Raw genomic sequence first — 72089 nt, forward strand, 5'->3', positions numbered from 1 at the left:
GATACAACATATTATAAGGTTGTTTATAATTTATTATGCATTGATTATAATGCCTTAAGAATACCCTTATAATGTATTATTAATACATGAACCCACAAATATTTTTAACAAATGTAAATAAATGTACTAATGTACCTTTTAATAATATATGAATACTTTTTTTAGCTTAATATTAATTAATATTAATAAATGCTATTTAATTATTGTTCATGTTAACTAATATAGTTAATGTTAACAAATTAAACTGGATGGCAAAATTTTAAATATTGTGTGTATGTGTCTGTGTGTTGATTTTAATTAACCCTTTCAATTCTGTAAACTTTAAATCCAAACTGGCAGAGGGTTACTGTGAATGCATGTGCCAACTGGGCACCGTTTTCCTGATGCTATCGGGATGGTGACTGCGCATATGGCGAGGGCCCGGTCATCGCTGCTTGCAGCTTTAATTATTATTATTATTTCATCAATGTTTTGGGTCATTTCGGGGCCCTTAACATACACAAAAACTCTTGAAACTTTGCACACACATTGGAACCTGCGGCCATCAGGGCCGGACAAACTTTGACATGGGGGGGTCACCTGGGGGGGGGGGGGGGGCGTGGCACAGCGTTAAAATTTTTTTACTTTTGAGGGACTCTGGAGCACACACCGGTTGACCTACATTTATCAAAATTCATACACATAGACCTCATCGGGCCGAACAAATTTCATGCTCAAAGTCAGTGCTTCGCCCAACAGGAAGTCAGCTATTCAGGGATGTCTAAAAAGCGCATGCAATGGAATTTGATATACTCCTCCTAGGTGTATCCACCGATGGCCGCCAAACTCGGTCAGCATGATCTCAAGACATTGGGGACGCAAAATTGCCAGGGGAATTTTGATATTTCGAACGGTTTGGCCGTGGCGGGGCGACAAAGTTATGGCGAGAAATGAGAAACAGGAAGTGTCTAATAACTTTAACACACTTTGTCTGATTTTGACCAACCTTCAGTAGTTTGTTCATCGTCTGATGCCAATCACAGAGATGTGACTATTATGAGTTAAAGTTATAGCGCCACCAACTGGCAGCAGAAAGTGCAACGTTTTCTAAATGCTTTTAAATCAGCCTCTTAATTTTACTCAATTTGCTTGAAACTTCATCCCAATAATGTCGAAACACGGCCGATGAGAATCTGTGAAGGGCATTATCGATAACTTTTATCATGTTGCCATGGCAACGTGTCAAACTTTAACTTTAGTTTTTTGTGTTTTCGAGCCACTCAAAATACTTGGAATTTCATGAAACTCAACACACACATCTGTATTAATGATATTTAGACACTGATAAAAGCCCATAAATGGGCGTGGAGGATGCACTCTATAGCGCCACCTTTTGACAAAAGTTGGGGGTTTAGTTTTGCCTACAGTCACCAAACTCGGTACATATATTGGTCTCATCAAGCCGGACAACTTTCTAATTAACACTCATTAGCTATAATAAACAGGAAGTTGGCTATTTTTATTTGAATGTGGATTTTTGGAAAAATCAGGCTGTAAATAAAATCATACTAAACAAAGCAGAAACAAGAAGTTCACACCAAACTTTGTCAACATGATAAGAATATACTCAAAATGCTAAATTGTGAGTGGATTTGGTATATCTTGAACGGTGTTGATGTGGTGATTTTTTAAAGTCACAGTAAAAAAAGTAGCATTCATTTTCATATATCTTTAAAGTGCCTAATACCAACTCTTCAAAACTTTGTATATATGAAGAACAAATCATTCTTAGAAAATACGCTTGGTATCAAAATTTTATCATGCTCAGAGGCCCCAAAAACATTAAAAGTATCCAGATGTGAGAGAGAAACGAAGACTGTAATACGAGGGATGAACACCAGAGGTCCTCGTATGATAAGGAATATTTTTTCCTCTAATCCTATTCTTCTCATTCTCAATGTAAAACAAATAAACGAATGCATAGATTCATTTGCAGTTGTTATGTACTGTACTGTCAGAATACTTTTGCCTAATTTTAAAATAAACACTAAAAAGCATTAAAAATCTTTTTTTTTTTTATGAAAAATTATGAAATGTTTTGTTTGTCTCTCACTGATTTGGTAACACTTTCTATGAAGCCCCTATTATAAGGGTATTTCTAAGGCATTATAATGAACGCATAATGCATTATATAAAAAAAACGTATATTATATATTATATCATCCAATGAATATTCATAACAACAAATATCATACATTATAATACTTAAATATTAGAGGTTATAGCTTTTAAGATTATGATTATTTATAACACACAATAGAAACCATATTAAATCTACTTCATTTGTAATGGACTATATCATATTAGATTTATTTTTTACATTATATTCTATTCTATTGACTATAAGCAACTAACTCTCACCAACTAACACTCCTTACAGTGTAGACTTAGGTTAATGTTAGGCTAAGTAGACGGTTCGTGTTCTTGCAAAGTTACTTATAATCAGTTTGTCTTTTGGGGAACTGACAAAATACAGTGTTAGCATATATTTAGCACACTACTAATAATAATTACTGCTAGTTGACATGCAGTTGCAGAGTTACTTATAAAAAGCTGTCTAATGGGTACCATCAAAATAATTAAACTGATCATATTATACATTCATCTGATCTGATACCTGATCTTATGGCTATTTGAGAAATATTATTATTATTACTTATAAGTGGTCTTTGTATGCTTCAAGTAAAGTGACATCAGTAAGATGGCAAAATATGAGACTTATACATTACAACTATGAGGAGGTAATCATACTCATAAAAGCTATAATAAAAAAAGTAAAAATTCTAATAAATTAAAACTGTTCTTATGAATGCTCATGAGATGATACAACATATTATAAGGTTTTTATAATGTATTATGCATTCATTTAAATGCCTTAAGAATACCCTTATAATGTGTTATAAATACATGAACCCACAAATATTTTAAATATATATTACAAATATAAATAAATGTACTAATGTACCTTTTAATAATATATGAATACTTTTTTTAGTTTAATATTAATTAACATTAATAAATGCCATTTAATTATTGTTCATGTTAAGTAATATAGTTAATGTTAACAAATTAAACTGGATGGCAAAATTTTAAATATTGTGTGTATGTGTCTGTGTGTTGATTTTAATTAACCCTTTAAATTCTGTAAACTTTAAATCGACCCTGGCAGAAGGGTTACTGTGAATGCATTTGCCAACTGGGCACCGTTTTCCTGATGCTATCGGGATGGCGACTGCACAGACGGCGAGGGCCCGGTCATCGCTGCTTGCAGCTTTAATTTTTTTTTTTTTATTTTATTTTTTTCAACCTTCCGGGCTATTATGGGGGCCTTAACATACTCAAAAACTCTTGAAAATTTGCACACATGTCGGAATCTGACGTCGTCCGGACGCCATAGAGGCTGGGACCCGGGCGTGGTTCAGGGCCTCTACAGCGCCCCCTGGAACACAGTTTGAAAACTTGATGTACTGCGCACACATACTTGCACGTATTGATATGAAACTCGGTACACATATAGATCTCACTGAGCCAAACAACTTTTGTACTCTATGTCATAGGCTCCACCCAACAGGAAGTGAGATATTCAGGGCTGTTTAAAAAGTGCATGCTCTGGAATTTAATGTACTCCTCCCAGGATTTCCATAGGATTGTCACCAAACTTGGTCAGCATGATCTCAAGATATTGGGGATGCTAAATTGCGAGGGGATTTTTGATATCTCGAACGGTTTGGCCGTGGCAAGGCGACAAAGTTATGGCGAGAAATGAGAAACAGGAAGTGTCTAATAACTGTTGCACACATTGCCTGATTCTGATGAAACTTCACCAGTTTGTTCGTTGTATGATGCCGATTACATAAACGTGACTATTATGAGTCAAAGTTATAGTGCCACCAACTGGCAGCAGGAAGCGTGTCATTTTCAAAATGTTTTGAAATCAGCCTAAATGGGTGTGGAGCAGGCACTCTATAGCGCCATCTTTTGAAAAAAAGTTGGGGGGTTAGTTTTTCCTACAGTCACCAAACTCTGCACATATATTGTTCTCATCAATCTGGACAACTTTCTAAATTAAACTCATTAGCTAAAACCAACAGGAAGCCGGCTATTTTGATTTGAATGTGGATTTTTGGAAAAAATCAGGCTGTAAACAAGTTTATACTCCTACTAAGAACAACAAGCTGTTCACATGTTCACACCAAACTTTTTTAACATAAAGAGAAGATTCTGAAGATGCTAAATTGCGAATGGAGTTGGGATATCTTGAATGGTGTTGACGTGGTGATTTTTTAAAGATATAGTAAAAAAGATAACCGTAATTTTTTTATATCTTTAAAGTGCAGCATCTAAACTCTTTAAAACTTTTTTCACACAGAGATCTTATCATTCTGAGCAAGTGCTGTAAATATCAATTTTATACAAGCTTCTATGAATTAAAGAAAATTTAAAAAAGAAATCAGAAACCTGCTGTCACTCTGCCTGAGTGTCTGTGTTCAGTCACCACAGAGTGACTGAAGAGAGACTGAAGGGGGGAGGGGTGAAAGGGAAGGAGGGAGAGAGAGTGAAACATGCTGTTTTGCTTAAGACCATCTTTGAGGAAAAAATGCACATTGATGTAGTGTAATCGACATAAATATGTCTGATCTTTGAGAGTCTGATATTTTGAGAAAATATAAAGGGTCACTAAGTCTTTCATTGTTTGTATTTTGCAGTTGTTGTTTTTTTATTTATTTTTTACTGAACTGTACCATGAACTTGTCCTATTCAGTCACATAGCAAAAGATTAAGAAAAATACAACTTTTTAGCATGAGCGGTTTATCTTCATTGATATACATTTATTTTCATAGTGTTATTTATTGAATATAAAATTTTAATTAACAGTTTCAAGACAAACTTTGTCAACAAAACAAACTTTGCTGTTATCTGTAAAAAACATCTGAAATTTTACCATTTTAAGATGAGTTATATATATATCGCCCCATTACAATACTCAACTTGATTTTTAAAGATATTTTCAAAGAATGAAGCATTTATAGAGCACTTTATTGTGTATTGCTGTACACCCACATGAACTGTGTTCATGTTCATATTAATTCACAGTACATAAACTAATGTTAAAAGATACTAATTTACCTTTAAACAATATATGAATACTTTTTTTAGCTTAACATTAATTAACATTAATAAATGCTATTTAATTATTGTTCATGTTAACTAATATAGTTAATGTTAACAAATGAAACTGGATGGTAAAATTTTATATTTTGTGTGTATGTGTCTGTGTGTTGATTTTAAAGTTTAACCCTTTCAATTCTGTAAACTTAAAATCCAAACTAGCAGAGGGTTACTGTGAATGCATGTGCCAACTGGGCACTGTTTTCCTTATTGATTCTTAGTTATGTAGCGCTTAAGAGTGATGTCTTATAACAGGAGTCACCAGCAAAGCAATATCCACACACAAATTGTACAGATAGGTAACGATGGCATTTAAGCAGAATTGGTGGATGTAATGCAAGCAATAATAACATTTTGTTATCATCATGAATTACATGTTCTTATCATCATCATCAGAATATAGGGAAAATGTAGCATATTGGTTCACAGTTGGCATTATCTGAAGTCCTTGCAGGGGGTTAGGTTTATAGCAAACTCCTTCTAGATATTTAATGAAATCAACATTATATTTGGTCAGTCTGATCTAGAGGCCTTAGAGATGTTAAATTGCGAAGATCTTGAGTTTTCATTAAAGGGCGTGTCCGTGGCGGCCTGACAAAATTTGTTGTTTCGCCACGGACATAGAAGTTGTTATAACTTAGCCATAAAATGTCCGATCTGCCACAAAATTCCCAGGTTTGGTAAGAGTCCTGGCCTGAAGACACCTAAAGGCCAATATTCAGATATTATCATAGTGCCACCTGTTGGCAGCAGGATATATCATATCTTTCACTAACTCAAACATACCAAGGTCAATCTGCACCAAACTTCGTTTGATAATAGTGCTGGCCTGAACACATCTACATGCCAATAATCAGTTATAGGTATAGCGCCACCAGCTGGCAGCAGGAAGTTTGGCACATTTAAATGACTTATGACATATTTCTCCTATATTTACTGCATTAAAAGCATAATGCCCACCGTTTGGTGTTTTCCTAAAGCCACCGGTTGGTGGTGAGCCAGGGTGCGAGGGCCCGTTCATCGCTGCTTGCAGCTTTAATTTTGTTTTATTATTTTTAATAAGAAATATAATTTAAATTTAAAGAGGTGGTGTATTAAGCCAGTCTTCTACCAAAAAAAAAAAAAGATAAAAATAATAAATAATAAATTAATAATAAAAATATTACATAAAAAAATAAACTATTAAATAAAACTATTAAACCTATAAGACTTCTTAAACGATAAAAGTGCTTATCTGACTATCAGGTGCAGGGCATTTTGCACCTGTAAATGGGTCACAGACCTGCAAAATAAAAACTTAAATGTATGATTTAATAACAGTTTAATTAAAATTTAAATTGTTTATTTATGTAAATTTTGCGTGACTTTTCGCGTAGCTTTCAAACACTGGAGCGAGGGAGTTGTCATGGAAACGGGCTGCAACACAACGGCTGACAAGCTGGAAACTGCGTTTCTCCCTGTTGTTTGTATTGCTTTCGGTAAGTTAAGTACCTAAAATCACACAAATATTACATATAGCTCTTCCTGACACTAATTTTATGTGTTTATTTTTTGTAACTTCTGCTGACGTGTTTTAATGAGTGTGCAAAAGATCGAGTCCCATTCAAACACTACATCGGAGGGAGTTGTCATGGAAACGGGGCTACAACACGGCAACTGACAAGCACGAAACTCGGTCTCTCGCTGTTGTTTTCTCTGTTTTCGGTAAGTTCAGTTCCTAAAATCATACAAATATAACATATAGCTGTCCTGACACTTCTCTTGCTTGTATTTGACTCGCTTCTGTTGACTTTAGTTCATAGAGATGGTTTAGTGTCTTCGAAAAAGTCGGTTAGCATCTTAACTGGTGTCAGAGGAGGTAACTTAACGTTATGTTGACTCTATAAACTGAGCAGTTTATGAAAGTTTCTGATTTTAATCACATCTTTATGTGTAGACAAGAAGTTTTGACAGGTCTGTAGTAGTTTTACTGGTATTTTATCAATGGGTGATTGGAAATAGGCTCAGATAACCTAAACATATACATGGTACTGTTACTCAGTGACGTCATTGACGTACCGTAACAGAATCTAGTTCAAAAGCATTTTGATCTCTCATGGTAAACAAATATTGATATTGGAAGTAAGAATTATAAACAATATCAAAAAAGTAAACTTAGAAGCTAATTATTGTATGTTAAGAATTTATGTTCAGTATATTCTTTATGTTTTCTACATATCACATGTGCTCTGGTTTGGTTCCTTGTAATACACCTGGCATTGTATACTAAATATTGCTGGCTCTGTGACAAATTGCTTCTTATGTTTTTATATTTTTCCATGATGATGGCCTGCACCCCATAGTTGGAGCGAACCTCCTGTTGGACAACAACTCTAAGGCACAGTAAACCATATGGCTAGTAAGTTAACCTCAAACAAACACTAATGTTCAAATTTCAGTAAGATATAGTAAGTTTCTTTTGCGTGCCAAGACTGGATTTATTTAAAAATTCAAGATTAAAAAACAGTAAAAACGGTGATATTGTAAAGTATTATTACCATTTTAAAGTTGTTTACTTTGTGAATATATTGTAAAATGTAATTTATTTCTGCGAACAAAGCTGATTTTTCAGCATTATTACTCCAGTCTTCAGTGTCATATGATCCTTCAGTAATTATGCTGATTTGATGCTTAACATACATTTTTGATTATTATCAATGTTGAATACTCTTGTGCTGCTATTTTTTTCTTTCAGGATTCTTTGATGAACAGAAAATTCAAAAGAACAGCATTTATTTGAAACAAATCTTTACACTCACTTTTGATCAATTTAATACATCTTTGCTGAATAACAAAATTAATTTCTTTAAAAGAATCATGATAAAAATAAATAAACTTCACAACATTAAGAAGGTTCACACAAAAAAAATATAAATCAGCACAGCTGTTTTTTTTTGTGCAAAATCAGCATATTAAAATGATTTCTGAATGATCATGTGACACTGAAGACCGTAATGATGCTAAAAATTACAGCTTTGATCACAGCAATCAATTACATTTTTACATATATTAACACAAAAAAACATCTTGTGACCTTGCACTTTAGTCGAATGTTATGAAATGAATAATCGTTTGTCTGAAATAATATGAACAGCAGTTATGCTAATCTTTCTCTTTTTGCTTTCCTGTTTCAATCTCGGGATGCCCATCCCAAGGTTGCTAGAGATTACACCAGTTCCAGTTTGGATCCAGCCTCACTTGTGAAGACTTCAGAAGATGCCAGCAGGCCCAGCACTTACAAAGACTTGATATGATGGCAACTATACAAACCTGACAAATATTATCCTTATATTGTAATCATTGCCCAAAAAGGTAAATTTGCAGATTTTCAACTTTGTATTGTTACAGTGTGGGTAATATATGTAAATGAACAATGTTTTGCATATTTGTAATTTTTTATATACTACTACTATTAAATTATTTAGCAGTTTGGACATCTTTTACCACATTTACTAAACAGCAGTTTGGGACCAAGTATGTATTTTTGATGCAGATGTAAATGACTGTAAATGAACCTAAAAAGGTGTTATATGCCTTTGTCATAAGCTCTAATAATATTGTTAAGCAAAGGAATTAATGAGATCTTTTTAAAAGTAATAAAGTGACTTTATTAAGTTACCCACTATGACAATAAAGTTACTGTGTTGTTGATCTACTTTTAGGGAGGAACTTGTCAAGAAATCTACTTCACAGCACATCAGTGGAAGGCTTTCCTATGCAACAAACATGGACTCAAGTTTTCCACCATTGTATTTATCCATATCAGGTTTGTAAATGCATGGGGGTTTTATATTTTGCATCATTTGTCTTTTATGAAAAACATCAGTATTTTGCCACAAATATTTTCTAATTAGTTAAACTAAAATTAAACTTACATTGATAATTTGTAATACCAGATACAAGATGTGATACTTTATAATGCAGGGTACCCAGTCCAGTTCCTGGAAATCTACCTTCCTGCAAAGTTCAGCTCTTCAGGAGCAGTTGAGAATTACAGACGGTTGTTTTGGATCAGGGTTAGATCAGAATTCAGCAAGTAGGTGGATCTCCAGGAATGGGCAGTCCTGTTATATTGGTCATGTATGATGGATTTTGAACTGTAATATTTTTATTGCAGATTTTCTGGGATTCCAGTTGAATACATCAGTACACCAGATGTTGGCCTGGACAGATGTACCTACAGTACACCACACTGACCTCTCTGCTTTTGCATAGATGCTGACTACTAACATGTTCTATGAAGGTATTATTATAGCAAAACTGAACACCTGTGACAGTGGAATTTGTAGTTGTAAGGAATAGTCACACATGCGTATCTGTAAATTTAAAGCCACAGAGAATACGTTTTATAGGAGTTTAATTTTTTTTTTGTACTTTTTCTCACAAACATAACACAACAGTTATACCATTTCAAATTCTCAGGTGCACAGATCCTATTCTACAATTCACAAATTAAGTAACTTATATGCTCACAGATAAAAATCTCAAGTCATGAACAAAATTTGCACATTTGCATATACAGTTGTAGTCAGAATTATTGGCACCCTAGGTAAATATGAAGCCTGTGAAAATAAAACTGCATTGTTAAAGGGTTACTTCACCCCAAAATGAACTTTTTTAAAACATTTTTACTTTTTACCTTTCCCCATGTCATTTCAAACCCATAAAAGCTTTGTTTGTCTTCCGATCACAATTTAAGATAGTTAATTTGCCGTTTTACAAAGCTACAAGCATACTTTTTGCACGCAAAAAAATAAAATAAAATAACGACTTTATTCAACAATTTGTCTCCTCTGCATCACCATAGCGCCATTTTGCCATACGCTGTTCTCTGTCAGCTGCATCACATGGAAATGTTGTTTTTGTTCTAATCCAATAAATGTAGAAAACAGCTTACGCTGTTTGCGCCCAGTGGATACTCTCCAAAATGCCGCTACGGTGGCACGAAGGAGACAAATAAAGTCACTATTTTTGTTTTCTTTGTGTACAAAAAATTTTCTCGTAGCTTTGTAAAATTATGGTTGAACCTCTGATGGCAGATTGACTATTTTGACGACATCTTTCATACTTTTCTGGGCCTTGATAGTGTTATCTACTTGGCAGTCAATGGGACAGCCACAAAGCCCCTGGTCTTCATCCAAAATGGGGGTAATGACAAAATTTTCATTTTAGGGTGGAGTAAGCCTTTAATCCTTTTTGATTAAAGTACTTTATTACAGGTTTCTTTGATCATATTTACTGAGGGTGCTAAAAATTGTGACCACAACAGTAAATCAGAACTGGTATCTCACATGACGAATCAGTATGTGACATCCCACTCACACACTCGCGCTCTCTCCATTGATAAATACAACTTGTGGCTTTTGACCGCTTCTACTAGCACAGTACACTTAGCAAGTTTTTATTTATTTATTTTTTTAATAAATTGGAGCGAATAGAATAGAATACAATAGGTAAGTGCTAGATTCTATGCTAAATTCTAATAAAGTCTGTAAATATGTGAAGTTCTAATAAATACACATTTCAGAAAAAATTAAATATAGTCCTGCATAAATCTGGTATAACAGGGTGTGTGAATTTTTTCATTTGTGGAACACGATTTTTGCTCCTACAAAAAATATATATATAGAAAGAAACAAAATACACATTTGCAACTCCTAAAACATACTTATATATTCTCTACAAATACAAATTCCACTGTCACAGGTGCTCAGTTTTGCTAATAATAATACCACATACAATAGATGTATGGTAGCTCATGAGTGCTCCACTGCTGCCATTGAAAGTGGTAATTTCAGGTAATTTTCATTCATTTCATTTACTCAAGTATTTGTTTTCCACCAAGTGACAGAAACACATAGCATATTTTACATATTATTTCTATTAATAATGATTAGAAATGTACATTTTAACCCTCTGGTGCTCTTCGGTCACTTTTGACCAAAAAATTTTCTGTTTTGAATTTTTAAAAATCACAGCTTAATCGGAATGATATGAAACTCTGTGACTTTTATGCCATTTGGAATGTCAACACAAAAAAAATTGAGGGCATGATTCAAGCAGGCTAAGAGGTCGTAAAAAAATAGTCACACTTGTGCTCTTCGGTCTAAAATGACCGTCCATAGGAAATGAATGGGAAATCGACAAAAATACAAATATTCAGAGAATTTTTGTGTATACAATCTACAAATCCTCCACAATGCTGAAAAAAAGGGGTGACACTCTAAAACACACCCATTCATAAACACACCCATTCACACACACACACACACACACACACACACACACACACACACACATTAATATACACACCTCTATTCGGTCACTTTTGACCAAAACATTTTCGGTTTAGAATTTTTCAAAAAATCACAGCTTCATCAGAACAGTACCAAACTCATTGACTTTTATGGCATTTGGAATGTGAACACGCATAAAAAATGAGGGCACGATTCAAAAAAAAAAACAAAAAACAACTTGTGCTCTTCGGTCTAAAATGACCGACCATAGGAAATGAATGGGACATCGACAAAAATACAAATATTCAGAGAATTTTTGTGTGTACAATCTACAAATCCTCCACAATGCTGAAAAAAAGTACACAGCAGTGAAGGGGTGACACTCTAAAGCACACCCATTCATAAACACACCCATTCACACACACACGCAGACACACACACCTCTATTCGGTCACTTTTGACCAAAACATTTTCGGTTTTGAATTTTTCCAAAAATCACAGCTTCATCAGAACGCTACCAAATTCAGTGACTTTTATGGCATTTGAAATGTGAACACACATAAAAAATTAGGGCACGATTAAAAAAATAAAATAAAATAAAAACTTGTGCTCTTCGGTCTAAAATGACCGACCATTGGAAATGAATGGGAAATTGACAAAACTACAAATATTCAGAGAATTTTTGTGTGTACAATCTTCAAATCCTCCACAATGCTGAAAAAGTACACAGCAGTGAAGGGGTGACACTCTAAAACACACCCATTCACACACAGACACAGACACACACACACACACACACACACACACACACACACACACACACACACACACTAATATACTCACCTCTATTCGGTCATTTTTGACCAAAACATTTTCGGTTTTGAATTTTAAAAAAAAAATCACAGCTTCATCAGAACGGTACTAAATTCAGTGACTTTTATGGACACACATAAAAAATGAGGGCACGATTCCAAAAAAACAAAACAAAAAAAAACTTGTGCTCTTTGGTCAAAAATGACCGACCGCAGGAAATGAATGGGAAATCGACAAAAATACAAAAATGTACAGAATTTTTCTGTCTCTTTCTCACACATCCACACACACGCACAAATGAACTGAAACACAGCAAATTGAGAATATGTAAAATAAAAAAAATATATGTATAAAAAAATTACATATCCAGAGTGCAAAAGACACACACTCTCTTGCATATACAAAAAATTAACACTTCAAATCATATTTATAACAAAAAACTATCCCAAACCGGAAAAGAAATAGTCTTTGAGATTGTTTAAATGTATGTTCAACTATTCCACCTAATAAAAATGCTGAATCAATTGTCTAAAAACAACTAGGCAATTCACAAGCTGCTTTGTAGAGAACTATACAGGCATCAAGTTACACCTGACATTACAGATGTTTTTCTCGTTTTTTACCAACAGATGGCGCTAATCTGCCTTCAAAAATTAGTGTTGAATGGCTGAGTCTCTATTTCAACCTGAAATACTGGATTCATTAAAAAATAATAAAAATAAAAATATTTTTTTTTACTATTCTCAAAGGCAAAAAAAATGGATATTAATTACAGCATAAATATTCATTATTACCACAAAACCCTCTCAAAATGCAAAAGAAAAAAGAAAAAATATTATTAAACAAAAATGAATTCGAATGGTTTTACTGAAAAAATTACAGGATGCGTTACAGGTGTCCGGTCACTTCTGACCGCGAAGAGCACACGTGTGACTGCAAAACGAAGAGCACCAGAGGGTTAAATAAAATGCTGCCGTTTTATATGAATATATACACAAAATAATATTTTTAGGCAAATGCTAAAAAATCCTCTAAAAATGTGTATATGGAGTGATATATTGCATAAAACAGCAATTTGAAATTAACTTTGTCTATGCCTGATATTGTGGGTTATGTCTGGATCACCCTTTTCAAACCTGACCTGATTAGTTCACACCCCTGATATCACAAGGAACCTAAATTTTAATTGCAAAAGAAAATCGATTAATCTGCTATGTACCTCTGTCTTCTGTTTTCAAGGGTAGGAATTCTTTATAAATCATCTTTTCACCAATATGTCTTTATTTTGTGGAACACAAAAGGAGATAGTGGCATAGTTTCAGTAATTATATGGAATGATAGCAATGATAGTGAATGGTGACTGAGGCTGTCTGCCTTACATCTCCTTTTGTGCCCCACTAAACAAAATTCAAACACATTTGACATTTTTTTATTCTGAAGTGAATATAGCTTTTAATTTGTAACTTCTTTATTAGCCTATAAATTACTTTCTTTGTGTTTACTTCCTATAATTTGATTTCTTTGTATGTATTTGAGTGTCAAAGCATTTTCTATGTTAGTCTTATAGACAGATTGTGCTCTAAACATGTATTTGTGAATTTTGTGTAAATAATAAATAAATAATGACTGAATTTGATGTGTGTTCCATAAATTATTGCATATACAGGCTAATTTGTCTATTAAAAAGTATGTAAGAAACAAGCAGACAATATTTATTGTGTAGCATCGTTTTACCCCCCTGAAATCAACATCGTTTCAAAGTTAGGTAAGCCAACCAATTAGATCGATTTTATGTGGAATATGTGTTGATTCTATAACGTCGTTTCAACCAACTGAAAATCAACGTCGATTCAACGTTGGGTAAGTGAACCAATTGCGTCGATTTTACGTTAGTTTTGAATGACGTGCCTGACGTCGATTCAACATTACCCCGATGAGCAAAACTGATGTTGGATCGACGTCGGAGATCAACGTCGTTTCGATGTCACGGGAGACGTCGATTCTACGTTGATTCTATGTCAGTTTGCTATCTGGGAACGTACCTGTGGGAACTTTTTTCTAGACGCGAAATACATATCAATAAGTATAACTGCATTTTTCAACAGATATGTCCACTGAGTGGCGCTAAAAGAGTGTTTTTCACCTGGAACAGATGAATGTACATATGTTACGTTTTATGTTTGGTTTTGTATGTGTCACCACAGTTCTTACTTGAAATGTCCGTTGTAAATCTAATGCTCCGTGATGTTTTAAAATAACGTACCACCTGTACTACACCTAAATAGTACAAAATAGTATGAACTAAAGTGAATGTGATGTAAAAACGCAATTGCAAGAATGTAGTTTTAGCCTGTTTTTTGAACTCTCATCTTTCAGGTCTTTCATCGTGAGTTGTTTTTCACAGGATTCATACGCACCGCTACGAGCTACCGAGCATATTTTTTACTTCCAGAAAGTGAAACATATGGAGCTGTAATCATACATGTGTATGAAAACGATTACAAGTGCTGTTTTACTGCCTCTAGTGTTCATTTCTGTTGGAAACTGCAGTGGTATGTAGGCTACATCTGCACCACCCCCCATGAGATGGCTATCTTTTAAAAAAGAAAAAAAAGGCGATTAAGGCGAGACACTGCCAGTGAATAGGGTAAAAAAGACAACTAATAGTTATCGCCTTACTGACCCAGTTGATCGATTACATTGACAATATGAAATATGTGTTTATTTGCATACATTTCTAGTCCAGAAATCTAAACACTGGATGAAGTCAGTTTCAAAATTCTTGTTTAATTTTTTGACAGTGTCAAATGCTTTTACAGAGGGAATTTGGGGTATATCATTTCATCACTCCATAATTCAGGAAAAAACTTTGAACAGACAAAAAACATGTATTTCTTACCATTTTGGGGAGAAAATGTTGTATAAAATCAAGCTAATATGAACAAATCCCTCTGTAAAAACCTTCAGGATATAGACAGAATATAAATGTAAAGTGTGGTGTGTGTAAGTGCTGCTGAAGTGGAGATTTATGGCTCAGTGTAGGAGAAAAAAACTCTTGGCCTTAAAAATATGTATTGTAATTGAAATCTATTGATACAAATAGATAAAGTGCTATAAAAGAAACACTTATCAGTGATGTTTGGCTGTTTTCTGAAAAAACACAAAGGCCTAAATCTCAAACTTCACAGCTGCATGAAAAAACGTTTGCGTTTTTGCCCGTAAGATGTATTTAAGATATTTAATCTTGTTTTTTGCAAAATGCACTTAATTTAGTTTTTTCTCCCTGGAAACAGTTAAAATTATCTGGCAATGGGGTAAGTAAAATATTTTTAAATCAAGATGCATTTTAAATGCATCTTAACTTAACACTAGAATCAAGACAAAAATACTAAGTAAGATGTAGCCACTGTTGTTCAAGAACATCCAATCAAATGTGAAGTTAAAGTTAATTAGTCAGAGCAGCTGTAATGGTTCTTGATTAAAGGGGGTGTGGTTGATAACGACTATTCATTTGCAGAGTATAAATAGCAGTCCAAGGCCTCCTGAAACTATGCTCAGTTGTTTAGTAATGGCAGGAAAGTGGCATTTATGTTATTTCCAAACACTGTGTGTTTTGGCTTGTTCTTTTTGCAGTGCTCTTCCTCAAATGGGTTTTTCAGCTCAGAATCCTCAAGCTCTGATGTTCCAGCAGTCTGACCATCGGTTTAAACAGTCAGCTCAACAACAATCTGCTCAGCAGGTTCCTCAGAAGTTTCAGCTTCAGCAGCCAGTGAAGGCCGAGCCTGTTGACAAATGTGCTGTAGCTGATTATGAGCAGATCCAATGTGGACAACCTGGTATCAGTGGTGCTGAGTGTGAGGCTATCAACTGCTGCTTTAACGGACAACAGTGTTACTATGGGAAAGCAGGTGAGAGTTTGGAATCTGATGAAATTTGGTTAATGTTTGTTACCCACATTAATCTACTCTTGTATGTCATTCCAGTGACTGTCCAGTGTATTAGAGATGGTCAGTTTGTGGTAGTGGTGGCTAGAGATGTTACGCTGCCTCGACTGAGTCTGGATTCGGTCCGTCTAGTGGGTGGAAGTGAACCACCTTGCGCTCCTGTGGACTCTACACCTTTCTTTGCTATATACCAGTTCCCTGTCACCGCATGTGGCACGAGCATGATGGTGAGGAGATGCTTCTGGCTTTATTCTGCATGGCTTATGATGGGCTGGATGCCAACAGTGTTCATATTTGCAGGAGGACAGTGGGTATGTGGTGTATGAAAACAGAATGACCTCCTCGTATGAAGTAGGCGTTGGTCCGTTTGGTTCCATCACAAGAGACAGCCATTTTGAGTAGGTGACTCATACCCTTTATCTTAAGTACCATCTCTGACAAACTCTACAAGTTGACCGTTTGTTGTCCAGGCTTCTCTTCCAGTGTAGGTACTCTGGTACTGCTGTGGAAGCTCTGGTTGTGGAGGTCAACAGTGTTCCTGCACCTCCACCAGTAGCTGCTCCTGGACCTCTCAGAGTGGAGCTTAGACTGGCGAATGGCCAATGTGTCACCAAAGGTTGCGCAGAAGGTAAGACTTGTCTTCAGTCTTAAAGTCCAGGTTGCAGTGGACTGTGGTTAAACCCCAGTGTTCCTCAGGGGATGAGGCCTACACGTCCTACTACGGTGCTGCTGATTATCCCGTCACGAAAGTCCTGCGAGAGCCTGTGTATGTTGAGGTGCGCATTCTGGAGAGGACTGACCCCAACCTTGTCCTGATGCTGGGACGTTGTTGGGCGACATCAACCCCCAGTCCACTCAGTCTACCCCAGTGGGATCTTCTGATTGATGGGTGAGTCTACCGACAGTCTTTATCCAGCTTGTCTGCTGTGAGGAACTCTCTAACTGCCTCTTTCCTCTTCAGATGCCCTTACTATGATGACCGTTACCTGACCGCACTGGTTCCAGTGACTAGAGCGTCTGGTCTTCAGTTCCCAACCCACTACAAGCGCTTCGTTGTCAAGATGTTCACGTTTGTTGATCCAGCATCACTGGCTCCTCTGCAGGAAACCGTACGCTCTCAGCTCTTCCTGAACCCCTAATATTACTCTTTAATGGATTCTATGGCTTAACCCTTTTCTCTTTCAGATCTTCATCCATTGCAGTACAGCGGTGTGTCATCCCTCTTCTGGCTCCTGTGAGCAAAGCTGTGGCAGGAAGAGTAAGTGCACGCAGTAACTATTTCCACTTGATTTGTGACTTCGTGGCCTTTCTCACTACTTTTTCTCCTTTTTAGGAAGAGATGTTGCTGTGAGGACCTCCACTATTGGACAAACTGTTTCCAGTGGAGAAGTGAGATTGGTTGTATGATTGAGTTGTCTTTTAATAAACCATGTAGAACCTTACACTGTCTCAGAGTTTCATGCCAAGCTACCTAAAGTTGCTCGTTTATTTGCCATGTTAAGATCAATTGTGACTCCAAATCTACCTTCAGTCATTTGGTGCATCAACCATTGGGCCTGTTTTGGTTCACAAAATTTGGTCTCAAAAGGTCTTCTAGACACCCTTCCCTTAAGATCTGGTTCAGTTAGGGTGACCAGATGAGATTGGTTGAAATTTGGGACGGGGGGGGTGTCATGGATAATAAAGACAATGACTTTCATGTTTTTATTAATATAAGTAGCCTACATACAATATAGAAGTAACGTTAGGCATGTTTATACTTCAAACTGAAGTTAATGAACCAATCATATTTTTATTAACATTTACATATGCATATAAATTGATATAGCCTAATACATAGGCTATAGAAGTATTATTTTGAACACGGTGCCTCGCCCTCAACCGGTCTGACTTCTTCACGCGACTTCTGCCTGCACTTTCAACTGTCCTAACGGCTGCTGCAACTTGCTCTCTCTTCATCTACTCTATAAAGCAAAAAGGTCGTATTGTCTTTGTGCATATAGCCTAGATGAATTAGATAAATTAATAGAAACAATATAACTTTAAATTCACACTTGAGCTATATAGCCTACCGAGGTTGTGGAGGCTCGACATCAGCATATTTTGCAGAGCTTTTCACTGCTGCCAGCACTCCCGTCTTTCCCAGGATGTATTTATGGAACTCTGCACAAGTCATTAAATTCATTTTTACCTTGATTTCGCTGCGGACCAGTTTAATTTTCGGGACAATTAGAGCGGGATTCGGGACAGCAGCTTAGATTTCGGGACTGTCCCGAATTTTTCGGGACGTCTGGTCACCCTATTTATATCCTTTATCCAATTTGTTCCTCTTTGTGATGGAGTTTTCCTCCACGACTCTTATCAGGTCGGCAAAAGTTATCTTTGGCAAACCAGTGAGGGAAGTTGTGTAGACTCTATACATTTTAATTTTAAATTACCCGGCTTTCTGCTGTGTTGACATTACACAGGAAGTCTGCATACCCTGCGATTGCGTATTTCCGGTTTCTGTGAAAAAGGTCTATTGCGTGTTGGTCTCATTTGTAGTTTAAATACAGCAAATTATATTTGGAATAGTGAAATAAAGAACTACAACACCACGGAAACAACAAAAAGAGAATTTAAATGAGCTTTAGAGGTAGCGTTACATGGACATCAGAAAAATAAGACCTGTGTGAAATTATTTAAGACCTAGAACAGCGAATTTAAGACTTTTTAAGGCCTAAAATTTTGATTTTTAAATTTTAGACTTTTTAAGACCCCGCGGAAACCCTGCTGTTGTATACCAATTTCAGCCAAGCTGTAGATGTTGGACAGATGGTCTCAAATTTGTCCCTAGAATACTTTAGTATACAAAGGAGCTCATCGTGGACTCAATGACTGGAAGCAGTCCAGATCCTGTGGCTGCAAAACAAGCCTAAATCATCACCCTCCACCAACATGCTTGATCATCAAGTTGGTGCTTTTTTGTAATACATTTTAGGGTTATGCTGAAAATGGCATTGTGCATTATGACATACCATTTCATTGATGTATCATTTAGATACAAACTTGTGGAAATAATATTCCATTTCTACCAGGAAAGTGCCTCAAACATTGAACCCACACATTTCAGTCGCCAGCAATTTCATACACACAGCTGGACAGAAAGGAAAACATACAGTACACTGCATGTTCTGTAAAACAGTATTTTGACAGAAGAGCATGACATGAATATGAGAAAACAGGGCTGAACCAGATCACAAGTCAAATCACTAGTAAATACACAGCATTATTTAGGATTCAGCTTTTAAATTCATCTCATGTTCTCTCTGTTCATTGTACAGTTATCACAATATCGTCAGGCGTTAACATTGTCATGTTTATTTTATCAAATCAATACCAGGGGCCTCATTTATAAAGACTTGCGTAGAAACCATCCTTGATTTTATCTAAGAACTTTTCTGATTTGAACGTAAGAGCGATTCAGAGAAAACGAACGTACCACGAAATCCATGCGTACGCCAGTCATTCGGTTATAAATCACAAATGATCGTGGAATTGTGTGCAGCTGAATGTTCCGCCGTCGAAACGCCCCTGCTTAATTAATTAACATATAAAATGAGCTCATTCCTAAAGCAAAAACTCTGTGACAATGGCAAGTAAAAAGGAGCACAAGAAATCAGATTATAGTGAGGCTGAACTATCTGCAATACCAGGCATTACCACAAGGAAACGGTCGTACGCCAAGCTGGAATCTGACGTGGAGATAAGTACTTTTCCACGTCAAAGATGGTTTTTATAAATCTGTACTTTGACGTGGATTTGATCGTACGAACACTCTAAGATCAAATCAGTGCGTAAGAAAGTTTTATAAATGAGGCCCCAGAGCTGCATAATTTCATACATACAATGCCATGTTTATCCACACTGTTGCCCACTAATACGTCTCAGAAACAGCCCAATGAGAAATGGATTCTTTTTAACCCCTTAACGCCTGAATTTATATAGCTGTATATAAAAAAAATGTTTTATGTGTGTTTTTGCCTTTAAGTAGATGGTAAATGATGTTGAGATTATCAATTTCACTTTTGCACAACAAATAAATAGAAATTTTGGTGTGTTGCAAATTTGCGACAACAGGAATAATGACAAAAAACAATGTTTTATATATTCACCCTTTTTTTACTTATTTATATAAGGTAAGTTGTGCTAAGATACAAATATTAACCTGCTTATTGTGTGCTTATACACTCGACGTAATTAGGTGAAATATGTTTGACAAGTATTTTTGAAGTTATTGTAATATTTAGCTTTGTAGCATATTAGCGACAGTAGGCCATAAAGATCAAACTTTTCCGACTCATATCCATAACTTCGCGACCGGAGTAATAGACCTTTCTCACAACTTCTGTATTTTGCACCGGAAATACGTAATTGCTGTGTAAACCTATTTCCGCCCCGGTATGCCGGTAACCAGTTAAACAACGTGAAAAATGCTAACGTGGCTTAATGTATGTAAAAAACGACCAGGAAACCCCAAGTTTCTGTCAAACCTTACGTGGAACAAAAACTAACTACTATCAAAAGAACGAGCCCTTATTCCACAGATAAAGTGAATAATATCACGTTAAGCGTTTTCTCCCCCATAGAAGCCCATTATAAGGAAACAGCTTAACGTGGTTTAACTTACCTCAACAGCGACCAGGGAAAACCAAACTTATGTTTAATTTTACTTATAATAAATACTTGCTGCTGTCAAAAGAACGAGCTCTTATTCAGCATATAAAGTGATCGCCCCCCCATAGAAGTCCATTATAACAAACCATGTTAAGCTTTTTCCTTAATGGAGCTCTATAGGGAGAAAAGCGTGATATTATTCACTTTATATTATTCACTTTATATGCTGAATAAGAGCTCATTCTTTTGACAGCAGAAAGTGTTTATTATAAGTAAAATTTTAAGCCACGTTAAGCTTTTTTTTTGTATAATGGACTTCTATGGGGGGCGATCACTTTATATGCTGAATGAGAGCTCGTTCTTTTGAGAACAGAAAGTGTTTATTTTAAGTGAAATTTAACAGAAGTTTGGTCTTCCCTGGTCGCTGTTAAGGTAAGTTTAACCAAGCTGTTTCCTTATAATGGGCTTCTATGGGGGAGAAAACGCTTAACGTGATATTATGCACTTTATCTGTGGACTAAGGGCTCGTTCTTTTAATAGTAGTTAGTGTTTGTTCCAAGTAAGGTATGACAGAAATTTGGGGTTTCCTGGTCGTTTTTTACGTACGTTAAGCCACGTTAAGCGTTTTAGAACGTCCTGGATAAACTCTTAGTGGAAAAATGTATATCCTTTATCCAATTTGTTCCTCTTTGTGACGGAGTTTTCCTACACGACTCTTATCAGGTCGGCAAAAGTTATCTTTGGCAAACCAGCGAGGTAAGTTGTGTAGACTCTCTCCATTTTAATTTTAAATTACCCGGCTTTCTGCTGTGTTGACATTACACAGGAAGTCTGCATACCCTGCGATTGCGTATTTCCGGTTTCTGTGAAAACAGAGGTCTATTCTCGTGCGTAAACAAGAAATAAGTCCGTCACTTTACGGTCCCACTAGAAACAAGTGCTTGTCAAAGGTTCCTAGGTCTGTAGCGATTATGCACTAACCGGCATTGGGGGAATGCAAACGCTATATCGGCTGGTTGATTGAGTCAAACGGTTTGTCGCATATTTGTGACAGTAGGCGTTAAGGTTAACCAGGGCCGCTGCTAGCCAAATGGGTGCCCTAAGCAGAAATTTACTTTTGTGCCCCCTCCCCCAAATATTACGGAAATAAAAATAAAATAATTAAAAAAACACCTACTAGGGGCCAAAATAGAACTTTATTCAAATAAAAGTAAATACATAAATAAATTGTCTCATTTATAAATTACAATTGTAGCTCTACAGCAAAAAATACAAACTAAAATGACACTTTAAATAAAAAGTGTAGCTGCTAAGTCCCTCTGGATCAATGCTTGATGGTACCACTTCATCCTCTTTCCTAACAAATTTCAATATTGACCCTGCATTAAATGAAGCAGAAGATATTATCTGAAGAATTACTGAGCGCACTTTTAAATAAACAGTTATTTTTGGTCAAAAAGGTTGTAGAGAATTTTGGTTAGCTCAAAGAATTTAAGATGATCAATATATGTGTGTATATGTATGAGACTGTTCCTCTCATCACATATACACTGCAAACTCCACCAGGTCTTACGACCAATGAATAGGATGAAATGAGTTATTTAAAACATACATTTCAGTCAGGGAAAGTAGTTCAACTCACAGGAAATCGTGTATAATAATCGTCATTAAATATACGCAATTTCCAGTTTCTGATCAGTAACAGTAATAACGATATCGACTGGTTTCTTTGTCCAGCAAATTATTCAGCGATACCCATTACTCTGACGTTGGCCCGTTGTCACGGCAACGCGTTTTTACTAACCAGAACGGAGTTAAAACAATTGAACAGAATAGGGCTTAAGGTAGCAATATGAGATCGAAACAGTTTAAGTGACTTTGTAATGTAAGCATTCAGCACAGAGAATCATTATATGTGAATATATGGTTGTTTATTAAACTATTCTACTTACAAACGATCGCACATAGACAAACGTACATAAAACACAAATAGACAGAAAACGCGTGAGAGAGAGAGAGTAAGAGAGAGAGAGAGAGAGAGAGAGAGTAAGAGAGAGAGACAGAAAGTGAGTTTGCAAAGGGACAGGAATGAAACGGTTCTGAACATCCTGAAATCGTTTCTTTTATAAAACGCCTTAAACGCAGCTATCTACGTTTGTAGAAAGGACGGATACTTGCAAGCTTGTTGTTGTTGTGTATTGGTTCCGTACGTGTTCAGTTCAGAAAGTCCTTTCCAGTTCCTTGAGAGTATTGCAGGCCTCATCATCTCCTCCGCTAGGTGAGATCCCCCCCCCCCCCATGGATCTGGGGGGAGGTGCGGGTGACGTGTCCTTGTGTCCCGAAGGCAAGAGCGAGAGAGTGAGAGAGATGAGGGAAGGTTTATAAACCTGTAGGTCGTTCACGCCCACAGTTGGACCTTGACCAATCCGGTTGATCTGAGTTTTGGAGGGAAGATTGAAAGTCTTTGTCTCTCACAATGGGGTTTCGCATGTGGAAGCTGATTGGTTGTTTGGCCACAAAACTTTCAAAAGTTCAATAATACATATAAAGCAAGGAGTTATTAAGATGCCACAAACATTAACATTTAGGGAATAATAAATGCTGCTCATAGACACCAAACATGATCTATGTATCTTCTCGTTTGACTGAGTGATTCTAAATGTGAGAGTCTTAGCATGCACAATAATTCACCTATTGCGGATTAATGTTTGAGGCCGACATACATAACAGAAACAACAATATAAAAAAAGGTAACACATTGATACGTGTACATTTCTATATAACTGTATGTGGGACTGCATGTCTGAATAAGGAAAGTCTATCTTTCCCTGCATTTCTGGTAGGAGTCTTATCTTGATGGTGGGGGGATGAGCTGGATAGTGAACAAAGGACTGGCTCATAGCACATAGGTGTTAATCATGGGGGAGAAGTCATTTAAGGAATATAACTAGTTATTTCATGTCTGATTGGCTCCATGCACTACATATCCCCTCTTTCGAACGTTGTTGTCCGTCCAACAGACAACAGCGAGCGACGTCAAAGGTGCGGAACAATCAGGCATGCACCCGGCACTCCTGGCTGGAAGAGAGAGGTGGCTCTCTGGAGGTTGGTGCTTCAAGGAGTGGCTGTGGTGCCGTGGTCGACGTTATCAGGTGTGATAAGGTAGACAGTGGCAAGGTATGGGTCCTCGAGCTTTGTGCAGCAGGTGTCGAGGCACTGTCACTTGTCATCCTGACCCAGGTTGGTCTGTGTCAGGTGGTTGTTATCTAGTATCTGTGGTCCCTGCAGTCTGGAATCGCTGGTTGGACTCTCATTTGTGAGAGGGCAGGTAGTTCCAGGGTTCGCAGAGAATTGTCGTAAAGATTTTGTAGTGTAAAGAAGTTTCCGATGGACCCGGTTAGGGTGCAGGAGGGCAGCAGGTGTCTGTTATCCCGCTGTTTTGCTCAAATGTCATCAGGCGTCTGATGTTGGGGGTGTCGACACTGACTTGAGCGGGTCTGAGTTGTGTTTGTAGGGGTTTTGCTGTTGGGCCTGTGGGCCCGTTGCTCCATTCAACATTGTCTGGCTGCTCCTGAGGTGTCGGCTGGTCTCATGGGATGCTTTTTCCTTTTAGGAAGTCTAATGCGGTGTTGCGTTGGGCAAGGAGTCAGAAGTTTACCTTTCAGTACTTCTCAGTGGAGTTTCATTCAAGGAGCTCTTTGTTAGCATCAGAAACTCTGTTCTGGAAAAGCAGGCGTGTCCAGCTGTCCTTGTGGGAGTCGGTTAATTTTGGTACTCGGAGACTTGCAGGTTCAGTTCATTTACCTCCTGTCTGAGGCCCTTGAGGGTGTGGGCCAAGGAGAAGACGATGCTGCTCAGCTCCTGGTTGTCCAGGCTGGATGTGAGTTGTCCATTTGTCGCGGTCCTGCTGTTCCTTTCTCTGCCATTGCAGGCCGTTGGCTGCTTTAGGCTGAAGGATGCCGTTCTCTGTACTCTGCTGAGTCTCCAGTTGGTCCTGGTGAGTGGCAGGGCTGGATGTCCGAGACACGCTGGTTCACAGTTCCTATTGTGAATCTCGCTAGCTGCGGCATGCTTTTGGCTTCCTGCGCTCTTTGGATGCAGGTGTCGCACTCGGGCATGTTTCACTGAAGTACTGGTGAGCAGTGTAGGTGGTGACACGGGTGGTCTCTTAGTTGACACGGGTGTCGTTTCTGGTGCCATCTGGTGGTAAACGTTCACAGATGTTTCTCGTCGACTGACTGCTTTGCATCGTAGAGAGGCTGTGTCGTTTGAAATCCGCTGGTTTCGAGCTGGCATCAAACTTAGCATATTCTGATGTCCTCTGTCACTGCATGCTTGGCAGTGCGCCACTTTTGCGTTGGTAGTGGCTTTGGTACTCTGGTGTATTCTGCACGGTGCATCTTGGGCATACATCAGCAATGACCCCCCTTTGTTCCTGGAAAGCTGGGAGCTGTGGCGGTGTTTGGTTATCAGGAACAAATGTGAGGATGTGTCATCTAGATGCGGCATGTGTGTGACATCACTGAGTTGTTTTCGGCTTAGTGCCTTAGTGTGGTCGGACAGTGCAAGGTTGAGTGTCAGCATTGGCAGAGGCTGCTTTAGCAGAGCTATTTTGTAGGTGGAGCCAGTGTGCATGGGTGTGATGCAGGCGGCGTAGCAGCGTGAGGGGTTTGCTTGTGGCTTAGAAGCGATGCTTGGGTTGGGTGGGTGGGTTTTTTGTTGTTGAAAACCTTAGGCAGCCACAAAATCCCTCAGTTTTTTCTGGGCCTTTCACTGTTTTTCCACGAATAGCATGTAAATGTTCTTATTGTGATGGCACTGCTTGTCTGGAACAGTTGTTGATGCTCGTCTGTTTCAAACTGAGTGGTGTTGTTTGAAACTGAGCTTAGCCTACTTTGAGTCTATGCAGGTTAGTAATTTTCAGAGGGAGTTCTTGCGACTTGCTGTGACACAAGGGTTGATCCGATTGCCGTCACTCGTGCTGTGATGTCAGGTGGCCCGGCTTAAGGTGTTGCAGTGGGACAGGCTTGTCGTTTTCCACTAGGTACCTGCTCTGGGCGTGTCTTGCCTCGCTCTTGGGTCTATGAGCACATGGGTTTGTGTGCGTGGGATCCTTGGTCTGCAGGCATTGACAGTTATAAACATCACACAGTGGTGGCAGGTCTCTGTGATTCCCTTTGTCTTCTGGTGTGCTTGGCACATCGCTGGATGGCTTGTGCAGCGCAGCTGTTGTCATCTGGGTGCTGGGCTCTGCTGAGAGCCTTGTACATGACATTAGTTCTGCATCATCGTCATATGTGGAGAGCAGCTTGGCACCATTTCTGAGTGGCCATTTTCCTTTAGGCTCTTCATGACGGAATTGTTTAAAGTCTTTGAAATACCTGAATGGTATGTACACTGCAAAAGATTACTTTTCAGAAAGGGGGTGTGGCTTCTAGAGTGGGCACTGCTTCACGTATTCCATTGAATGTGTGTGCAGCATTAGGGTTTTAGCCACACTGTGTTTTGAGCCGAACAGTGACCCCTTTTGGTGAATGCAGGTAGTTCGTTCGCCAGAGTGTAAACATCTGGGAGTAATCTTATCTAGCAAGGCTTTCTCGCAGTTGAGGGAGTATCGTAGGGCTGTGAGAAACAGGACGTAGCAGGTTTTGCATTGTCTATTCCAGGTTAAGTTCAGAGCACAGGTGTCCTCAGTGTTGGCCTGCACTGATCTCAGATCACTCCCACACAGTGATGTCGCTGCGTGTTCAGCTCCCATACACCACTGTATGTTTGTTCACCTTGGTCAGTCAGACGTCCCCCCTTGGCATGGGGCAGCTGGACAATCACTTTGCTAATCTTTATTGCCTTCTGGTGCTTGGCTGTTTTCCGGCGGTCTGTAGAGTCCGCTGAATCGAGCAATCGCTGTACGGAAGAAGGCTGTAGCATTTGGGTGGTGACTCACAGTGTGATGTGGGTATCTGAGGGGAAAGATTTTCTGGCGTTGATGCCATCTTCCCTTGGTGCCTGTCGCGTTGTCTCACGTAGGCTCAGATGCTGGTCGTAGCAGTCGTGTTCTTAGCTGCTGTATTCAGTTTTGACAGTTTTGACTGCTGGTACAAATGGCTGGGGTCCTGTTAGCTGGAGGTGGAGCTAAGCAGATCTGTCTCGTGGTCACACTGGGCAATGTTCTTGCTTAAGAGTCAATGTTTTGCAGACAGGCGTGTGTTGTAGCCTACTGCAGTGTTCAGGAAGACAGCGTTTTGTGGTGACAGCTGTCAGATTCCCGGCCAGCTTGCTGGCGTGTGAGGTGTGAACGGTGGGCTGTTAGGCCCAGGAGAGATTTTGTGTTGAGCTCTCCTGTTTGTTCATATTGTTATCTGCAAGCATTTGAGTTCTTTAAGGTGTGCTGGGTTCAGCTCACTTTGTGTTTCTTTGCGGAGTCGTTACTTGAACTTCGGCGTAGGCTGCTTGCAGGAGGCCGTAAAAGGCTTTGGCCGTGGCATGAGTGCTGCTGTCTGCCTGGGTCCATTGTAAAGAGAGCTTCCGCTGTTTAGGAGTGTTCTCCTGTACTGCTCTCTGCGCTCAGTCTGTGGGGGTGTTGCAGGCGTGTCTTGAAGCTTTTCTCCTCTCTCCTCGTGTAGGTCCTTGTCCTCTTCATCCGCTATCTCTGAACATCCAGATGGTCTAGGCGGTTCTGCGCGCTGTCCTGGTTCCGTCGTGGGTGAAGCTTTCTCCGCTGCGGCTTTAGTCAGACGATCTTGTTGAGGGCGTGGTCACTGATGGTCCGGGCTGTAGATGAGTTGATTGGTTCTCTGCAGCCGTAGCTCTTGACTGGATCGTGATCCATTCGCCTGTGTGCGTGGTCGTCCGGCTGTTCTCCGCTCAGGGGCTGTAGTCACTAGACCCAGGGCAGGATGGCATCTTTGCCTTGTCTGGACTGGATGGCGAGACTGGATGGTGACATGTTGACACAAATAGAGAGGGAGAGACAAAGCACAACGAGCCAATGCAAGTCCGTACAGAACTAATGAGCTAAAATGTTGCTATGTGTTGGCGCACTTAACTGATGTCATCAGATGGTGACGCACTAAACGCTTATTATCCTAGCTGTAAAGAAGGGGTCAGATAGTTTGTGTGGGTAAACACAGGAAACTATGAGTAAACTTAATGATGAGCGATTAACTTTAGAGCTATTCAGTTCATCGGTGTAGTTACCAAAAGATTTCACTGATGTTCAGACAGGTTCAGTCTCTAATAGGGAGAAAAATAAAAACAAAATCCATCAGAAAGAGAGGTATAAAGGGTTAAAGCAAAAGAGAGAAAGTGAGCTGACTGCCAGCCCTGAGGTCAGTGACGGGGCCCACCGGGTGGGGGCGCTATGGAGTCGTCACACCTGGGAAATGGCAGAGCTGAGAGAGCAAAAGAGAGAAAGGCCCCCCTGGGATGGGCCGAATTACCCGGGGTAGTGAGAGTGCAACTTGATCGATTTGGTCAAAGTTTAAATTTAAATCAAGACTGTTTAATCAAAAATTTAAAATGAGCAAATACAATTATAATTGCTAAAGGGAGAGTTGAATCTAAGGCGGTGAAATAATTAAAATTAAATCACACACACAAAAAAAAACATACATTATGTTAATTATCATTATGGTTTAAATAACAATAATTAATAATGTAACATCAAAAGGAAAAGAGAAGGGAGAGACTGACTGGGACTATCTATAAGCGTTGTTGCTCAAAGAAAAAAAATAATAATAAAATAAAATAAAAAAAAAATAATATGAAATCAGGCATAGGTATTGGAAGAGGTTTTAGACAGACTTCTATCTTTTAATAGAAGGAAATACCTTTTATGCGGGATTTCAGATTCCACCTTGTGTGGATTTAAACGCGCATCTAAGCGCAGTTGCATGGCGATGCGTTATCGCGGGTGTATCTTTCTTGTGTCCGTTTTACTGAACACAGGTACATGTGTTTTGCAAACTTTAACTTAATAGGATGGTTACACTATTAAAAGGTTGCTTAGTTACGATGCGTGCACCTTGATCTTGAGTCAGCCTGCTGACACAAGACTTGTGTGTGCTTTGCACAAAACAAATAAATAACACTCGATCAAGATTTGTACAGTAATAACGCGAAGTTGTTTACTATATTAAATCTATTCGATGAGCAAACGGGGTCAACCTAATCAGTTAGCTAAGCTGAGGTTTTAACCCAAAGGAGCAAGATAGCTGATTAGCATTGGAGTGCACATCAATGGCTAATCTATCTACACTCAAAATATAAAGATATGGCCATTGTAAGGTGAAAGAGGAACATCGCTCAATCAACTTCTTCACGCAAAAATAGAGGTTTTCTTCGCTCAATTTAGGGTGGCTTTAAGACGCGCTATAAAAGATTGCTTCGTTTTATAGGGTCAATATATAAACTGCAGTTAAGTTACATCTTCAACAGCGGTTTAGTTTCTCTGTGCGAGAGGCTCAAACATCTGTGAAGGTGTTAAAAGTGGGCTTGGCCACACCGTTCTAACACACACACACACAAACAAAAGAGACGCGGGTCACGAGCCGAGTTTGAATAAACAAGCATGCAGACACACAAACTATTCCTGAGCCGCTCACATCACATAGTTTAAAACTGCCCGCATTCTCCACCAATTAATGTAGAGAATTTTGGTTAGCTCAAAGAATTTAAGATGATCAATATATGTGTGTATATGTATGAGACTGTTCCTCTCATCACATATACACTGCAAACTCCACCAGGTCTTACGACCAATGAATAGGATGAAATGAGTTATTTAAAACATACATTTCAGTCAGGGAAAGTAGTTCAACTCACAGGAAATCGTGTATAATAATCGTCATTAAATATACGCAATTTCCAGTTTCTGATCAGTAACAGTAATAACGATATCGACTGGTTTCTTTGTCCAGCAAATTATTCAGCGATACCCATTACTCTGACGTTGGCCCGTCGTCACGGCAACGCGTTTTTACTAACCAGAACGGAGTTAAAACAATTGAACAGAATAGGGCTTAAGGTAGCAATATGAGATCGAAACAGTTTAAGTGACTTTGTAATGTAAGCATTCAGCACAGAGAATCATTATATGTGAATATATGGTTGTTTATTAAACTATTCTACTTACAAACGATCGCACATAGACAAACGTACATAAAACACAAATAGACAGAAAACGCGTGAGAGAGAGAGAGTAAGAGAGAGAGAGAGAGAGAGAGAGAGAGAGAGTAAGAGAGAGAGAGAGACAGAAAGTGAGTTTGCAAAGGGACAGGAATGAAACGGTTCTGAACATCCTGAAATCGTTTCTTTTATAAAACGCCTTAAACGCAGCTATCTACGTTTGTAGAAAGGACGGATACTTGCAAGCTTGTTGTTGTTGTGTATTGGTTCCGTACGTGTTCAGTTCAGAAAGTCCTTTCCAGTTCCTTGAGAGTATTGCAGGCCTCATCATCTCCTCCGCTAGGTGAGATCCCCCCCCCCCCCCCCCATGGATCTGGGGGGAGGTGCGGGTGACGTGTCCTTGTGTCCCGAAGGCAAGAGCGAGAGAGTGAGAGAGATGAGGGAAGGTTTATAAACCTGTAGGTCGTTCACGCCCACAGTTGGACCTTGACCAATCCGGTTGATCTGAGTTTTGGAGGGAAGATTGAAAGTCTTTGTCTCTCACAATGGGGTTTCGCATGTGGAAGCTGATTGGTTGTTTGGCCACAAAACTTTCAAAAGTTCAATAATACATATAAAGCAAGGAGTTATTAAGATGCCACAAACATTAACATTTAGGGAATAATAAATGCTGCTCATAGACACCAAACATGATCTATGTATCTTCTCGTTTGACTGAGTGATTCTAAATGTGAGAGTCTTAGCATGCACAATAATTCACCTATTGCGGATTAATGTTTGAGGCCGACATACATAACAGAAACAACAATATAAAAAAAGGTAACACATTGATACGTGTACATTTCTATATAACTGTATGTGGGACTGCATGTCTGAATAAGGAAAGTCTATCTTTCCCTGCATTTCTGGTAGGAGTCTTATCTTGATGGTGGGGGGATGAGCTGGATAGTGAACAAAGGACTGGCTCATAGCACATAGGTGTTAATCATGGGGGAGAAGTCATTTAAGGAATATAACTAGTTATTTCATGTCTGATTGGCTCCATGCACTACAAGGTAAATAAAGAGCGAAATAGCAAGATCGGTGTAATAAAACAGTTTTATCAACAACAAAGAGTTACCTCCAATGGCTATGATTTTATTAATACAGTTGTCTGATTGATTTAATAGAATCATACAAAAGGAAATTAAGCAGTTTTACTATGATAAAACCATGGTTATCTGCCTTTTTATCTATCTTTCTATCATATCCATGCTTGTAAATTGTGTTTTATAGAATATATAATATTTGTATTTGTCTGTATTTTTTTTTAAATATATTTTTATTCTGTGGTTTTACCTGTTTGCACCAAGGATGTGAGAGAAACGAAACTTCAAAACTCTTAATGCACTGTACATGTGGCAGTTTTGACAATAAAGCAGACAAGGGTTATGATGTCCACATATTTTTGTTGAGGAAATGATAGGAAAGATTATGTGGATATTTTAATTAAATGTTTGGTCAAACAAGGAATTCGATGATCATGTAAGTGTAACAACTGCATTAACCAGGCCTTTGGTGCCCTTTTCAGGCATTTCTATTAAAATTGTAATGTAAACTGTTAATTTTGTATTAGATTATGTATTTTAACACTGTTATTTAATGACACCATATGGTCATTATTAATCAATAATCATAATTGCATCTGTGTTTTAATATAATGCATTTTAAGTCATTTTGTTTATCTGCTTGTTTTCATATTAAGAAAGATGCGTTAGTCGTGAAATTATTACCGACATTAAAACACATTATTAACGTCGACAGAATAAAATAAAGTTTCACAGTACCTATTATGAACGTTCCTGAAAGTGATGTACTTCATCTTGGGGTTTTTTTTTTTCTTTCGTTTCTCGGCACCGGACTGTGGATGTCTTTCCAGGACCGCAGGCATATTGTTCATCAATTATTATCATCATTTTTGGCCAAATAGCCAGCCGTAAAGAGAGGTGAGGGCGCGTCATCACGTGTGCTTACTAGCCTACTCTGCGTTTACCGTAAAATGCAATATATACGTTTATATTTTTATTTATCTGTATATGTATATTATTAGTATTAATTTATTATTATTGTAGGATTTCAGCGCGAATCAGACAATTTAAGAGAGTTGATTAGAAGTAAAAACACTTCCACAGCTTACCCTCCACAAATTCCACAAGAGGCCCCGTCATAAATCTGACGTTTGATAGCCTGGCGCCAGAACGCCAGCCTGAAGCAGACCTAACTAACCAGGAACGTGCAACATTAAGACAAGAGGACATTGGTTTATAATCGCAAAAAGGGAGATTGTCAACTTTGGGGCAAATAACCAAGATGAATTGTCAAAGAAATGCACATCATGAACATCACATGAGGAAAATCACTAGTAGAGACTGTGCTTGGTTTGTTCCCCCTATCCACACACTGAGATTCCTTCCCTAACCTTTCGACCTTCCTGCTTAGAGAACAGACCCACATAGCAAAATTGGTTTGGCCCAGTGATGGGCCACACAATCCACTTTCACTTGGCCCAAATACAGCAATGAATTATGGTACATGACTGGACCAGGTCTGGATTCCAGACAAGGGCCACACATGGGCCATAACTGGCCCAAGTCTCAGCCAAGTAAATTAACTATAACTGGCCCTGAATTGCGCCAGATCAAAATGTAACATTTGAACCAAAACACAACCTTAAGTAAACCATATCAACACCAGTGTTTAACCAGAATGCCCAAAACTGAGCCACACCTAAGCCTGATCTACAGGTGAACTAAACCTGGCAGCCAAAATATGGGCCATAAAAAGGCCATGAGAGATTAATATCTCTGCCACCTGTGTAACCATAGCTGGCCCTATTCTGGTCCTATATGCTGGACCAGATGGGTTCCACATGTCAGCCATAACCTCCTAGATAAATAATCACAACAAAGACAGTATTCTTAACAAATATTTAATCATGTTAACATCAAAGCATTGACACCTGACATTTTAAAGTTGTTCAAACAACTCTGAAATACCACTCCCCTGTCAGTTCTGCAATAAAAATTAAGTAAGTAGAAGTTCTGTGCCATGTTTCTGATCATGAAGTTTCATGCTTTGTCTAAAGCTTGACTGTCCATGTTTCTGATTAGGAACAAAATTTACTTGACATACACTTGAACATCCATGTTTCTACTCATCGAGTTTCACTTCACATAACACTTGAGCGTCCAGGTTTATGGTCAGGAAGTAGCACTCTTCAAATGACTCTTAAACATTCTTGATTCTGTTAATGAACAAGTTGCACTCTGAACAGAGCCTTGGAACATCCATTCCTAAAGTCTGTTAACTAGTCGTACTCTCCTCACACACTCTATTCTTCATCCTCTCTTTTCGGCCACCATCTCTGTCTGGGGCGAGATATAGTCATCTTTTAATGATGGCATGAATTAATTTTTCTTTGGCCTCAGATGTCAGACAGTTGCACCTCACAGCCGCTGAAAAACACAAGCACACATGGTGTATAATTAGCTTTTGCATCAGGTCACAGGTAACATGGCTATTGGATAAAATACAATATTACCACAAAAACTGAACCAATGACCTTTAGACAAAACATTCTGTATTGTCTTTTACCATCTACCCATCTTCCAGTTAATTATCGTTTCTTACTTCCCCCAGCCCTTCATCGTTTAGATTGTCTGAAATAGCCCAAATTCTGACTGTCTACTATGGGTAAAAGATAATTTTACACATCTCAGGAACACACTACCACTTAGCTTAAAATGACTGTGTGAAATATGTATAGATTAATTTAATAGTTAAATTAATCTATACAATTAGTCTAATTAATCTATTAATTAAATAGTTTATTTTTACTTCTTTTAAATTCAGTGTATGTTTTTGTTATGCAACCTTGAGCTTGTGTTGAGGTACTATATACATAAAACGTTCTCTCTCTCCTTCATTTTCTAAATCTCTTATAGAGTGCATTCATGCTTTAAGCATTTAAATAAAGAGAGATATAAAAAATTGTGATGACAATCTCCACAACAAAAAACATTTTTGAAAACTGGACAAAAAGACAAAAGGTACAAGACTGTGTACTTAAAGGCTTTAGAAATAACTGCAGTCCCATGAAGCACTATATAATCAAATTAAAAACAGCAGTGATAGTGTAGTTTTTCCACAAAGAATTGAGGAAAAAAAGTGGAATATACATAAAAGTGGAAAAGACGCAACACTTATTTGTACATTACTTGTCACATCCTGATGTCACATGTCTTTACAGAATTTTTTTATGTGTGTGTGTGTGTGTGTGTGAGCATGCACAGATTGCAAAAATCACTGGCAATGTGAATTAATCAAAATCAGATGATCCTGAGGCTAATCCCATGACACACTATCAGTGCATTCTGAAAAGGGCTAGACAATATACTCACAACTTTGGTAACTGGATGTTTGCTGGATTTCCCAGGTGTAGTGTGGCTCATGGAGCCTTGAAGGTTCAGAGTGCCCTGGATATCCCTACGTTTGTGGGGTGGTCTTCTGACCTCGACGTTGGCATGCCTTAAAAGGGCCTCAGTGCTTGATTTACAGCTCTCAGAGAGAACATGATGCCAGGCATACCTCCTGCAACATACAAAATATCTTAGTCCTTTAACAGCTGTAATAAAATGCACTGTAATTAAAAAAAGCTGACACTTCTTACTTGTTTTTGACTTTGTTCCTTAAATGCCTTCCATCTCATCATTAGGGATGTCAGGAGCACTGTGGAAGAGCTTAGGGTCTAATTTGGCTTTCCAGGGTCTAATTTGTTGTGCTGTCTAGGAATATTTGGAGCATCAGGTATGGAATACATTCTGCTTAAAAGTACAAAATCTCTTGGTCATTTATCTGCTGTGATAAAATACATTATTATTTCAAAAAGCAGAAGCTTCTTACCCTTCTCTTAAATTTAGGTTAATGTAGGCGTTCTTCTGTCTCATTATTATCAGCATCATCATCATCTTCTCCGGGGAAAAGAATGTTCTTAGGTCTAACACATTTACCAATTCCAAGATATACTTTTATTTGTAAATGTGGTGCGAAACATTAATATAAACAAACAATCTAACCAAACCCCTACTTTCTTTTTCTTTGAAATTGATGAGTTCCTTCCATCGGTCTGATCAATGTCTGTGTGATCAACAGCTAGAGGTAGTTTACGTCTCGCTTTCTTGTAGTCATCTGGAAAAGTAGCATAACAAAAAGAAGAAATTTAAAAAGTAAAACAGTGATTTTAAATATTACTATTAATTCTGGCCCTATGGGGCTATGAAGCAGACAAAATATCTATAACTATTCTTTTTTGAACATTTCATATATGCTGGATAAAATGTTAGTCATGTTGTAATTTAAAATGTGCACATTTTTGATTATGTTTAAACATACAACAAATCAAATTACTTTTTGTTTGCATATTTTAAACATAAAACTTGAAATGATTTGGGTGTCATTCCAGGCACTTTTGAACATCAATAACAACTGGTTATTGTAATCATTTTGGTCGCTATAAAGGTGATACCAATTTTTGCACAACAATTAATCTCTTGTAACATTTGGAGTGTATTGACAATGATTATTTATGCCCATTTATAAATAGTTTAGTTTAATTTAAATAAATTACATTCAAGGTGAAGTAGAATAAAGAAACATGTATACCCCTTTCCAAGCATTTACTCAATTTCAACATGACATACACCACTAATGAAATTCCAAAACATTGGTACAACAAAAATGCATAATTTTATCTGTAATTTAATATATAACGTTACATTGGCTCCAACAAAAAATACCATTACAATTAATTATAACCCTAATCATCTGTCAAAGACGATTAAATTTAAGTGACATAAGAAAAATACTGACTTTTTCAGGAGTAAAGTTAGTGATATAGTTTATTGTATTTACAACACGTAGATTAAAACTGCGTTCACGTGCTGCTAAAACAAGGGCACTCGCGTGTAACGTCAATTAATTAATAAATCCGAAGCAAAATGAAGAAGAATATAGTAAACTTGCAACGATACATATGCGTATGTTCGCACTTACCGCTTTGGTTTCAGAAGTCTGTGCAAGACTGCAGCGTCCGCCTGCTTTTTTGAAAAGACATATGGTTCCGGGAGTATTTGTATTCACTTTTCCTTATTGAAGATTTGTTAATTAAAGCGTTATAAGTCATAAATCATATAACAACCAGCTACAACGTGAATCACAACATTTAAAACATTCGATCTGAAATAAAATAAAAATAAAAATTGCCAAAAAGACAAAAATACGAGACTGTGTGTTACAGCCAAGTGGGTAAATAAAACTACAATCCCATTAAGCACTGCAAATGACAATTAACGCCTTTTGAAAAAAAAAATTGCTCTGATGGGCTCTGATAGGCTAATTTCGCATTTCCGTGATTTTTGAAATCCAGAATGGTGCGCGCTGGGTAAAAGTTTTTCCAGTAAACAAACAAACGTAAAAACAATACATTTAATTTTAAATGTATAAAAACCATAAAGCCATTAGTATTGTTGCTGTAGCACATTTCATAGTTACTTTGACTGTGATTAAATAATGTTGTGTGGTGTTGAAAATAAATAGTTTCATAATTTAATTTTAATCCACCAGGGTTAGCTATAATTTTGAATGCAGGATTTAATCACATTATAGATATGTTAATAAATTATGAAAAGTAAAGTCTACTGGTGTACATTCATGGCATAAAAAAAAAACTTATGAACTGAAATCAAACAATTACAGTTGATTTTCATAATTTAAGTAATTAAATCTTCATTGTTGCCTGGATTAACTTCAAGGCATTAGACCCAGAATGCAAACATGAAGATGGAAACTTTTTGTGTATTAAAACATTGGGATTTTATATAAAAAATATTTGAAATGTGGGTGAAATATGGCCAATCTTATGTGGGCCACATATCTATATTTGACATCTGGGCCAAATACTACATTTGACATCTGGCCCAGGTCTTGTGTGCCGCCTTAAAACCGGTACCATCTCTGCCAAACTCGGGCCATGTTTGGCCCACATGCTGTATGCCAGTGCCGGATAAATGCCAGCTGTGCCAGATGCATGCCAAATCTGGGCCAAAATTGTTTGCTGACTGGGGACCCTCACATTCCCAATACGGCCCAGAAAACTGCCTCTTGATATATATATATATATATATATGCACCCAAAATTATGCTAAAAGAACTCATGAGCAACTCATCATTTCTATGCATAATTTCCTATTCATATATGTAACCCACACGTTTGTCTATTATGTTTTAATCACTCATTGTGTATGTCCCTTTTGATAACTATTGAATAGTTTAATGGTTTATATTGGTGTTTGATATGCACGGTCTTGAAATGAGATTCTTGAAATGTTTCTATACTTCAATTCTTTGTAAAATGTTTTTTTAGTCTTGTTACCGAAATCATGTCCAAATTTAACTTTGCCAAAGAGCGGGAAAGTTGGGACCCAAGGGACTGATCACATGACATTGTGATTTATGATTGGGAGGAGCAACCGACAGTCCCCTGAAGTTAGGACAATGTTAATTGGTCAAGACACCATGTGGGATGTGTCCAAAAGCTGAGTTTAAAACTCAGTACCCTCCTCAAATCGCTCTCTTGCAACTTTTCTTACTCTTTTCAACCCTCTGCCGCGTCTCGACGCCGCCTGGCCTGCATGCCAGCCTCCTCATCTAAAGGAAACATGAGGAGATCATTACACTTCTGTCTATTACTTTAATTCTTTATTTCTTTCCGTTGAGAGTTTCGTGTCTAGTTAAGTTTGTGCAAGCCGCGACCGACTTAAACGTCTTCGTTGACCTGAACTTTAACAGCGCACGCACAACTCTCATATCCAGCCAACGCCCAAGAAGACATCACATTGACCGACCACCAACCAATCAGCAACCTCGGGAAAACCCTTTCTGAAGCGACGCAACCAAAGGAATTCCCTCTTCACAGAAAAGGCTGACGCAAGTACAACTTCCAGGTTCTAACTGAACTGGTGCATTTGATAAAGTTTAATAACCTCTTTGAGAGACTCAATACGAGGGTTAATTAAGTGATTGATGGTTGTTCAGGTCTAAGCAATTGCACATATTGCTATAAACTTGGGACTTCATATTTTCATTCCTTTAAACTCATTCTTTCCTCACTTTCTCTTTCTGCAACCTGTGTGAATGCGTGTGTTTATGTTAGATTAGTTTGTATGTGTTAGGTTTATCCAATAAAATCGTATTTTTTATTAGAAAAGATAAGTATCTTGTGTTTTGTGCTTACAAGTTAATGTCTTAAACTGCTGATTTTGCTACTGTGCTAATATATAGTGTTTTCACTATATTCTGGATAGTAATATCCATTGCAGAGTTTCTGTTACACGGCTTGTGAAGGAATCGCGGGTCGACTCTGGAACAGCCGTAAAACAGCGATTCTGTTCAAATTCCCTATTGAATCATATTTGATTCCCTTTGAGCTAAATTATAAATTATTATGTAATTAATCCCTTTTACTTCTTACATAATTGGTGGAGAATGCGGGCAGTTTAATCTAAATTGTGAGCACAAACGAGTTATTTAATATTTTCTATTTCTGTGGATGAGAGCGTCTGAGTCTAGACTGTACGTGTGTGTGTGTGTGTGTGTGTGTGTGTGTGTGTGTGTGTGTGTGTGTGTGTGTGTGTGTGTGTGTGTGTGTGTGTGACGTAAGCAGCGCGCGGGCGCTGAATGAATGAAAGCTAGTGAGTGCAGAGGACGGTAACTCGAGGCCGTCTCTCTACTTTTTAAACTGTAGTAAGTGAGTTTAAAGTTAAGGTCTGAGATCGTTCAATAAGGTCGAAATTGAGCGTGTCCCTCATTTTCTGTAATGCCTTATTTATAGTTGAATTAATGTCATTGCGTGTTCCAGTGCCATTCAATTGCTATATCTCAGTCACCGTTAGCTTAACGGAGCTAAACTGCAGTAATTTGACTCCCCTGGTTAAACAGTAGAAATAATGCTTGCCTGTTTGTGTCTGTTCACTAAGTGAAACAGTGCGATTTAAACGGTAGTGTTTTAAAATCTTGATCAAGTAAAGTTTAACACTGAAACAACAGCGAATAAAATCTGTTGTGTCTACGTGCTCAGAGAAACTGGCACGGAGATTTACGATCCGCCGAGATCAGTTATTATTTTTGTTTCCTCATTTGCAGCGCCAAGCTGCCACTTAAATAAAGTTTAAATCCAACTCTGAACGAACTAAGAGTTTAAAGCGCCACATCGCAAACCAACTAGAAGTGGTGTTGTTATGTGTACAGTGTAACATGCTTAACTGAACTTGCAATGTAATGCTTCATGTGCTCAGTCCACTATTGTTTGTTTTGGTTGCCGTAGTTACGATGGTGACTCGGAAGTCTTAACCTACTTCCGGAGCAACTCTGAACTGCGCACGCGCAGCACATGACGTCATACTATAAACAAACTCTACGGTGTTGCTAAGCTAACGAAACTGTTGCTTTTACATTGAAGTCTATGCTAAAGATTAGCCTCAAAGGTTAGCAGTTAGCATTAACATCCAGTGGTTGAATACAGTGTGTGTGGGCAAAGCTAAAGTGATTTAACCCTTTAAACCTCTGAACTAATACACCTGTTGGTCTATTTTTCTGTCCTATTTCTCAATTTTCTAACTTTACCACTTTATATGCATTTTTACTAGAAAGGGGAATATTACTTCACAATTATAAATTGTGACAAATTCAAATTTAATTCAAACATTAAATTTATTTGGACTCATTTGAATTTCCTCATCTGGTCATTTCATATGATCATTAGTTCTAGTATTCTCACTTTTAGGTCAATCATTTTAGGTACTAATAAGCCTTGAACTTTGAAAGTTAAGGGTAACTTATTTTACCTAATTAATTGATTTACCCCTATCAACAGATTCTATTCAGAATCACACTTACTCCTTACTTCATTGCGTTTTTACCCCTATTTCTTCCTTTCTTGGTTATACAATTAACCTCCATTTTTATTTTATTTTTATTTTATTTTATTTGTTTATTTATTTTGTGTTTTTCCTCCTGCACTTAATTTCATTTTGAATATTTTGCCGTTTATTACTTTTAATTTCACTTTACCCTACCTTTCTCCTTTACCTCCTTGTATCCTAGCTTGGGAACGACACACCTGAGCTTTAATAGGAGACATTGTTATCCCTCGCTACGAGTTCAAATAAATTAGAAAGACAACTCTCTTTCACTCAAATTTTATTGGTGTTTCATTAGTTGTGCAGCAACTATAAACAACACGCTACTCGTAGTCGGGTATAACAGCCACGCAGCCTGTGAGTGGACCCGATCCACTCAATTTGCTGAGTCTCCTTCCCTTCCCTTCTACCCAAGTCTCTCCTGCTTTCTTTCTTCTTTACTCCTCACATTTGCAGGGACCTGCAAGAACCATCAATCGATTCTAAGTGAATGAAATGCAAAATCTTGTCAAAGAACAGTAATCATCCTTATGAATTTGATTGTAATCAAACCCTCCTTCGTTCTTCCTAACCTCCCTGAATTTGAAAACGCATTCCAAATTTTTGAATCTCATCTCATACTGAGATCAATTATTAGAGATAAGTGTTGAACACCCGTTGCTTTCGAAGCCTCCTTGGTAAGCGGTCCAACTGTAAGGTGTTCGGTGTCAATCCTGTCAGACTAAGAAAAGAGATACCAGTATTATTATTATATTCTCACGTCTCGAACAGAGATATAATAATATTGTTTTCCTTTTTACAAAATCTTGGTAAAATTCCTCCCATTGGAAAAGGGAATTGTTTTATTTCACTGACTTGTTTTCACCTTTTTTCTCTTTTTTTTCCTCTTCCTCATTAGAGTGATGAAGTCTTCACATCACTAGTCTACCTAGACACCCTGAGACCAACACTATCATCACCACACTTCATTAGGGGTTCACAATCACTGACACAACACTTAGTTGTCCCACCCCACATAGGCTTCTACCTCACACAGATCTGTGTCAGTATCCTTTCTCCTCAGCGTGCAAACATGCCACAGACTGCAGACCCCCTTGCCCACAAGGAAGATGTGAACACTTGGCTGAGAGGCATGACGGACAGCCTCACCCCCAAGACCTTTGAACTGTTATTATTCTTAATGAGAAGGTTCCTGACACAAGATTCAAGCCAGAACAACAACCACGAGGAGCTAGTCAAAATCACCAGCTCCCTAAGCGATGCCTTCACAACCCAGCTGAAACTGAGTGACAAGCACATCACCCATCTCCAAGAGGAGCTGTCACGTGCTCAACGCCGCATAGACAAGCTGGAAGTGAAAGTTCAAGATCAACTCAAAGCACCCAACGAGAGGGAGCAGGAAACAACGGAACAAGTTAAAAAGCTCCCTGGCAACAGCTCAACTTGACCAGCAACAAGCAAAGGCTGCCCAGAGAGACCTGGTAAACAGACTCCAGTATGCCGAACAGCTACTAGAGAAAGCCAAGAACGACATCTGCAACAAGAATGCGGAAATCAGTGCCTTAGAAAACCACCTTGAAAGGTACAGCACTGACATAGACAATCTGACCCAACATCTAGACAATGCCAACAATGAGCTCTACGTGGTCAGAAAAGAGTTAAAATATGCTTATGAGCTGGAACAAGAGCCAAGAAGAGCGAAGCATATCTCAGCCTCACCACTGCTGAGCAGAGCTAAGTCTCACATCCAAGAACTGACATCCAACGAAGGAAGTGAAGCGCCACCTCCCGAAACATCACTAGCCTTCGCCACACAGCTCTTTCCTGCCACTGAAAGCAGAAACCCCATCCAAGCAGACCCTGGAACTGCACCTGGGTTGACCATCAAAGACCTCAACAAGCTGTCTAAAAGCATCAGCCAGTTTGACCCGAACTCCAAAGAGGGCCACGACATCCAGGCCCACCTGCAAGATATTAATTTTCATTTAGAAATGAGACCTCATGTGACTGATAGAGACAGGTTGTACCTCCTAAGAGCAACGTCAAGTGTCGAGATACGAAACTTCATAGATCGACAACTCAGTCACACAAAGTCAAACTACCAGCTACTTTGTGAGGTCCTGATCAAAGAGTTTACAGACCCTGAGTCTGAATATGGACTGTTAACTGCCTTGGAGACCAAACAAGGTCGACAAGAGACGCCACAAGCCTACTACAACCGACTCCGAAAAGCTTACTTCGGTGCACACAACAAACCTGACCTTGAAGAAGAGGTGAACTTCAAAAGCCTTTTCCTGAAAAATCTGCACCCTGGAGTCAGTCGTCACCTCGGCGTCATGGCCTGTCCGCGCTCCATGACCATCCAACAGTTGCGCGATCTAACACAGAAGGCCTACACCAAGCAAAAGTTGACCTCAAAGAAAGGTAACAAAACATCCACACCCTTAAACTCTGTCACCGAAGACTCAAGCCTTGCACTGGACGACACCCAGTGGCATCACAACACCCGAGTCTTCTATAAAGAGCAAAGAGAACGTGAGCCCCATGTCCACAACAGCTATCAGCCCAACCGCTGGGAAAAGCCATGGGACCAGCCACACTTCTCAAGAAACCCAAAAGAAAGGATCAGCTGGAAACCTAACTGGATGTGCAAAGCCAAACGACCGGCTTGTCCAACAGCAACTAGAGTGGGTAAGCAAAGACAGAACCCACATCAGCACCACTTAGACATCCACAGTGCTAAGTCTACACAAGAACAAGACTGTTCACCCTCAGAAGACATGGAACAAGTCATGAAACAACTGAAAGAGTTCCTTGAAAACCAGCTAGACACGAATGACTAGAAACAGAAGTCATGCTCGCTGTGACCAGCGACAGAACGGAAGGCCGACGATCACCTGGTACACCACCGCATAAGAGATGACAAGCACCTGTTCAACAACCACCCAGAACAAACAAGTCTCTCACGGCCAACCGCTGATAAAAACTCTGAGGTACCAAAGAACATCACCTCAGTCACCCATCACTTACAAAGAAACTGTCAAATGAACTTCGACTCCATGAACCACATTCATGTCTGTGCAACAGCAACCACTAAAGCACAGAAGGTCAGAAAGTCTGCCACAACCAGAAGGCATCACAAGTGAAATGCAACATAGGAGACAAAATTTTGCACCCCAGCTTCACACAGCCATGCCAAACTACCTCCGACTGTCTGCTAAAGAACTTCCTGCCTTGCTGGACTGACCCCCATCTGAACACACCCTCATCCAAGCCAAGGATGCAGAGAGCATCTTCACCGACCTACAAGAAAAGGGGGGAGCCAAAACAGACTGAAACAGATCTGACCATACATACACTACACAATTAACATTCACACCCAGAGGTAACCACACCTACTGATAACACATTTGACAAACTTATTCTTCCCACGAGTAGAATATTCAAATCTTAGCTTAACATAGTTTTACATCCACCAGGAAGGAACATGCAACTATCCACACCCCAGGTAGAACACCTGACACTATGTTAAGGTACATGACACATCAGCTGCACCTGCCATCCTAGCTCAATAGTACTCGCAACCCTGACTAGGAAAACCCGCAGCTAATTTTCTTTGTTTTGTTTTTCCTCTTGCCTATCGCTTTCCTTCCCCTCTTGCTTTAGCAGGTGAAACTCTGTCACCCTACAAGGGTCAAAGGTCTGATATTAGGATTGACTTGCCACACCTAATATCCGCAAACCATTCTAAACTGAATGGGAGCCAGAGAGCTCCATGCAAGATAGGTCAAATCATTTTACCACAGATGATGTCACCAGAACGTCTCTAAATTTAAAACCTTAAAGCAACAAACAAACTTAATCACAAAATTTGATCAAAGGATCATTATACGAAAACAAATTTGAACAACAATTTATAGGTGAATTCGACCATTTTCCAGGTACTACATGTACCCGAATAACGTAATGCCCTGCACCAGTGCAGTAAATGTCCTGGAAGTGTTGTCTTGTTGTTTGCTGTGTTTGTGTCTGCTTCTTCTGCCTTTGTTTCTCCAGCGCTCGTCGATGTCTTCTGCCAACAACACATCACCGATCGAAAGGGGGATGTGTAGGATTTCAGCGCGAATCAGACAATTTAAGAGAGTCGATTAGAAGTAAAAACACTTCCACAGCTTACCCTCCACAAATTCCACAAGAGGCCCCGTCATAAATCTGACGTTTGATAGCCTGGCGCCAGAACGCCAGCCTGAAGCAGACCTAACTAACCAGGAACGTGCAACATTAAGACAAGAGGACATTGGTTTATAATCGCAAAAAGGGAGATTGTCAACTTTGGGGCAAATAACCAAGATGAATTGTCAAAGAAATGCACATCATGAACATCACATGAGGAAAATCACTAGTAGAGACTGTGCTTGGTTTGTTCCCCCTATCCACACACTGAGATTCCTTCCCTAACCTTTCGACCTTCCTGCTTAGAGAACAGACCCTCACATTCCCAATATGGCCCAGAAAACTGCCTCTTGATATATATATATATGCACCCAAAATTATGCTAAAAGAACTCATGAGCAACTCATCATTTCTATGCATAATTTCCTATTCATATATGTAACCCACACGTTTGTCTATTATGTTTTAATCACTCATTGTGTATGTCCCTTTTGATAACTATTGAATAGTTTAATGGTTTATATTGGTGTTTGATATGCACGGTCTTGAAATGAGATTCTTGAAATGTTTCTATACTTCAATTCTTTGTAAAATGTTTTTTTAGTCTTGTTACCGAAATCATGTCCAAATTTAACTTTGCCAAAGAGCGGGAAAGTTGGGACCCAAGGGACTGATCACATGACATTGTGATTTATGGTTGGGAGGAGCAACCGACAGTCCCCTGAAGTTAGGACAATGTTAATTGGTCAAGACACCATGTGGGATGTGTCCAAAAGCTGAGTTTAAAACTCAGTACCCTCCTCAAATCGCTCTCTTGCAACTTTTCTTACTCTTTTCAACCCTCTGCCGCGTCTCGACGCCGCCTGGCCTGCATGCCAGCCTCCTCATCTAAAGGAAACATGAGGAGATCATTACACTTCTGTCTATTACTTTAATTCTTTATTTCTTTCCGTTGAGAGTTTCGTGTCTAGTTAAGTTTGTGCAAGCCGCGACCGACTTAAACGTCTTCGTTGACCTGAACTTTAACAGCGCACGCACAACTCTCATATCCAGCCAACGCCCAAGAAGACATCACATTGACCGACCACCAACCAATCAGCAACCTCGGGAAAACCCTTTCTGAAGCGACGCAACCAAAGGAATTCCCTCTTCACAGAAAAGGCTGACGCAAGTACAACTTCCAGGTTCTAACTGAACTGGTGCATTTGATAAAGTTTAATAACCTCTTTGAGAGACTCAATACGAGGGTTAATTAAGTGATTGATGGTTGTTCAGGTCTAAGCAATTGCACATATTGCTATAAACTTGGGACTTCATATTTTCATTCCTTTAAACTCATTCTTTCCTCACTTTCTCTTTCTGCAACCTGTGTGAATGCGTGTGTTTATGTTAGATTAGTTTGTATGTGTTAGGTTTATCCAATAAAATCGTATTTTTTATTAGAAAAGATAAGTATCTTGTGTTTACAAGTTAATGTCTTAAACTGCTGATTTTGCTACTGTGCTAATATATAGTGTTTTCACTATATTCTGGATAGTAATATTCATTGCAGAGTTTCTGTTACACGGCTTGTGAAGGAATCGCGGGTCGACTCTGGAACAGCCGTAAAACAGCGATTCTGTTCAAATTCCCTATTGAATCATATTCGATTCCCGTTGAGCTAAATTATAAATAATATGTAGTTATCCCTGCTACATTATAATATATAAAAACGATTTTTTTGGAGCAGCTGGGATGGTGCCCCCCTGGGAGTTGGTGCCCTACGCAGACTGCGTATAGGGAGCGGCGGTACTGAGGTTAACATTTGGTTTTAATGACCACAGCACCACTCTGTGGTGGGATTCTCAATATCATGTACAAGCTCTTTAAACATGAAGCACTGGATTAAAAAAAAAAAAAAAAAAAAAAAAACACAACACAACAGAGGGAGATTTAAGAGAATGAACCCAAAAGTTGAAACCTAAAACAAATATTCTTCTAGGTCAAACACAGAGGAAAATGTCAGGATGAAGACTACCTCCTGAGTCTTTTGCAGTAAGGTCCAAAAAAAAAAAAAAAACCCACACTTAGTCATAATAGTTCAGACTTAAATTCTGATTGAATAAGTTGCTTAAGAAACTATCCTATAATAACTGATATGCAGACCTGTGGCTGCACATGATTTCGTCCTGTGGCATAAATAACATTTTCTACTGTATGACACATCACTGCTGCACAATCATAGTCTGCCTAAACATTAGTTATCACATAGATAACATGTAAAAGCTACCGGTACATTTTAATGTAATAAAATAAACCTTAATTTAAATGTCAGCTCAATTTTTCTCTTCATTGTATCAAGATCTTTTTTAAAGTTTAAAGGAAACAAAGAGCCACAGTAATTTAAGGCATATTAAACCAAACCTTTCGATCAAGAGTCATTTAAACCATGAAGAGCACCTTAACCCTGACAAATACAGCAACTAAATTAGCAGTTCTAGGCTTTAAAATGTTTTGAAAAACCCAAAAACAAATATGAGACATACAAAATAATTTGATTCAAACATTTATTAGGGTTTCAATTCTAGAATACTTTAGGGGAGTAAAAGCGGCTTGAAGATGAGCTGTGGGATGGTTGAGGAGCATTCTGGGTGTAGATTGAACTGTAGCTACTTAAGACCTCAGAAGTTGAAGCACTGGATGTACCTTGACTGGCAACACTTGGATCATTGAGCTGGGAGCCAGGGGTATACTTGGTAGACAGGCTTTGAGATCGGAAAGAGCCACCATAACTGTCACCGCCACCTTGTGCAGAAACAAACGGGCCAGAAACTCCTGAAGAGGAGCCACCTGCAGATAACAGGGAAGAGAACTCCATCGGAGAGCTTTGAGATGAAGAGCTACCCTGTGATGTAGCAGCATCTGAGGTCTGAATACCTTGTGCCCAACGAGCAGCTGAAGGCTGCCATCTTTGAGACTTCTGGCTTTGGGACACAGAATAGCCTTGATATCCTTGGCTGGGCTGACTAGCAACACCTTGGGGTGAGGACAATGACACACTTGCATATGGGGAAGAGGATCCTGCCTGGGTGCCAGAGCTGCCTGTGAAGGTGGAGACAAACTGCTTCCGTGAACTCTGAACAGTAGTAGATGGGCCAGCTTGGGGTGAGGACAGTGATACACCTGCATATCCAGGGACAAATTGACTTGCAGTACCTTGAGACTGGGCAGAACCACTGTAGGAGCTGCTTATTCCCTGTGAGGCCAAACCAGAAGAGGCCCCAAACTGAGCCCCAGAGATGCCCTGGGAGGCAGAGGTAAACTGCTTCCGTGAACTCTGAACAGTAGTAGATGGGCCAGCTTGGGGTGAGGACAGTGACACACTTGCATATCCAGGGGCAAACTGACTTGCAGTACCTTGAGACTGGGCAGAACCACTGTAGGAGCTGCTTATTCCCTGTGAGGCCAAACCAGAAGAGGCCCCAAACTGAGCCCCAGAGATGCCCTGGGAGGCAGAGGTAAACTGCTTCCGTGAACTCTGAACAGTAGTAGATGGGCCAGCTTGGGGTGAGGACAGTGACACTTGCATATCCAGGGGCAAACTGACTTGCGGTACCTTGAGACTGGACAGAGCCACTGGAATGGCTACTCACTCCTTCTGATGCAAGTCCAGTAGAGGTCCCAAACTGAGCCCCAGAGCTGCCTGTAAAGGTAGAAGTAAGCTGCTTCCGTGAACTCTGAACAGTAGTAGGACCAGCAACAGCTTGGGGTGAAGACAGTGATACACCTGCATATCCAGGGACAAATTGACTTGCAGTACGTTGAGGCTGAATTGATCCACCATAAGCAGTGCCTCCCTGCAGGGTAAAGAGAGCAGAGGATCCTGACTGGGTGCCAGAGCTGCCCATGTAGGTAGAAGTAGGCTGTTTCCAAGAACCCAGGACAGAAGTGGATGGACCAGCTTGGGGTGAGGACAGAGATCCACTTGCATATCCAGGGGCAAACTGACTTGCAGTACCTTGAGACTGGGCAGAACCACTGTAGGAGCTGCTTATTCCCTGTGAGGCCAAACCAGAAGAGGCCCCAAACTGAGCCCCAGAGCTACCCTGGGAGGAAGAGGTAAGTGTCTTACGCGAACTCAAGACACTAGTGGCCTGACCGGAAGTGCTTTGGGGTGAGGAAATGGGCTTTACGTAACGGGTCCCTCCCTGAGATGTAAACTGACCAGAAGCTCCGGTTTGAGAGCGAGAACCAAACCTTGAAACTGCTCTAGAAGACCCACTACCTGAGGACTGGCTATAAATAGCTTGGGGTGCAGACATAGGAGCACTGAGAGTACCCGAGAAACTAGGAGAGCTACTACCTCCTTGTACAGGGACATAACTACTAGATGCTAATTGAGTGCTTGACACAGACACACTAGGTGAACTTTGACCACTTGTGGACTGGCCAGAAACAACAACAAGCTTGGCAGGGTAGCTACTACTCTCTCCTTGGGTAGAAACGACAGGTCCAGAACCACTTGCAGTATACTGGGGTTGCAAACTAGCAGCACCTTGAAGGGTTGATCCAGAGGCAGTCAAACTGCTTGAAGGTTGAGCAACTACAGGCAAAGGCAAGGAAGCAGAGACAGAGCTGCTTGGAGCAGTTTGGGCAGGGGATGCCGACTGGGAGATACTGTGACCACCTTTGACAGACTGGTACAGATTCAGCTTTGATCCTCTTCTCAGGGGTCTGTTAGAGAAACTGGAGCCCACTTCTTCAACAGGCCAAGTCCCAGTTACACGGGCCTCTGACATAGAAGACTGGGCGGCACGAGGTGAGAATGTGTCAGAAGGCAGATCCCATCGATTATGGGCATTGAAATAAGATCCACCTACAAAAAAAAAAAAAAAAACCACCACACACACAACTTTAATACAAGCTTCCTTGTAAATCAAGAAAAGAAAATACAACTCACCATTAAATCCATCAGCACTTCTCCAAAAAAGCAAGAAGATCACTAGCAAGGGTAACCTACAAGTTTTAAAAACACATTAGCAAGTGTTTGCTTATAAACACAGATTGAATGAATGAACTCACCTTTTCCACCCTTGATCCATGGCAAAAATCCAAAAGTGCGCCAAAACCCCAATGTTCAGATACTCAAACCACCACAGAGAATCTACAAATCCAAGCATACATGTAGCTGGGAGTAAGTGTTTTTTATAGGCCTTCACCAGTCCAATTAGAGCAAATGACTAATTACATCAAATATTGTTCACCTGGGTAACTCGTCGTTAAACGATAATTGATGCTTGCTTTGTGAAGGCTCCAATACTCTCTGCAGTTAAACATTTTAAGACATCTTGATGCATGCAAAATATTATGCTATATTTAAAAAATATATATATTAATTGTATTATGTGCTAATTATATTACTTTTACCAAAATAATTAATATTAAAATCATTGGTTTGCAAGTAATTATATCAAATTTTTTCTACTTTGTTTATATTTTGAAATGCCCCCCCCCCCCCTTTATTGTCTGACTTAGCAACTTACTACTAATGAGTAGGCACAATTAATGAGAAGCACAATTATATTTGATTACTATCAGCATCATTATTCATTTATACCACATCAAGGTTTATTTCATGAAGCAAGTGTTCACATACATATTTTCAATATAGCGTTCATGCATCATAGTGTTAATTTCGTCAGACGAGACGAGACGAGATATGTTCGTCAACAACCTTTTTTTTCATGACTAAGACGAGACGATGACAAGACTGCACCACTGTCCAAAAACGCTGACTAAGTCTAAATTAACATGCATTATTGTTGACGAAAAAAGACGAGACGAAAATGTTTTGCATAAAATAAAAACTAAGATAAAATCTCTCTTCATTTTCGTCTACAATCGTCTCTGCTTTTTCATCAGCTGTTACGGCTTTAAAATATTCAAACTGCGCTTTGGCGCGCTGGCTGGCGCTGAGCCAGAGACGGACGAGCTCTGATCTTGTCATATAATCACAACTATGCAGTGTTTTTAACCACATAACGCTTATTTTAGGTTTCAGACATTTAAATACACATAAGTACTAGTAAAAGGAGACATTTAGAGTTTGTAAAATACACACATAGGTCTATGGAAGCAGCAAATAACAATCTATTCAAATATAATTTGCCGATGTGTTTTATTCATATCACATACACATAGGCTTAGTAACTAAAAAGTTCACTCTATTCCTCTTCTAGTTCACCGGCCACTTACTTGCATGTATTTCGGGAGAAACGGATGAATGTATATGTGCTGTAAATACGGTTGACAGGACTCTCTGAACAGCAGCGCGAACAAACATGGCCGCGCCCATCTCACGTTACAGATTACGATCCAGATCATTTATATAGGGTTTTAAACGACGAAACATACTAATTCACACATATTTGTGAATCGGAATATTAGATAGTTCATGGCATGGTAAGCAGCTGGATAAAAAAGGAAAAAACGAAATAAAAGCGATCTATCTGTTATACAGTGTTATTGTGTCTGTGTTGTGTCACGTGACAAGCTTGATGCGTCGCCATGGAAACAATAAGGACGAACGTTCTAAAATAACGGTCTCTTAAAAAAAAAACTCACTCTCAGGGGTCCGCTAGAATATTTTAAACTCACCACTGAAAGGGTTAATCATTTGTGAATGTGTCTCCTAAATCAGAAATTGAAAACCAGACACGTTTAACATTTGCATTCAACAAAAATCATTCAACAAGTGTATTTTGTCAGGTAATTATGACATTTAACCAATGTTTGAGATATGTGAAACACTTTTTTTTACTGAAATGTGTATCAGTAATAATCTCAGTAATAATGTTATTTTAAAAAAAGACTACAATTTTTTGACTAAACCTAGACTAAAATATATTGAGTTCTTTTTTGACTAAAACTAGACTAAAATTAAAAGACTTTTAGTCGACTAAAACTTGACTAAGATACCTTGAGTTTTCTTTTGACTAAAACTAGACTAAAATGACGAGACTTTTAGTCGACTAAAACTTGACTAACAAAAAAAGATATGTGAATGACTAAATATGACTAAAACTAACAAGGACATTTGGCACAAGACTAAGACTAAGACTAAATTAAAAATAGGTGACGAAATTAACACTAATGCATTATGACAACAATCACTTCATTATGAGTTCACTTGATATCACTCACTTTACCACAGTACATATATTCATGGCACCAAAATAAATTATAATAAACATATTGCTTACACAAACATAAATCACACATTTGTATACAAAATGTAAAATAACAATACATGACAAATGAAAAAAATCTATTGCTCAGTGTTTGATTTTACTCCATTTTACTGTGCTTTGTCCATTCCTTTGTAATGCATTCTATAAATATATGGCTTCTTTTCATACTTAATGATAAATATGTACTTTTATATATAGTGTATTCATTATAACGATGAAAAATTCATAGAATACATTAAGCCATTATACATTCAACTTGGCACTGATGCATACTAGTAGTTGATGCATACTTGTTCAGAACACAGTTGGACACACTGAGCCACACACACACACACACACACACACACACACACACACACAAACTTTCACACTGCCGTGTAGCAACAATATTCATACAATATTTGCTTTACTATTCAGCAACACTTACATGATAAATAAATACCAAGAGCAGCAATGAAAACAACTTTGTATTCCATCAATGTAGACTCAGTGTACTGAGCAGAGAGAGTGAGTAACATCTAGAAGTGTAGAGGACAGATTAATCGAGAAAGAAAGTAAGACTAATGTTTGGAGTCTCGGGGATAAAACTCGGCCAGAGTGCTCTGAGGAATCCTCTTCAGCATCTCCTTGGGCAAGATTCTCAACAGCTGCCAGCCAATGTCCAGCGTTTCGAACACAGTTCGGTTCTCATAAGCACCTGTGGCACAAAACATGTTAGGCTCATTCTGAAATATCAAAAGATGCAAATGAGTTGTTTCTTGGAGAACTTCAGCATTACAACACTTGCTCACCAATGGATCCTCTGCAGTGAATGGGTGCCGTCAGAATGAAAGTCCAAACAGTTGATAAAAACACCACAGTAATTCACTAGTAAGACTTCAGTCCATCAATTAATGTCTTTGTCTCTTAAAAACATGCAGCTTTTCACTTCACAAGACATTAATTGATAGACTGGAGTGGTGTTTTTATCAGCTGTTTGGACTCTGGGACGGCACCCATTCACTGCAGAGGATTCATTGGTGAGCAAATGATATAATGCTAAATTATAAGAAATAAATAAGTTCCCACGAAGAAACAACCTCACCTACATTTTGGATTGCCTTTTTATTGTAAGATATTGTTCTTTTTTTAACTGATATTACACATAGCGATTTGAGAAAATATTTGTTTCACGCTTGGTGAGAACAACTGATTTGATGCGTTACATTTTTAATGTAATAGGGCGAGAATAAGATGAGATTTTTTTTATATCATTTCACAGGTACACTTCTGTTGTTACTTACCCTGGGAAATAAAATTCCTCTCAAATTTCTGTAAGAACTCCAAGTACAACAAGTCATCCGGTGTCAGTGCTTCTTCCCCAACCACGGCCTTCATTGCCTGCACATCTTTTCGGATGGCATAGCAAGCATACTGCAAAAGATGAGAAATTATTTAAAATTTTCATACACAATTTGCTTACAACATCAGATGAATAAAATAAAATAATATTTGCAGGAGGGCGAAATCTGGTGCACATAAGTGTTTGTGAGAGGGACCCAATGGTTTTAGTTTAGACTACTGAGATGCTGTTTTTTCTTTATTTGTTTAATTTGCACTACAGTTTATATGTTTGGGGTTAGTAAAATAATAAGCAGCACACCCCTGATAATAATAAAAATGATAATAAGGTAAATAATATTTTAAATCATTTAATCATTGTATATATTGATTTATTTTTGCATTTTCTTTATGATTAATATTTACATAAATACCTCTGATATTTTTGGTTAATTGCTTTTAATAATTTAATGTAATGATTTCAGCAAGTATGTTGATTTATTTTTTTCATTTTTTAAATTGAATGTAATTTTTTTGTACATAACGCTTATTTTTTGTAAGTTTATTTATTTGTTTGTTTTAGTTTACATTTTTATGATTTAGTAATTATGCACTTTTACGATTTCATAATTATTAGCTTTTCATCAACTTATTAACCCGTTTGTGAAACTCCAGTTATTATTTTTATTATTAATATTTACTTAAAATACCTATAACATTTTAAGTTAATATTTGTAATAATTAATTCAATATACACACATATATACACACACACACAAATAAATAAATAAATAAATATAAATATATATATATACACACACACACACTAGCTTTTCATCAACTTACTAACCCTAGTTTGTGAAACTCAGGTTATTATTTTTATTGTTAACAGTTACTTAAATACCTCTGATCTTTTAAGTTAATAGTTTTTTATAATTTAATGTAATCTTTTCAGCAAGTGTTGATTTATTTTTTATTCAGTATTTTTATTTTAATTTTACATTTTTTGTTTTGATTTTTTTTTACATTTTTGTTGTGTATAACTTTTTTTTTTCATTATTATCAATATTTACTTGAAATACCACTAAGATTTTAAGTTAATATTTTGCAACAATTTAATCATCTTTTTTTTTTTTGTAATTTTTTTTTTTTTTTTTGCTTGGTATTATTATTATTTTAATTATTAAAATGTACTTAAAATACCTATAAGGTTAAATTTTTATTAGATTATTAATTTCGAGTTTTTTTATTTTTTGAGTAAATGTAAATCTAAAAATGTTATTTAAGCAGCAAATACGCTATATATATATATATATATACATACTTACCAGCTGATTAGAAACATCTGAGTGGTCTTTGCGTGTCATTCCTTCGCCAATGGCTGACTTCATCAATCGAGACAAAGAAGGTAGTACATTGATTGGAGGATAGATCTGCACAGAAATATCAACAAAAACAGCATGTGAGATTAAAAATATTAAGCATAGAACTAATGTTCAGACTGTAAGCTTGTTTCCATGACTTGCCTGTCTGTTATGAAGCGGCCTGTCCACATAAATTTGACCCTCAGTGATGTAGCCAGTTAAATCGGGAATAGGATGAGTAATATCTGTGGACAGGAGATGAAAATAAGTAAGTAAACCATTTCAGATGATTAAAAGATTAAAAGAAGAGTAGGTAGATGTTTGCTAACCATCGTTGGGCATAGTGAGGATTGGGATTTGGGTGATGGAGCCATTGCATTTTTTTTAGGTTAATATTAATTAACATTAATAAATGCTATTTAATTATTGTTCATGTTAACAATGTTAACAAATGAAACTGGATGGTAAAATTGTATATTTAATGTGTATGTGTCTGTGTGTTGATTTTAAAGTTTAACCCTTTCAATTCTGTAAACTTTAAATCCAAACTGGCTGAGGGTTACTGTGAATGCATGTGCCAACTGGGCACCGTTTTCCTAATTGATTCTTAGTTATGTAGCGCTTAAAAGTGATGTCTTATTACAGGAGTCACCAGCAAAGCAATATCCACATACAAATTGTACAGATAGGTAACGATGACATTTAAGCAGAAATGGTGGACGTAAAGCAAGCAATAATAACATTTTGTTATCATCATGAATTACGTGTTCTTGTCATCATCATCAGAATATAGGGAAAATGTAGCATATTGATTCACAGTTGGCATTATCTGAAGTCCTTGCAGGGGGTTAGGTTTATAGCAAACTCCTCCTAGAGATTTAATGATATCAACATTATATTTGGTCAGTCTGATCTAGAGGCCTTAGAGATGTTAAATTGTTAAGATCTTGAGTTAAAGGGCGTTAGTGGCGGCCTGACAAAGTTTGATGTTTCGCCATGGACATAAAAGTTGTTATAACTCAGCCATAAAATGTCCGATCTGCCTCAAAATTCACAGGTTTGGTAAGAGTCCTGGCCTGAAGACACCTAAATGCCAATATTCAGATATTATCATAGCGCCACCTGTTGGAAGTAGGATATATCATATCTTTCACTAACTCAAACATACCAAAATCAATCTCCACCATACTTCATATGTTTGATAAAAGTGCTGGCCTGAACACATCTACATGCCAATAATCAGTTATAGGCATAGCGCCACCAGCTGGCAGCGGCAAGTTTGGCACATTTAAATGACTTATGGCATATTTCTTCTACATTTACTGTATTAAAAGCATACTGCCCACCGTTTGCTGTTTTCCTAAAGCCACCGGTCGGCGGTGAGCCCGGGTGCGAGGGCCCGTTCATCGCTGCTTGCAGCTTTAATTAGGGCCCGAGCACTGCAGTGCGAGGACCCTATTGGAATTGCTCCGTTTATTATTAGGGCCCGAGCCCAGAATGGGCGAAGGCCCTATTGTTTTTCTAAGGATTATTAGGGCCCGAGCCCAGAATGGGCGAAGGCCCTATTGTTTTTCTAAGGATTATTAGGGCCCGAGCTCAGAATGGGCAAAGGCCCTATTGTTTTTCTAAGGATTATTAGGGCCCGAGCCCAGAATGGGCGAAGGCCCTATTGTTTTTCTAAGGATTATTAGGGCCCGAGCCCAAAAGGGTGAAGGCCCTATTGTTCTTCTAAGGATTCTTATTAGGGCCCGAGCCCAAAAGGGCGAAGGCCCTATTGTTTTTTAGGGCCCGAGCCCAAAAGGGCGAAGGCCCTATTGTTTTTCTAAGAATTATTAGGGCCCGAGCCAAAAAGGGCGAAGGCCCTATTGTTCTTCTAAGGGTTCTTATTATTAGGGCCCGAGCCCAAAAGGGCGAAGGCCCTATTGTTCTTCTAAGGATTCTTATTAGGGCCCGAGCCCAAAGGGGCTTAAGGCCCTATTGTTCTTCTAAGGATTCTTCTTTCCTTTTTTATTTTTTATTTTTTGTGAACCTTCCGGGCACTTAAAGGGGTCTTAACATGCTCAAAAACTCTTGAAAATTTGCCCACACGTCGGAATCTGCGGCCATCAGGACGCGACAGAGGCTGGTACCGGGGCGTGGTAAGGGGACTCTACAGCGCCCCCTGGAATTTTGAGGGCCATATAGCACACATACTTGAACGTACACATATGAAACTCGGTACACATATAGAACTCATTGAGCTGAACAACTTTTGTACTCTATGTCATTTTCTCAACGCAACAGGAAGTGAGATATTTAGGGCTGTGTAAAAAGCGCATGCTCTGGAATTTAACGTACTCCTCCCAGGATTTCCATACGATTGTCACCAAACTCGGTCAGCATGATCTCAAGACATTGGGGACGCTAAATTGCGAGGGGATTTTTGATATCTCGAACGGTTTGGCCGTGGCAAGGCGACAAAGTTATGGCGAGAAATGAGAAACAGGAAGTGTCTAATAACTGTTGCACACATTGCCTGATTCTGATGAAACTTCACCAGATTGTTCGATGTATGATGCCGATTCCATAAATGTGACTATTATGAGTCAAAGTTATAGCGCCACCAACTGGCAGCAGGAAGCGTGTCATTTTCAAAATGCTTTAAAAATCAGCCTCTTAATTTTACTTGATTTTCTTTAAACTTCATCAAAATAATGTCAAAACACAGCCGATAAGAATATGTAAAGGGGTCGATGATAAATCAAATGCTGTTGCCATGGCAACGTGTCAAACTTTAAAATTAGATTCCTGTCTTTTCGAGGCAGATAACATGCTTAGAATTTCATGAAACTCAACACACACATAAATATTAATGAGAGTTAGACACTGGCAAAAGGTCATAAATGGGCGTGGAGCAGGCACTCTATAGCGCCATCTTTTGACAAAAGTTGGGGGGTTAGTTTTTCCTACAGTCACCAAACTCTGTACATATATTGTTCTCATCAATCTGGACAACTTTCTAAATTAAACTCATTAGCTAAGACCAACAGGAAGCCAGCTATTTTCATTTGAATGTTGATTTTTTGAAAAATCAGGCTGTAAACAAATTCACACTCCTCCTAAGAACAACCAGCTGTTCACACCAAACTTTTTTAACATGAAGAGAAGATTCTGAAGATGCTAAATTGCGAGCAGAATTTGGATATCTTGAACGGTGTTGACGTGGTAATTTTTTTAAGATAGAGTAAAAAAGATATCCGTATTTTTTTTTATATCTTTAAAGTGCAGCATCCAAACTCTTTACAACTTTTTTCACACAGAGATCTAATCATTCTGAGCAAGTGCTGATAATATACATTTTTTTCCAAGCTTTCATGAATTAAAGAAAATTAAAAAAAGAAACCAGAAACCTGCTGTCACTCTGCCTGAGAGTCTGTCTAAGTGTGTGCGTAGTTGAGTCACAACAGAGAGACTGGAGGGGGAGGGGTGAAAGGGAGAGTGGGAGAGAGAGTGGAACATGCTCTCTTGCTAAAGACCATCTTTGAGACATTGATGTATAACCTAAATAAATATGTCTGATCTTTGAGAAAATATAAAGGGTCACTAACTCTTTCATTGTTTGTATTTTGCAGGTTTTTTTTTTTTACTGAACTGTACCATGAAACTGTCCTATTCGGTCACATAGCAAAAGATTAAGAAAAATACAACTTTTTAGCATGAGTGATTTATCTTCATTGATAGACATTTATTTTCATAGTGTAAAAATATTAAGCATAGAACTAATGTTCAGACTGTAAGCTTGTTTCCATGACTTGCCTGTCTGTTATGAAGCGGCCTGTCCACATAAATTTGACCCTCAGTGATGTAGCCAGTTAAATCGGGAATAGGATGAGTAATATCTGTGGACAGGAGATGAAAATAAGTAAGTAAACCATTTCAGATGATTAAAAGATTAAAAGAAGAGTAGGTAGATGTTTGCTAACCATCGTTGGGCATAGTGAGGATTGGGATTTGGGTGATGGAGCCATTGCATTTTTTTTAGGTTAATATTAATTAACATTAATAAATGCTATTTAATTATTGTTCATGTTAACAATGTTAACAAATGAAACTGGATGGTAAAATTGTATATTTAATGTGTATGTGTCTGTGTGTTGATTTTAAAGTTTAACCCTTTCAATTCTGTAAACTTTAAATCCAAACTGGCTGAGGGTTACTGTGAATGCATGTGCCAACTGGGCACCGTTTTCCTAATTGATTCTTAGTTATGTAGCGCTTAAAAGTGATGTCTTATTACAGGAGTCACCAGCAAAGCAATATCCACATACAAATTGTACAGATAGGTAACGATGACATTTAAGCAGAAATGGTGGACGTAAAGCAAGCAATAATAACATTTTGTTATCATCATGAATTACGTGTTCTTGTCATCATCATCAGAATATAGGGAAAATGTAGCATATTGATTCACAGTTGGCATTATCTGAAGTCCTTGCAGGGGGTTAGGTTTATAGCAAACTCCTCCTAGAGATTTAATGATATCAACATTATATTTGGTCAGTCTGATCTAGAGGCCTTAGAGATGTTAAATTGTTAAGATCTTGAGTTAAAGGGCGTTAGTGGCGGCCTGACAAAGTTTGATGTTTCGCCATGGACATAAAAGTTGTTATAACTCAGCCATAAAATGTCCGATCTGCCTCAAAATTCACAGGTTTGGTAAGAGTCCTGGCCTGAAGACACCTAAATGCCAATATTCAGATATTATCATAGCGCCACCTGTTGGAAGTAGGATATATCATATCTTTCACTAACTCAAACATACCAAAATCAATCTCCACCATACTTCATATGTTTGATAAAAGTGCTGGCCTGAACACATCTACATGCCAATAATCAGTTATAGGCATAGCGCCACCAGCTGGCAGCGGCAAGTTTGGCACATTTAAATGACTTATGGCATATTTCTTCTACATTTACTGTATTAAAAGCATACTGCCCACCGTTTGCTGTTTTCCTAAAGCCACCGGTCGGCGGTGAGCCCGGGTGCGAGGGCCCGTTCATCGCTGCTTGCAGCTTTAATTAGGGCCCGAGCACTGCAGTGCGAGGACCCTATTGGAATTGCTCCGTTTATTATTAGGGCCCGAGCCCAGAATGGGCGAAGGCCCTATTGTTTTTCTAAGGATTATTAGGGCCCGAGCCCAGAATGGGCGAAGGCCCTATTGTTTTTCTAAGGATTATTAGGGCCCGAGCTCAGAATGGGCAAAGGCCCTATTGTTTTTCTAAGGATTATTAGGGCCCGAGCCCAGAATGGGCGAAGGCCCTATTGTTTTTCTAAGGATTATTAGGGCCCGAGCCCAAAAGGGTGAAGGCCCTATTGTTCTTCTAAGGATTCTTATTAGGGCCCGAGCCCAAAAGGGCGAAGGCCCTATTGTTTTTTAGGGCCCGAGCCCAAAAGGGCGAAGGCCCTATTGTTTTTCTAAGAATTATTAGGGCCCGAGCCAAAAAGGGCGAAGGCCCTATTGTTCTTCTAAGGGTTCTTATTATTAGGGCCCGAGCCCAAAAGGGCGAAGGCCCTATTGTTCTTCTAAGGATTCTTATTAGGGCCCGAGCCCAAAGGGGCTTAAGGCCCTATTGTTCTTCTAAGGATTCTTCTTTCCTTTTTTATTTTTTATTTTTTGTGAACCTTCCGGGCACTTAAAGGGGTCTTAACATGCTCAAAAACTCTTGAAAATTTGCCCACACGTCGGAATCTGCGGCCATCAGGACGCGACAGAGGCTGGTACCGGGGCGTGGTAAGGGGACTCTACAGCGCCCCCTGGAATTTTGAGGGCCATATAGCACACATACTTGAACGTACACATATGAAACTCGGTACACATATAGAACTCATTGAGCTGAACAACTTTTGTACTCTATGTCATTTTCTCAACGCAACAGGAAGTGAGATATTTAGGGCTGTGTAAAAAGCGCATGCTCTGGAATTTAACGTACTCCTCCCAGGATTTCCATACGATTGTCACCAAACTCGGTCAGCATGATCTCAAGACATTGGGGACGCTAAATTGCGAGGGGATTTTTGATATCTCGAACGGTTTGGCCGTGGCAAGGCGACAAAGTTATGGCGAGAAATGAGAAACAGGAAGTGTCTAATAACTGTTGCACACATTGCCTGATTCTGATGAAACTTCACCAGATTGTTCGATGTATGATGCCGATTCCATAAATGTGACTATTATGAGTCAAAGTTATAGCGCCACCAACTGGCAGCAGGAAGCGTGTCATTTTCAAAATGCTTTAAAAATCAGCCTCTTAATTTTACTTGATTTTCTTTAAACTTCATCAAAATAATGTCAAAACACAGCCGATAAGAATATGTAAAGGGGTCGATGATAAATCAAATGCTGTTGCCATGGCAACGTGTCAAACTTTAAAATTAGATTCCTGTCTTTTCGAGGCAGATAACATGCTTAGAATTTCATGAAACTCAACACACACATAAATATTAATGAGAGTTAGACACTGGCAAAAGGTCATAAATGGGCGTGGAGCAGGCACTCTATAGCGCCATCTTTTGACAAAAGTTGGGGGGTTAGTTTTTCCTACAGTCACCAAACTCTGTACATATATTGTTCTCATCAATCTGGACAACTTTCTAAATTAAACTCATTAGCTAAGACCAACAGGAAGCCAGCTATTTTCATTTGAATGTTGATTTTTTGAAAAATCAGGCTGTAAACAAATTCACACTCCTCCTAAGAACAACCAGCTGTTCACACCAAACTTTTTTAACATGAAGAGAAGATTCTGAAGATGCTAAATTGCGAGCAGAATTTGGATATCTTGAACGGTGTTGACGTGGTAATTTTTTTAAGATAGAGTAAAAAAGATATCCGTATTTTTTTTTATATCTTTAAAGTGCAGCATCCAAACTCTTTACAACTTTTTTCACACAGAGATCTAATCATTCTGAGCAAGTGCTGATAATATACATTTTTTTCCAAGCTTTCATGAATTAAAGAAAATTAAAAAAAGAAACCAGAAACCTGCTGTCACTCTGCCTGAGAGTCTGTCTAAGTGTGTGCGTAGTTGAGTCACAACAGAGAGACTGGAGGGGGAGGGGTGAAAGGGAGAGTGGGAGAGAGAGTGGAACATGCTCTCTTGCTAAAGACCATCTTTGAGACATTGATGTATAACCTAAATAAATATGTCTGATCTTTGAGAAAATATAAAGGGTCACTAACTCTTTCATTGTTTGTATTTTGCAGGTTTTTTTTTTTTACTGAACTGTACCATGAAACTGTCCTATTCGGTCACATAGCAAAAGATTAAGAAAAATACAACTTTTTAGCATGAGTGATTTATCTTCATTGATAGACATTTATTTTCATAGTGTAAAAATATTAAGCATAGAACTAATGTTCAGACTGTAAGCTTGTTTCCATGACTTGCCTGTCTGTTATGAAGCGGCCTGTCCACATAAATTTGACCCTCAGTGATGTAGCCAGTTAAATCGGGAATAGGATGAGTAATATCTGTGGACAGGAGATGAAAATAAGTAAGTAAACCATTTCAGATGATTAAAAGATTAAAAGAAGAGTAGGTAGATGTTTGCTAACCATCGTTGGGCATAGTGAGGATTGGGATTTGGGTGATGGAGCCATTGCATTTTTTTTAGGTTAATATTAATTAACATTAATAAATGCTATTTAATTATTGTTCATGTTAACAATGTTAACAAATGAAACTGGATGGTAAAATTGTATATTTAATGTGTATGTGTCTGTGTGTTGATTTTAAAGTTTAACCCTTTCAATTCTGTAAACTTTAAATCCAAACTGGCTGAGGGTTACTGTGAATGCATGTGCCAACTGGGCACCGTTTTCCTAATTGATTCTTAGTTATGTAGCGCTTAAAAGTGATGTCTTATTACAGGAGTCACCAGCAAAGCAATATCCACATACAAATTGTACAGATAGGTAACGATGACATTTAAGCAGAAGTGGTGGACGTAAAGCAAGCAATAATAACATTTTGTTATCATCATGAATTACATGTTCTTATCATCATCATCAGAATATAGGGAAAATGTCGCATATTGGTTCACAGTTGGCATTTATCTGAAGTCTTTGCAGGGGGTTAGGTTTATAGCAAACTCCTCCTAGAGATTTAATGATATCAACATTATATTTGGTCAGTCTAATCTACAGTCTAATGTTAAATTGTGAAGATCTTGAGTTTTCATTAAAGGGCGTGTCCGTGGCGGCCTGACAAAGTTTGTTGTTTCGCCATGGACATAGGTGTTGTAACTCAGCCATAAAATGTCTGATCTGCCTCAAAATTCACAGATTTGGTAAGAGCCCTGGCCTGAAGACACGTAAAGGCCAATATTCAGATATTATCATAGCGCCACCAGTTAGCAGCAGGATATAGCATATCTTTCACTAACTCAAACATACCAAGGTCAATCTGCACCAAACTTCATATGTTTGATAAAAGTGCCGGCCTGAACACATCTACATGCCAATAATCAGATATAGGCATAGGGCCACCAGCTGGCAGCAGGAAATTTGGCACATTTAAGTGACTTTGACATATTTCTCCTATTTTTACTGTATTAAAAGCATACTACCCACTATTTGCTGTGTTCCTAAAGCCACCGGTCGGCGGTGAGCCCGTGTGCGAGGGCCCGTTCATCGCTGCTTGCAGCTTTAATTTTTAGGGCCCGAGCCCAAAAGGGCGAAGGCCCTATTGTTTTTCTAAGGATTATTAGGGCCCGAGCACCGATGGTGTGAGGACCCTATTGGATCTGCTCCGTTTCTTATTAGGGCCCGAGCCCAAAAGGGCGAAGGCCCTATTGTTCTTCTAAGGATTCTTCTTTCCTTTTTTTTTTTTTTTTTTTTTTGTTAACCTTTCGGGCACTTAAGGGGGTCTTAACATGCTCAAAAACTCTTGAAAATTTGCACACACGTCGGAATCTGCGGCCATCAGGACGCCACAGAGGCTGGTACCGGGGCGTGGCAAGGGGACTCTACAGCGCCCCCTGGAATTTTGAGGGCCATATAGCACACATACTTTAACGTACACATATGAAACTCGGTAAACATCATCGAGTTGAACAACTTTTGTACTCTATGTCATGGGCTGAACGTAACAGGAAGTGAGATATTTAGGGCTGTGTAAAAAGCGCATGCTCTGGAATTTAACGTACTCCTCCCAGGGTTTCCATAGGATTGTCACCAAACTCGGTCAGCATGATCTCAAGACATTGGGGACGCTAAATTGCGAGGGGATTTTTGATATCTCGAACGGTTTGGCCGTGGCAAGGCGACAAAATTATGGCGAGAAATGAGAAACAGGAAGTGTCTAATAACTGTTGCACACATTGCCTGATTCTGATGAAACTTCACCAGATTGTTCGTTGTATGATGCCGATTCCATAAATGTGACTATTATGAGTCAAAGTTATAGCGCCACCAACTGGCAGCAGGAAGCGTGTCATTTTCAAAATGCTTTGAAATCAGCCTCTTAATTTTACTTGATTTTCTTTAAACTTCATCAAAATCATGTCAAAACACGGCCGATAAGAATATGTAAAGGGGTCGATGATAAATCAAATGCTGTTGCCATGGCAACGTCTCAAACTTTAAAATTAGATTCCTGTCTTTTCGAGGCAGATAACATGCTTAGAATTTCATGAAACTCAACACACACATCAATATTAATGATAGTTAGACACTGGAAAAAGGTCATAAATGGGCGTGGAGCAGGCACTCTATAGCGCCATCTTTTGACAAAAGTTGGGGGGTTAGTTTTTCCTACAGTCACCAAACTCTGTACAAATATTGTTCTCATCAATCTGGACAACTTTCTAAATCAAACTCATTAGCTAAGACCAACAGGAAGCCGGCTATTTTGATTTGAATGTGGATTTTTGGAAAAATCAGGCTGTAAACAAATTCACACTCCTTCTAAGAACAACAAGGTATTCACACCAAACTTTTTTAACATGAAGAGAAGATTCTGAAGATGTTAAATTGCGAGCGGATTTGGGATATCTTGAACGGTGTTGACGTGGTGATTTTTTAAAGATGTAGTAAAAAACATAACCCTAATTTTTTATATCTTTAAAGTGCAGCATCCAAACACTTTAAAACTTTTTTCACACAGAGATCTAATCATTATGAGCAAGTGCTGGTAATATCATAATTATTCAAGCTTCTATGAATTAAAGAAAATTGAAAAATGTAATCAGTAACCTGCTGTCACTGGGCTGACTGTCTGTGTTGACACTAAGAGTGACTGAAGGGGGGAGGGGTGAAAGGGAGAGAGACCAGTGGAACATGCTGTTTTGCTTAAGAACATCTTTGAGGAAGATGCACATTGCACATTGGACATTGCAGAGTCTGATCTTTGAGAAAATTTAAAGGGCCACGAACTCTTTCATTCTTTGCATATTGCAGTTGTTGTTTTTTTATTATTTTTTTTACTGAACTGTACCATGAACTTGTCCTATTCAGTCACATAGCAAAAGATTAAGAAAAATACAACTTTTTAGCATGAGCAATTTAGCTTCATTGATAGACATTTATTTTCATAATTTAAATTTTAGATTCAATTAAAAAAAACACTAACAATTTCAAGACAAACTTTGACAACAAAACAAACTTTGCTGTTATCTGTTCAAAACATCTGAAAATTATACCATTTTAAGATGAGTTATATATATATATGATTTGAATGTGGATTTTTGGAAAAATCAGGCTGTAAACAAATTTATACTCCTCCTAAGAAGAACAAGCTGTTCACACCAAACTTTTTTTAACATGGAGAGAAGATTCTGAAGATGTTAAATTGCGAGCGGTTTTGGGATATCTTGAACGGTGTTGACGTGGTGATTTTTTAAAGATGTATAACCGTCATTTTCTATATCTTTAAAGTGCAGCATCTTAACTATTTAAAACTTTTTTCACACAGAGATCTTATCATTCTGAGCAAGTGCTGTAAATATCAATTTAATTCAAGCTTCTACGAATTAAAGAAAATTAAAAAAAGAAATCAGAAACCTGCTGTCACTCTGCCTTGAGTGTCTGTGTTCAGTCACCATTGAGTGACTGAAGAGAGACTGAAGGGGGAGGGGAGAGAGGGAGAGAGAGTAGAACATGCTGTCTTGCTAAAGACCATCTTTGAGGAAAAAATGCACATTGATGTTACATAAATATGTTTGATCTTTGAGAGTCTGATATTTTGAGAAAATATAAAGGGTCACTAAGTCTTTCATTGTTTGTATTTTGCAGTTGTTGTTTTTTTATTTATTTTTTACTGAACTGTACCATGAACTTGTCCTATTCAGTCACATAGCAAAAGATTAAGAAAAATACAACTTTTTAGCATGAGCGGTTTATCTTCATTGATAGACATTTATTTTCATAGTGTTATTTATTGAATATAACATTTTAATTAACAGTTTCAAGACAAACTTTGTCAACAAAACAAACTTTGCTGTTATCTGTTCAAAACATCTGAAAATTTTACCATTTTAAGATCAGTTATATATATATATCGCCCCATTACAATACTCAACTTGATTTTTAAAGATATTTTCAAAGAATGAAGCGTTTATAGAGCACTTTATTGGGTATTGCTGTACGCCCACATGAACTGTGTTCATGTTCATGTTAATTCACAGTACATAAACTAATGTTAAAAGATACTAATTTACCTTTAAACAATATATGAATACTTTTTTTAGCTTAATATTAATTAACATTAATAAATGCTATTTAATTATTGTTCATGTTAACTAATATAGTTAATGTTAACAAATGAAACTGGATGGCAACATTTTATATAGTATGTGTATGTGTCTCTGTGTTGATTTTAAAGTCTAACCCTTTCAATTCTGTAAACTTTAAATCCAAACTGGCTGAGGGTTACTGTGAATGCATGTGCCAACTGGGCACCGTTTTCCTAATTGATTCTTTCTTAGTTATGTAGCGCTTAAAAGTTATGTCTTATAACAGGAGTCACCTGCAAAGCAATATCCACACACAAAATGAACCGATAGGTAACGATGACATTGAAGCAGAAGTGGTGGACGTAAAGCAAGCAATAATAACATTTTGTTATCATCATGAATTACATGTTCTTATCATCATCATCAGAATATAGGGAAAATGTTCCCTATATTGTGAACGGCTTTGGGATATCTTGAACGGTGTTGATGTGGTGATTTATGAAAGTAACAATAAAAAAGATGGAGAGTTATTTTCATATATCTTTAAATTGCATTATTCTAACTCATCAAAACTTTTTACATATAAAGAACAAGAAATTCTTAGGAAATACGTGTAGTTTCAAAATGTTATCATGCTCAGAGGCCCCAAAAACATTAAAAGTGTCATTTAAATTTGTCAGATTAAAGCTCTAATACCAGGGATGAACACTAGAGGTCCTCATAAGATAAGGAATCGTTTGACCTCTAATGCTATTTAGCTCATTGTCAGTGTATAAGAATGACAATAATCCATAGAATCAGTTTATATATACTGTACTGTCAGTGTACTTTTACATAATTATTTTGTATAGGTGCTTAAAGAGCATTAAAATCTTTTTTTTATCTTTTAAGGAAAAATTATATGATTTAAATACATATATACACTCTCACTGGTAGAACAAAAAATCTTATAAGTATGACACTATACTGCTCAGTTCACTTAATTAGAATGAGAAACAAATACAAAAAAGCCAAAAAAATCAACTAAGTTAATATGTATTTATTTTTAATATATTTGTTTATAATTATTTCACAGATGCTTATAGATTATTAAAATAATATTTAAAAATGCTTGTAGACCATAAAACATGGTAACTATTTAAAATAGTAACTATTTGGTAACAATGGTTAATGAACTTACAAACACGAACAAACAACGAACAATATATTTGTACTCGATTTTCTTCAAACTTCATCAGAATAATGTAAAAACACGGCCGATGAGAGTCTGTAAAGGCGTCCCTGATGCATCAAATGCTGTTGCCATGGCAAATAAATAAAAATAAAAAATAAATTCAAATATTTGTTTCCTGTGTTTTTGAGGCAGATAGCGTGCTTAGAATTTAATTTTCCATTTTCAATTTTCAATGATTTATTATATATTTAAAGTGCAGCATCCTAACTCTTTGAAACTTTTTTCAAACAAATAACTATTCATTCTGATCAAACACAGTTCATTTCATAATTATACAAAACTCCACGAATTAAAGAAAATAAAAAAAAACATATCTGATCTCACTCTGCTCTGCACTCAATGTTTGTGTGGTAAGTGGTTGAGTGTAAGGAGGGGGGATGGGTGGTAAGAGAAAGAGTCAGAGAGGAGGAGAGACAGTTAGGGTTAGTCCAAAGGGTTACTGTGAATGCATGTGCCAACTGGGCACCGTTTTCCTGATGCTATCGGGATTGCGACTGCACAGACGGCGAGGGCCCGGTCATCGCTGCTTGCAGCTTTAATTAGGGCCCGAGCACCGATGGTGTGAGGACCCTATTGGATCTGCTCCGTTTCTTATTAGGGCCCGAGCCCAAAAGGGCGAAGGCCCTATTGTTCTTCTAAGGATTCTTTTTTTTTTTTTTTTTTTTTTTTTTTTCAACCGTTGGGGCACTTTTGGGGGCCTTAACATACTCAAAAACTCTTGAAAATTTGCACACACGTTGGAATCTGCCGTCGTCCGGACGCCACAGAGGATGGGACCCGGGCGTGGTTCAGGGCCTCTACAGCGCCCCCTGGAACACAGTTTGAAAACTTGATGTACTGCGCACACATACTTGCACGTATTGATATGAAACTCGGTACACATATAGAACTCATCAAGCCGAACAACTTTTGTACTCTATGTCATGGGCTCCACGCAACAGGAAGTGAGATATTTAGGGCTGTTTAAAAAGCGCATACTCTGGAATTTAACGTACTCCTCCCAGGATTTCCATAGGATTGTCACCAAACTCGGCCAGCATGATCTCAAGACATTGGGGACGCTAAATTGCGAGGGGATTTTTGATATCTCGAACGGTTTGGCCGTGGCAAGGCGACAAAGTTATGGCGAGAAATGAGAAACAGGAAGTGTCTAATAACTGTTGCACACATTGCCTGATTCTGATGAAACTTCACCAGTTTGTTCGTTGTATGATGCCGATTCTATAAATGTGACTATTATGAGTCAAAGTTATAGCGCCACCAACTGGCAGCAGGAAGCGTGTCATTTTCAAAATCCTTTGAAATCAGCCTCTTAATTTTACTTGATTTTCTTTAAACTTCATCAAAATAATGTCAAAACACGGCCGATAAGAATATGTAAAGGGGTCAATGATAAATCAAATGCTGTTGCCATGGCAACGTCTCAAACTTTAAAATTAGATTCCTGTCTTTTCGAGGCAGATAACATGCTTAGAATTTCATGAAACTCAACACACACATCAATATTAATGATAGTTAGACACTGGCAAAAGGTCATAAATGGGCGTGGAGCAGGCACTCTATAGCGCCATCTTTTGACAAAAGTTGGGGGGTTAGTTTTACCTACAGTCACCAAACTCTGTACATATATTATTCTCATCAATCTGGACAACTTTCTAAATTAAACTCATTAGCTAAGACCAACAGGAAGCCGGCTATTTTGATTTGAATGTGGATTTTTTGAAAAATCAGGCTGTAAACAAATTCACACTTCTTCTAAGAACAAAAAGCTTTTCACACCAAACTTTTTTAACATGAAGAGAAGATTCTGAAGATGTTAAATTGCGAGCGGATCTGGGATATCTTGAACGGTGTTGACGTGGTGATTTTTTAAAGATGTAGTAAAAAACATAACCCTAATTTTTTATATCTTTAAAGTGCAGCATCCAAACTCTTTAAAACTTTTTTCACACAGAGCTCTAATCATTATGAGCAAGTGCTGGTAATGTCATAATTATTCAAGCTTCTATGAATTAAAGAAAATTAAAAAAAGAACTCAGTAACCTGCTGTCACTGGGCTGACTGTCTGTGTTGACACTAAGAGTGACTGAAGGGGGGAGGGGTGAAAGGGAGAGAGACAAGTGGAACATGCTGTTTTGCTTAAGACCATCTTTGAGGAAGATGCACATTAAACTACAGCAATGTGCAATGTGCAATCTACATTAATATGTCTGAACTTTGAGAGTCTGATCTTTGAGAAAATATAAAGGGTCACGAACTCTTTCATTCTTTGTATATTGCAGTTGTTGTTTTTTTATTTATTTTTTACTGAACTGTACCATGAACTTGTCCTATTCAGTCACATAGCAAAAGATTAAGAAACATACAACTTTTTAGCATGAGCGATTTATCTTCATTGATAGACATTTATTTTCATAATTTAAATTTTAGATTGAATAAAAAAAAAAACACTAACAATTTCAAGACAAACTTTGACAACAAAACAAACTTTGCTGTTATCTGTTTTCGAAACATCTGAAAATTGTACCATTTTAAGATGAGTTATATTTATATATCGCCCCATTACAATACCCAACTTGATTTTTAAAGATATTTTGAAAGAATGAAGCGTTTATTGAGCACTTTATTGTGTATTGCTGTACACCCACATGAACTGTGTTCATGTTCATGTTAATTCACAGTACATAAACTAATGTTAAAAGATACTAATTTACCTTTAAACAATATATGAGTACTTTTTTAGGTTAATATTAATTAACATTAATAAATGCTATTTAATTATTGTTCATGTTAACAATGTTAACAAATTAAACTGGATGGTAAAATTGTATATTTAGTGTGTATGTGTCTGTGTGTTGATTTTAAAGTTTAACCCTTTCAATTCTGTAAACTTTAAATCCAAACTGGCTGAGGGTTACTGTGAATGCATGTGCCAACTGGGCACCGTTTTCCTAATTGATTCTTAGTTATGTAGCACTTAAGAGTGATGTATTATAACAGGAGTCACCAGCAAAGCAATATCCACATACAAATTGTACAGATAGGTAACGATGACATTTAAGCAGAAATGGTGGGCGTAAAGCAAGCAATAATAACATTTTGTTATCATCATGAATTATGTTCTCATCTTCATCATCAGAATAAAGGAAAAATGTAGCATATTGGTTCACAGTTGGAATTATCTGAAGTCGTTGCAGGGGTTTAGGTTTATAGCAAACTCCTCCTAGATATTTAATGATATCAACATTATATGTGGTCAGTCTGATCTAGAAGCCTTAGAGATGTTAAATTGTTGAGATCTTGAGTTAAAGGGCATAAGTGGCGGCCTGACAAACTTTGTTGTTTCGCCATGGACATAAAAGTTGTTATAACTCAGCCATAAAATGTCCGATCTGCCTCAAAATTCACAGGTTTGGTAAGAGTCCTGGCCTGAAGACACCTAAATGCCAATATTCAGATATTATCATAGCGCCACCTGTTGGCAGTAGGATATATCATATCTTTCACTAACTCAAACATACCAAGGTCAATCTGCACCAAACTTCATATGTTTGATAAAAGATTCTGAAGATGTTAAATTGGATTTTGGATATCTTGAACGGTGTGGACATGGTGATTTTTTAAAGATATAGTAAAAAATATTTTTATATCTTTAAAGTGCAGCATCCAAACTCTTTAAAACTTTTTTCACACAGAGATCTAATCATTTTGAGCAAGTGCTGGAAATAAAAAATTTATACAAGCTTCTATGAATTAAAGAAAATTTAAAAAAGAACTCATAAACCTCACTCTGCCTGACTGTGTGTTCAGTCCAAGCGTGCCGTAGGTGTCCTGAAAAGTGAAGCCAAAAGTTTTCGATCGCCCCCCGGTGGCTGCCTGCAGTATAGGTCATAAACCCCGCCCTCCCCATGTAATCTAATGGGACGTGAGCCAAACTAAATAATCGAATTACACGGCAAATAATTTTTTTCCAAAGGTGATTTCCATCGTGTGAGGTGTTCGTTTTTCTAAAAAGTTTGCTTTTAAGTAGTTATTTGATGCTATAAAAATGGGGTGTGGTGTCATGATTGTGATCGTGCGATTGGGTCTGCGAGAGTTTGGGCGGGACTTTGACACCGCGGCTCCGCCTCACGACTCTACTGCACATGCTCTGGCTCCAAACGAACCTCTACTGCGCATGCTCTGGCTCCAAATGACGTAACTTCCCCCAAGATGGTAGCGGCCATATTGAGCTGTTTTGGCTTCACTTTTCTATAGTGGAAAGAAGCGGAAACGCGTTGTCCATCTTTTTTACAGTCTATGGTTCAGTCACTGCAGAATGACAGTTAGAGTGACTAAAGGGGGGAGGGGTGAAAGGGAGAGAGGGAGAGAGAGATAGAGTGTGAAACATGCTATCTTGCTTATAGACCATCTTTGAGAAATGCACATATATATATATAGTGTAATCGAAATAAATACGTCTGATCTTTGAGAGTCTGATATTTTGAGAAAATATAAAGGGTCACTAAGTCTTTCATTGTTTGTATTTTGCAGTTGTTGTTTTTTTATTTATTTATTTTTTACTGAACTATACCATGAACTTGTCCTATTCAGTCACATAGCAAAAGCAACTTTTAGCATTTAGGTGTCACCAAAGTCTAACCCTTTCAATTCTGTAAACTTAAAATCCAAACTAGCAGAGGGTTACTGTGAATGCATGTGCCAACTGGGCACCGTCTTCCTTATTGATTCTTAGTTATGTAGCGCTTAAGAGTGATGTCTTGTAACAGGAGGAGTCACCAGCAAAGCAATATCCACACAAAAATTGTACAGATAGGTAACAATGACATTTAAGCAGAAGTGGTGGATGTAAAGCAAGCAATAATAACATTTTGTTATCATCATGAATCATGTTCTTATCATCATCATCAGAGTATAGGGAAAATTTAGCATATTGGTTCACAGTTGGCATTATCTGAAGTCCTTGCATTGATTGCATTTAATTGAATCAACATTATATTTGGTCAGTCTGATCTTGAGG

The 72089-nt window shown here is 38.1% G+C and overlaps 2 protein-coding genes and 1 long non-coding RNA gene across 3 annotated transcripts; 2 read left to right on the forward strand and 1 right to left on the reverse strand.

Moving 5' to 3' along the window:
* The first annotated feature begins 8412 nt into the window (after positions 1-8412).
* LOC141331764 (uncharacterized) lies at positions 8413-9593 on the forward strand. Its single transcript, XR_012355273.1, has 3 exons — positions 8413-8560; positions 8911-9014; positions 9366-9593. It is a non-coding gene; the product is annotated as an uncharacterized lncRNA (long non-coding RNA).
* A 6121-nt stretch (positions 9594-15714) lies between these two features.
* LOC141331856 (zona pellucida sperm-binding protein 4-like) lies at positions 15715-17648 on the forward strand. Its single transcript, XM_073836892.1, has 8 exons — positions 15715-16205; positions 16281-16468; positions 16542-16639; positions 16712-16869; positions 16938-17130; positions 17203-17350; positions 17427-17499; positions 17575-17648. Exons 1-8 carry the CDS (start codon positions 15848-15850, stop codon positions 17646-17648), a joined length of 1290 nt encoding a protein of 429 aa, XP_073692993.1. The 5' UTR covers positions 15715-15847.
* Positions 17649-51998: 34350 nt separating this feature from the next.
* On the reverse strand, positions 51999-54125 carry LOC141331762 (V-type proton ATPase subunit B-like). Its single transcript, XM_073836791.1, has 3 exons — positions 54087-54125; positions 52722-52851; positions 51999-52135 (listed from the first exon to the last, which is right to left on the reverse strand). The coding sequence occupies exons 1-3, from the start codon at positions 54123-54125 to the stop codon at positions 51999-52001; spliced, it is 306 nt and encodes a 101-aa protein (XP_073692892.1).
* Positions 54126-72089: the final 17964 nt, after the last annotated feature.

The sequence above is a fragment of the Garra rufa genome, chromosome 3, assembly GCF_049309525.1.
Source record: "Garra rufa chromosome 3, GarRuf1.0, whole genome shotgun sequence".
Lineage (NCBI taxonomy): Eukaryota > Metazoa > Chordata > Actinopteri > Cypriniformes > Cyprinidae > Garra > Garra rufa.

What these genes read in the sequence shown, in the direction of transcription:
- LOC141331762 (XM_073836791.1), bottom strand. Translation starts at nt 54,125, where the DNA reads ATGACACGCAAAGACCACTCAGATGTTTCTAATCAGCTG. An exon ending in CAGATGTTTCTAATCAGCTG is followed by an intron (nt 52,852 to 54,086) that starts GTAAGTATGTAT and finishes CATCTTTTGCAG; the next exon opens with TATGCTTGCTATGCCATCCG. An exon ending in GAGGAATTTTATTTCCCAGG is followed by an intron (nt 52,136 to 52,721) that starts GTAAGTAACAAC and finishes TTTGTGCCACAG; the next exon opens with GTGCTTATGAGAACCGAACT.
- LOC141331856 (XM_073836892.1), top strand. Translation starts at nt 15,848, where the DNA reads ATGCTCAGTTGTTTAGTAATGGCAGGAAAGTGGCATTTATGTTATTTC. An exon ending in CACCAAAGGTTGCGCAGAAG is followed by an intron (nt 16,870 to 16,937) that starts GTAAGACTTGTC and finishes AGTGTTCCTCAG; the next exon opens with GGGATGAGGCCTACACGTCC. An exon ending in TGGCTCCTCTGCAGGAAACC is followed by an intron (nt 17,351 to 17,426) that starts GTACGCTCTCAG and finishes TTTCTCTTTCAG; the next exon opens with ATCTTCATCCATTGCAGTAC.